This window comes from Anopheles coluzzii, chromosome X (genome assembly GCF_943734685.1).
Source record: "Anopheles coluzzii chromosome X, AcolN3, whole genome shotgun sequence".
Classification (NCBI taxonomy): Eukaryota; Metazoa; Arthropoda; class Insecta; order Diptera; family Culicidae; genus Anopheles; species Anopheles coluzzii.
Genome location: NC_064669.1, coordinates 15,934,538 through 16,003,199, shown reverse-complemented (window position 1 = coordinate 16,003,199; position 68,662 = coordinate 15,934,538). Strand labels below are relative to the sequence as shown.

The 68,662-nt window shown below is 43.8% G+C and overlaps 2 protein-coding genes and 1 long non-coding RNA gene across 3 annotated transcripts; 2 read left to right on the top strand and 1 right to left on the bottom strand.

Moving 5' to 3' along the window:
- Positions 1–43,654: 43,654 nt before the first annotated feature.
- Positions 43,655–48,540, top strand: LOC120959270 (uncharacterized). The gene is made up of 2 exons (XR_007452763.1): positions 43,655–46,480; positions 46,652–48,540. It is a non-coding gene; the product is annotated as an uncharacterized LOC120959270 (long non-coding RNA).
- LOC120949822 (neutral alpha-glucosidase AB) lies at positions 48,246–52,417 on the bottom strand. The gene is made up of 3 exons (XM_040367357.2): positions 52,022–52,417; positions 49,410–51,914; positions 48,246–49,294 (listed from the first exon to the last, which is right to left on the bottom strand). The coding sequence occupies exons 1-3, from the start codon at positions 52,132–52,134 to the stop codon at positions 49,078–49,080; spliced, it is 2,835 nt and encodes a 944-aa protein (XP_040223291.1). The 5' UTR covers positions 52,135–52,417; the 3' UTR covers positions 48,246–49,077.
- A 3,163-nt stretch (positions 52,418–55,580) lies between these two features.
- On the top strand, positions 55,581–64,386 carry LOC120951607 (pyridoxal-dependent decarboxylase domain-containing protein 1). Its single transcript, XM_040370409.2, has 7 exons — positions 55,581–55,903; positions 55,993–56,922; positions 57,005–57,286; positions 57,368–57,436; positions 60,805–61,475; positions 61,556–61,870; positions 62,601–64,386. The coding sequence occupies exons 1-7, from the start codon at positions 55,790–55,792 to the stop codon at positions 62,977–62,979; spliced, it is 2,760 nt and encodes a 919-aa protein (XP_040226343.2). The 5' UTR covers positions 55,581–55,789; the 3' UTR covers positions 62,980–64,386.
- The last annotated feature ends 4,276 nt before the right edge of the window (positions 64,387–68,662 follow it).

Sequence of the window (68,662 nt, the reverse complement as noted above, 5' to 3'; positions counted from 1 at the left end):
TGACAATGATTTTGCAAATTTTCTGTAAAATTTACTTTACTGAAATGCATTTAGTCATTTTTTTACTGAGTACCAACAATAACGTGACGTTTGTGCTGGAATTTAGAAAAACTATCTATGGGGGCCTTCACGATTCTAGTTAGTTTTTTGTATGGAGTTTGACAGTTGGAGGCTGAAATCATGTAAACAATCCATACCAAACCACACAAAAAACTAGCCTGCGATTTTCAGTCTACAAAATTTTAGCCTAAAAGCTAGAATTAGACTCGAGTACCTGCTCGAAAAGACGGTGTTGTTTACATTTGTCCCAAGGTGCATTAAAGAAATCAGGTGATCGAATCTGGAATCAAATTGTATGTAGTCCGGGTGGTCTCAATTTTTATAACCAAATTTGAATATCACTTTTTGACGGAACGAGTGAAAACTTTTGCTCCAACGAGCTTTCTGGAGGCTTGACGAATACTCAAAACACTCTTACAATCTTCATTCAGAAGCGGAAGCGATAAAAATGAGCCTTCTAAATTCATACACCTTGGGATAAGCCCACCTGTATATTATACTAACTTAGATAGCTGCTCGAAAACTGCTATACAATGCAAACAGCTGACAGGCTGAAATTTCAGCCTACGAGCTTCAAACGGAAAGGGCCCCTATTACTGGATAGCTTGTAGCTCAGTAAAAAAAACTAAGCTAACTTAGACATTTTGCTGTGTACACCTTTAATCAAAACATAATACGATGCCCGCCTCCTCGTCATGGGCAAAAAGTTGATTTGGAATAGGCGCTTACAGGCACCCCAATGGAGTTTCAGGTGAGATTTTGGGATTATTTTGTAAGAATTGGCAGCTGTGTGGGTGTGTAAAATCTTCACACCACTGTGCTGCAATAATAATAATAATGTACTTAACGAACTACCTCTCTGCGCATCAATAAAAAAACTAAATTTGAATGTTATTCTCACCGCTTTTTAATTGCTATTCATTACTGAGCAATCGGTAATATCAAAATGGCTTTGCGATGATTTCAGTAAACGAGCTGTCAGCATTTTGGTAAGCATACAATGTTATTGAATGGTGCAGTAAAAATACTTTACTGCAACGATTACTAAACTTTCTGCTGCAAAAAACAGGAAAAAATTATCGAACTGCAGTAAAAAAATCGTATGTACAGTGGCCGGCAAAATTCAGTGCCCACTGCTAACAATTTTACTTATTTTTCAATTTCCAAAATAGATCAAAATCACTCAATCCAAAATAGATCAAAATCACTTAATTCAAAACAGATAAAAATTATTTTTTTTTCATCCGCACATATTTGGCATTGATTCTTCCTTACAGCATTTCTGAGCTTTAACATATTTTGTTTATCCTAATCACGTCATTTTCACCACACTTGCAACGAAAATCGCACACGAAATCTGGATAGGATCAAAATTAAGTCTTAGTGGGGGTCATTCAAGAATTGTTGATAGATTCGATTGAAAAAAAAATCTTCCTATTAGAATATTTTTTTTTACTAACTCTCATTATGCCGTCGATTCAAACCACGCTGCCCACGTATAGCATTATTTTGTCTCAGTGATTTTGATAAATTTTTGAAAAAAAATTGTTCATAAAACAAACTTTTCATTTTTGTCATGATAGGGTACTGCACATTCATAAGCATATAACGAACAATGTTTCAAAAAAGACGGTACAATAACTTCATTTTTCACGAAAAAAAAAAGAAAAATATGCAAAATTGTAAGTAGTGGGCACTTTATTTTGCCGGCCACTGTAGATCAAATCATCAAAAGTAAAGTGTGTAGATCAAATTGTTGCACTAAAATGAATAGAAAACTCTGAATCAATGGAAGAATTTCATCGTACGATTTGTCCTTTTGCGGCTATTAGGCTTATTACGTAAGCCTAAAATTTTAAATTTCGTCATTATAAAACATTTCGAAATTGTTTGACTGGCCGCACAGAAGAAACTTGCGACCGCATAACGCCCGCAGGCTTCGTTATTTCTCAACAAATTAATTGAATTAGCTGTTTTAGATTCTATAAATTTTGTATTTCAAGAGATATAAATGAATGAAAATATTGTTTTACAAAACCAAAAATAAAAAAAATAATAATATATAATATTGGCCAATAATGATAGCAATTTGCTTTTTTTCCATTGTTTATGTCTAGGACACAGGTAACATCTTTCAAAAATGTTTGTCCTACATCCCGCATACCAGAGCGATTTACAAACAATGGGTAAAAGACTATCTTCCTTTGTATTTCTATTTTCGAATCTTCAACCCTTTTTCCTTTCTTTTATGCGGCACTACAACCGCTTTGCGGTCTTGGCCTGCCTCAGGAGTGTCCGAAACCGCTCACTGTCTCGCGCCTTCGTCTGCCAGTCCGTTATCCCGGCCTTAATGGCGGACGCCTCCACGCCATCTTGCCACCTCAGTTTGGGCCTACCACGCCTCCTCTGTCTTTGTGGACGGCCCAAAAAGACTTTACGGGCTGGGTCGTCCGTTTCCATGCGTACAACATGGCCAGCCCACCGGAGCCTGGCGAGCTTGATACGCTGCACGACAGTGAGGTCGCCGTACATCTCGTATAGCTCGTCATTATAGCGGCTCCTCCATTGTCCTTCCACACATACGGAGCCAAGTATCCTTCTGAGCATCTTGCTCTCGAACGCGGCTAAGAGGGTTTCGTCAGATTTGGGCAGTGTTCATGTCTCAGAGGCGTATGTGAGTACCGGCACTATATAGGTGCTATATAGTCCCAGCTTCGTCCGTCGCGACAGGTTCTTTGAGGTGAATTGATTTTTCAGGCTGTAGAATGACCGGTTGGCAGCCAGCATCCTTGCGCGCAACTCAGCTCCCATACTGTTGTCGTTGCTGACATTTGACCCAAGATAGGTGAATTGCGGGACGACTTCAAAAGTGCGTCCACCTATCTGCACGTCACGCCTACGTAGATTCTGATTATTTGTTGGTAGGCCCGCTGATGTTGCCACCATCAGTTTGGTCTTTGCCTCGTTTATCTGCAATCCGAGGCTCTCTGCCGCCTGCTCGATCCCTTGGTAGGCTTCTGCTACATAGGAGAGCCGCAGACCAATGATGTCTATATCATCAGCGTATGCCAGGATCTGGGTTGACTTATAGAAGATGGTTCCCGTAGTCTACACCCTCGAGTCACGGATGGCCGTCTCTAGCGCCAGGTTGAATAAGAGACAGGCAAGACCGTTCCCCTGGCGCAGACCTTTGGTGGTAGGAAAAGGTCCTGAGAGTTTTCCATACACCCTCACCTGGCATGTGACGTTGGTCATAGTCATTCTAACTAGCCTTATCAGTTTGGCCGGGATTCCAAAAGAGCTCATAGTGTCATACAGTTTTACCCTGGCTATGCTATCATATGCGTCTTTGAAGTCAATGAAGAGATGGTAAGTGTCGTTTCTGTATTCAGCCATCTTCTCCAAGATCTGCCGCATGGTGAAGATCTGATCAGTGGTAGATTTTCCGTTTCAGAATCCTCTTTGATAGTTTCCAACTATCTCTTCGACGTGCGGGACAAGGCGATCCTGAAGGATCAGGGAGAATATTTTATAGGCGGTATTCAACACCGTAATACCCCTGTAGTTGTTGCAGTAAAACCTGTCTCCCTTCTTGTATATGGGGTAGATGATGCCGAGATTCCAATCACAAGGCATCGATTCGCTATCTCACACCTCAGTAACAATTTGATGAATCTCGTTTTCTAGTAGTGCGCCTCCATTTTTGACCAGTTCGGCTGCAATTCCGTCGGTTCCGGGTGCCTTGTTATTTTTCAGTCGACAGATAGCTTTTTGTGTTTCTTCTATGCTAGGTGGCAGTAGCATGACACTATCTGCTAGTGGCGCTTCTAGCTGTTTGTTAACCTTGTCGTTGAGTAATTCATCAAAGTACTGAACCCACCGCGAGAGGACCTCTGGCTGATTACTAACCAAATCTCCATCCTTGTTGGGACAGCAGATTACCTTAGGTACAACGTTGTTTCGGTGACCTGCTATCGCTTGGTAAAACTTTCGTGTCGGTCCGTACGCCTCTCTGGTTTGATCGAGTTCCCGCATGTTTTGCTCTTCCAAAGCATGCTTCTTGGAGCGGTGAACTCTTTTGCTCTTCGCGTCTGAGCCGTGAATATTCCTCTACGCATGCCCCCGTTCTATGCCGTTGCTGCATTGCTCGGTATGCATTATTCTTACGTTCGTTCACTTGTCTGCATTCATCGTCGAACCAGCCAGATTTGGTGTTGCCACGACGTGGTGGGAGTATATTTCTTGCACAGTTTATTATTTATGTTTTTAGAGCGTTCCACCTCTCGCTCGTGGTTTCATAACTGTTTTCTGGTAGTAGAGACTCGTCTAAAGCGGCTTTGAATTCCTGTTGGACAGTAATATCCCTTAGAGAGTCCGTGTTGAGCCGAGGCTGCGTGTTTTCTCCACCCCCATTGGTGCGGAGGCGGGCGATTCTACAACGTATCACTAAGCCAACCAAGTAGTGATCGGAATCGATATTGGCTCCTCGATATGTTCTGACATTTAACAGACTCGACTGTTGTCGGCGGCTTATTAACACGTGGTCGATCTGGTTGAAGGATTCTCCACGTGGGTGCGCCCATGTAATCTTGTGAATTTTCTTGCGCGCAAATTTGGTACTTCCAACTACCAGATTGTTCGCTGCGGCGAACTGGAACAATCTACTGCCATTATCGTTACTGTGCTCATGCAGACTGTGACAGCCAGTGTATTGGCGGTACATTGGCTCCCTACCGACTTTTGCGTTGAAGTCCCCCAGGATGATTATGAGGTCATGCCTGGGGCACGCATCTACGATTCTAGCGAGGCGACCGTAAAAAAGGTACTTCTCCTCTTCCTCTTTATCTTCGGTAGGGGCGTGAACGTTTAAGAGGCTTATATTGAAGAGACAGAGTGCATAGCCTATCGTTTATAGCCTTGAAATCCATGATCTTCAACCCAGTAAACAATAATTTATTAAAACCATATCCTTGCTTTTTTGTATATACCATATTATTTCAACGATAGCTGTAATTTGACCCGTCAAACATTCATATATACTTTCCGACAACTTGCGTATTAGTCACATAAAACTGCCCTCTCAAAATCTTAGCCATTTGACCTTATTATATTAAATATTGGAAAACTAATCACATGTTTTAATGAATCCTTAAATGTTCAGAATGCAGAGGCATTTAAAATCTCCTAAAATGAGAAAATCATTTAATTTCTTCAAAAATGAAAAAAGAAGAGTGAAATAAAAAAAAAAAGTTGTAAACAATCGAATATCTATGGTGCGACAAACAAACAATTTTGAAACTAATCAAGCTGCGATGAACACTATTCATTAAAATTGCTTTACATAAGGACCTCCTGTTTGGAGCACAGCTGCAATGAATGAGACTCTCTCAACTACTGCTCCATCATTACGACCGAAGCAATGAATTAATGCGTTAGACTGTTACGGTACGTGTACAATATAACATAACACTACACAACGCACACATACACATAGCACTAAGAAAGCGAAGTGCGTGTTGAGACGCGTCCCAGACATACATTCTGCCCGCGAGCGGGCTACGATATCACGAGCCGCATGGTGTGAAATTTATCATGCATACCTTCAGGCGCAATACTCGACCAGCTTCGGCCGCTCTAAAGACACTCTGTCCTACTTTACTACTACTTTACACTACTTTTCTGTCTCTCCCCCCCCCCTTTTTTGCCTACTTCAACGTCTTTCGCCATTCTAATCGAAGACATGGGCTGGTGCTGGGGTTGCCCTGACGCCGGCTCGTCCCTTTCCATCTCGCCTCCATTCACCGCATCGCTCTCCGAGGGCAAGGAGAAGGAAAAGCAAATTTATTTTTTATTGCACCCCTGGCGATGATAAAACCGATGCTGAAGTAGATTAAAAAATTCCACATCCACCTCGAGCCCGGAAACTTCCACATTCACCCCCTGCCGGCCTTCCACCCCTCATGCCAATGGCTCGCGGGATTGGTCTTGATTTGGGGGTTTGCTTTCTCCCCCCCCCCCCCCCTGCCTCGCCCTCCGATGCAGCGTGCACAATTTTTAACCCTCCCATGTCTCCCCTGCAGAGTGTCGCCTTGGCGTCGTTTTCATTTCGCTCCGAACCGGGCCCGGGAGATGTGTGGCATACGACCCACAAACACACACACATACAGCACAAAAGCGGAAACACATACACACAAGCGTCAACCACCATCGTCAGAAGTCGGCCACTTCCTTGCCGTGTGTATTTCTTTTTTTGAATTTCGTCTTTTTGCCTTTGCATCCTGCCTCCCTCTTCCTCATCGCTCCATACAGTCCATTTAGGCCCCGCACCCATTCGCCGAACAGAACACAGACCACAGCAGAGGGTTAGAAATTTCGATTGCGCAAACCTGCCACTTTCTGACTCGGTTCGGTTGAGCCTTTTTTTATTTTTTTAAGGAAAAACAGGAAAAGCGCTGTCCTACCAGAACGTCGTTCTGGTAGGACGCCGAGTGAGAAGGAAGCTGAATATGTAAAACCAACCAGCCCCATTGCCCGTGATGCAACGCCGGACTGCATCGACCTGTGCCTGCGTCCGACAGCGTGAAGCGCCGTCAGTGGGGTAATTGAAAAGTGCCGTCCCGTAAAAGGGTGCGTTTGAAAGGGAGCCGCCGGTAGGTAAATTGGAGAAAGGCTTCGGTCACATAAAGAGATGAAAGGGTAACTAGATGAGGCCGCAATGAGAAGGGGCCAGCGGCTGGTGACGTTCGAGAATGGTACCGGGGCAGGGACGTGCTTCTATTAAGGGAAGGATTTGAATTTAAATTATTGAAATGCTTTACATTAGAAATTATGAGTGCCAAAGGGTACGAGTCGGTGGAGTGGAGTGTATGTTTATTTATTTAACTAGCCGTGAGTGTTCCTACTCAAGGGGCAATCGAATTTTGAGCTAATTTGAATGTCATCGCGAACCAAAAGCAACTGCAGTGGAAGAAGTTATAAACACACACAGAAAAAAAACCCGAAATTGTTATACCACTGTTGTACTATAAGCTTTAAAATGCATACCATTTCCCATCGAGAAAGACGCTGCTCCAGAAATCCTTTTGCAGCTGCTGTGACAGGGCGCAGTTAAAGCTTCCCTTCGCTACACACAGCGCGAGCTAGAACGGCACAATGAGCGTTTGGTTTGTTGTTTACTCTTGCAACCTACCGTGCAACGATAGGGTGGTGCGCGCCCGCCAAACAATACGCGCACTGTCATCGGTGGGCAAACTTGCACTTTAATGAGAATTAATTTTTCCAAAAATTAATTTACCCCTTGAATGTATGCAACCGAGCGCATCTCGGCTCGGGCGCGTCTCAAATGCTGTGTGCCCGGTTCGGCGCCGAAAAACCAACTCAAACATCTCGCAGCGAGCGGCGGGGGGGGGGGGGGGACTGACAGTCGTAGCAACAGCAGCAGCAGTAGCAGCATCAGGAAGGAAAATTAATCTTCCCACCACCGCGGGCGGGCGGTGTAGCAGGGAGCGCAAATAAATAAGGAAAGCTAAACTTCATAAGCACGAGCATTGCTGAAGGGGAAAGGCAAAGCAAAATACCGACGCAACAGAAGACAGCAGAAGCAGACCGAAAAAGAAGAAAAAGCAAAAAGCGACCATCGGAAGAAGCTCCCATTTCCCATGCAGGGAGGGCAGTTTTGTGTAGTATGTGGCCCGTTCCAGTGGCCGGAAACCGGAAAAAAAACCCTCCAGCAGCAACAACAACAATCGTCAGTAGCCTTTCTTCAGTTTGTGCGAGCGCGGAACGACGAGGCAAGGTAAAGGGAGTGCGAATCGGTGGAAAATAAAAATCAAAACAACGAACAATATTAGAAACGTGATGTATCTTTAAAAAGTTCCTCTGCAAACAGTGTATAAAATTTTATTAGAATGTGAAATCCAACGTCGAGTGTGTGTGTGTGTGTGTGTGGGTGTGTGCTGAGAAGTGGAAACTCGTTTTCGAAACGGTCCATTCGGCTTGGGGCCGTTCACTCCACATTTCCCATGACAGTAATCGAAGCCGTTGAGCTGCCGCAGGGGAAGGGGCTAGCGAAACTCGTTTGAGAACGGCCCGTGATGGTGGCGAGTGTTTGTCCAGTGCGGAACCACGAAGCTTTCGTCAGTGTTTTCTTTACCACGTATAAATTTCTTTTCTTTATTATTATTATTCGTTTATTTCGTTTTTCGCAAAGCAGAGCCAGCACTTTGAAACAGCGATAAAACAATTTCTATTGTGATATTTAGTGCTACAGCACAACACACTGTAACGAGCTGTTTAAAAATGGTAATGATACACTAAGAAGTGCGTTGTACATTGCATACAGTTAGGCGTTTTATTTATATTGTTCAATAATTTGTCTTCTATTATTATTTTTTCAATAGCAAACAGGGGAATTCACTAACAGTTGTATACTGTCAGGCGTTTTAAATATTTTCTTTTTTTTTCAATAATTGTTTCATACGCCAGAGCTACCACTTTTTGATGCAAAAATACACCAAAACCAATATAGCGTCCAATCTTCTAGCACCAATTTCACATCGAGTGGACCAATAGTAGCACTTGCCATTATGCCAGCGCTCCGTGAAGACATGCTGCTGCTGCTTGGAACGGGTTGGACGTCTAGCTTACGTTCCCGGAACCGATTCGATGCAGAACAAAAAGTAAAAGAAACCAACGCTTTGCCCTGCTTCTGCTCAGCCCGCTCTTACAAAGCTTGCCATCTTTCCAACTTGTTAAGAAGCTAATCGGAGCCGAAGATTGGGGATGGTATCGAACGCGGTATGGAAGAGTGACTGAACACACACACACACAGCCACACAGATACTCACAAACTGACCGAACGTGCAGCGCGGGAAAATGAATGATGGAAAATCTAATATTAAATTCCTTATAAGCCGAACCGAATGAAGCGGAAGAACGGCAAAAGCTTGCCTGAGGAAAGAGTACGAGATGGAGCGTGCAGCGTGAGAAGTTTGAAAGGCACCAGGCTTTCCTTTCCCCTTTCGGAAAAGTGGTTGAAATTTCTGAAGTGTGCTGTTTTTTTTTTTCTTCTTCTTTCCTCGTGTATGTGTTTCCCAAGATATCGCCCGGTTGGACAAACTCCTGCCACAAAGAGCTCCTGAGCTTTTGGCAGAGCGCGAAAGGAATTAAAGGATTCTTATTATACCGCAGCTGGACAGGACGTAGCGGGCAGAAGCGAATCAAACCTGTCTCCGTTGCGTCCTCTCCTGTTCACTATCTAGCCTCCCTTTTGGCGAACGGGTGAACGTGATGATGGGAAATTTGAACCAGCAGCAGCCACGCTTCTACCACGACGGGAGACGGGAGTGCAACCACAAAGTGATTCGATGCATCCGAGCAGCGACCGCGATTGGAAATCCGGTGGTAATAAACCACCCACTTGTGCCCCTTTCCAAACCCCCAACCCCTTATCCCGCTTGCTCCATGTGGGAACCATTCTAACAAAATTAAAATCTGCAAACCCGAGCAGATAGCGCGAGAGTGTATCGTAAGACATCCTGGTGCAATGTGCCGTGTGTGCGGCCTGGATTGCTCCGCCCGAGGTGCTTACCCGGCACGGGGTTCGATTGGAATAATATTGCTTGCAAGAAAATATGAACACAGTACACAACCAGCTGCGGAAGCGCTGATGAAAGGTTATTGCAATATCTTCGCAATGGCCAGTGAGTTGGAAATGTGTTTCAGCGGACAAAATAAAGCACAAAACCAACCAAAAAATGACCAACTTGTTTCGGAATGGAACGAAAGGAATGAGGCAGGTAGAGACAGAGCGCATGATACTGCAAACCACTTAGGTAAGTAGTAGCGGTGGTCAACGTAAACATCGCCTAAAAGTATGCAATGCATAACTAAATAAATACTCAAGATATGCAATTGACTGTTGAAGGCAGTTTGCTACTGCATTCATTCTAAAGTTATGCAATTTGCTGATTACGCCAGCCTGAACTATATTCAGCCTAAAGCTATGCAATTGATTTTCTAAACCAGCTCATAGCTATGTTTGGCTCAAAGTTATGTAATTGACCTGTTTTAAAATACACAAATAGTTTAATGGTTTCTCTTATCGAGTCTGTTCACAACTAAGCGCGCAGACAGCATTTAGTATAACATTTTTTTTATAAATAGGTTTGTCCAGTTTTGGACGTATTTCACTTCATGAATTACCTTACAACAAGTCTAAACAGAAACGAATACAATATATTATGCTTTTGCATTACTATACAAAGATACGTTTCCCATTATACGAACAGCTCAATCTAGATAACGGTTATACTGGAGTAAGTGCGTTTTTAGTCAAACATGTCCAGCTATCAACGAAATAAATAACCTCTCTACACGCATAAGCACATAACAACACGTCTGTCGTTATACTCACTACTTTGCAACTTTCAATAAGTATCACTTTTGTTTCGTTTAGTAGCGCTCCTCCTCAGCGTACCATTCGGTTCCATACACTTCGCTTTAACGTTTCTATTCGATGGAGTGTCAAATGTTTTTCCTTCTCGGAAAAGTAGCTAATCCACCTATTGCTGCTTTCCTTCCACGCTAAGTAGGGTACCACACTTGCCCATGTCCCAGCCAACTTCGTTCCATTCGCAGCGTGCACAATAACTCCCGAAAGGTTCGGATCACGTACCGGAACTACACGCACGTGATTGGCATGGCTAAAGTGCAGCCCCTACGGTGCGCGGTGAAACAGCAACCGGGCTGCAGACGTTCCTTCGCATGCCGGCTAAAAAGGTGTCGAATTGATTTTCCCTCACGAGGGTGCGAGGGTACGCTTAAGGTAAATCGTTCCGGATAACCATTAGGACGCTTACCGAATCGTTTCGAGAAGGCAAAGAGAGACAGAGAGGAAGAGAAAAAACGATAAGGCTAGGGCGCCAAAACCCACCGCAACCGAGGTACGAGGCAAAAGTTTAAGGCGACAATGGTGACAATTGATACCTCCGATCCCGAAAGCCCCTCCTGCCTGTGCTATGCATTGAGAAAGTTTTATTCTCTCACGAGCTGTTGCCTTCGGCAGTGGAGAGGCAGCGGATAGGTCAATAGGGCGGGTTCAAGTGGTCATAACTATAAATTTATGATGGCGTCCTATTCAATGTTATTGCCCTTGATGCCTGAACTGCCGGCAGGTGTGTCCCCGGTGGGATATCATTCACTGCACTGGTGAGAGGCACCGTACCAATTGGTGGAAGCTGCTGGTATGAAGCTAGTCTGACAGAGGGCAGCCTTCTACACTCAGCGGCAGTGGCAGGTAAGCGACACAAGTTAAAGGGCTAATTGATAATGGCAAAATTAGCATAACTCGTAACACTTTCACTTTCACCATGCAGTCGTGCCTACACGCCGTCAGCCATCAAAAGGCATCCGACGTGCAAAGTTTTGCCTGAAAGGTAGGCAATAAAATTTAGGACACTTTGTATACATTCAGGGGCACTGTTTCCCTGTCCCTCCTTTGCGGAGGGTTCATGTCATGTCATGTTTTTTTAGATCTTTTTATGATATGAATGTTTAAAAGCAAGCCTCCGAGTTTGCTCAAATAAATTAAAACAAAGTTCAACCTAAATAGATGTGAGTGCCTTTTTTTCCATTACCAATACATTGCAACCGCACAAACAGGCTGATGCATAATAAGTCCCATTTTCCGGTTGCACGCTAAATGTAATCTGCCACGAGCATGAGCGTGAATTTTGCGCACAGTGTCAAATGGCAGAGTCTGCCAGCACAAAACGATCGCGGTACCGTAATCGTACGCATTCGTAATAAAATCAACAACCCGGGCATTATATATCCCGCCGCCTACCCCCTGGAAAGCGGAAGGTCGCCAACGCCGCTCGGCAAACCGTCCATCATAGTGCTAATATTGCAACGGCGAGGCGGCTGGAGCAGTGCGAGATTTCGATTATACCAAGATTAGCAATGAATCTTCCACCGAAAATGGCCCATAAAAACCCACGGATCCCACGGTAAATCGCCACTTTACGCTCGCTTATGTCGCTCGGGCCGCGTGCAGAGGCCAGTGGCAGAGTCGCCGGAACGAGAAGGAGGACAAAACACGCAAAAAAAACACAGGGAGAAAGGGAGAGACACTAAAAGTAAAATGATGAGAAACCGGGCCGGGAGGACGCTGGGCTTCATTCAAAACGTATCATTTCGTCCCCTATTTTCCCCCGCTCCTCCGGTACCGCATACTTGCAGAAGGAAATTACTCACACGAAGCACCGTCACTGCCTTTCGCGAACATAGCCGCGGGCCGAATGATAGCCCGCGGGTTGCATATGTGCCGGGAGCGGGCATTACGCGCGGGCCCATAACATTACTCTTTCACGATAATGGTTTGAAGTAGTCGGCTCATAAAATTATGATTATTATTCCTCCTACCTCCTCTGTAGCACCCGAGCGGCCAGCGCTATAGCTAAGCCCAGCAAACCATGGCCATGGTGATGTTTGCGAACGGGTATATTGTGTTGGTGTTGGTTTCCTTGTACGTATCTGTACTGTTTGGATGGGATTGTATTTTTTTTCTCTCTTTGCGGACGCTTCAATCCTATGTTATGTGTGTTGCATATCATTCGAGCTGAGAAAAGATGCCCACAATTGTTATATTTTGTCATGAACAGTGACAAAACGAACCCCTTTATGATTTTTTTTTTTTTTGTATGGAATAATATTTTCAAAAAATATTTTCAAATACCATGGCTTCAAAGCAACCACAAATGCAATTGAAACTTTAAATTTAGCTTTAATGTAACTTTACCGGCATGGGAATTATGATCTGGATGTCGTTTGCTCCCTCTCACTGTCTTCAGCCATTTTGATGACTTCAATTAGGCAAATCAAACGATATGCTATTTGCCATGAACTTTGCATACCTCCCGGGCGCATCACTCCCTGCCGAGGCCGGAGTTTATGGAGTTTTTATTTACGCACAAGTTAATGAAGCTGAAGTGTGTCTCGCTATTTTGTTTTGCTTTTTTTTTTCAGCCTGGGTTTGAGGAAGTTGAGTGTCAGAAGTGTTATTCTTTCATTCTTCTACTCTCCGCCTTCTCTCCTCCCTGTAGCCTTCTGAGACGAAGACTGGCTTCGCTGCTTTACCGTATTGCTTCACCGTCACAAAAAAGGAAGAATATTTCCCATTCAACACACAAACCCGGCACACTCTATCGCTGACGCAATAGACCATCAGCCAAACCGAACAGCGACGTAATGAGATGAACAAACGCGCGCGCACACATACACACATACACACAAACAACATAGGGAATGCGAAGAAAAGGAAACTTTGCTACGCTTTTCACTATTATTATTTTGCTTCGTTCGTTCAATTCATTTTGCAACGCTTAAAATGTGGCTGTCATTTTTACCAACGCATATCCCCGAAAGCACACTTGCTAGTTGGAAACCTCCACTCTGCACAGCGCCACTGTTTTTTACCTTTCGTTCCATTTTGCCTTGCACGCACCCGGCATCGCTCGGTGCGAAAATAGAAAAATAATGTAAATTTAATTTAGAAACTTTGGCGAATGCGCGCAATTTTTTATTCCCTCATCAAAGGCAAAATCAAGCGAAGGGGAATGCTGGCGACGCGACAGAGCACGGTCGCGGGCAGTATCACGAAACAACGGCCCTTTTTTTGTTGTTGTTGTTGGGCGCCAATTGTACCTTTCATCTCGATGTATGGTGTTGTTTTGTTTCTTGGTGAAAATGGTACTACAAAACGCGAAGAAGCTGACACTGCTATTTCGAGCGAGTGTCACTGTTTCTTTCTTTTTGCAGCACTTTTCTTCCGCTCAACGACACGTTAGCATATCGTTTGACGATTTTATTCCACTTCGCTCATCATTTTGGGGCCCGATTTGGCTCACCGTTGCTTGCACGTTTGCACTGTAAAGATATTATTATGTTTATTTTATTGCACTCTACCATCGACAAGCCGAGGGGACGCTTTTGATGAGCTTGCTGTTCAAGTTGTTTGTTTTCGTATGTTTAAGGCACTCAAACAGACACAACTTGTCAAAACTCGGCAACGTAAAGGAGGCAGTTAAGTTTTGTGCTGCAAGCGTCCCATTATTCAGCTCCACAATTTATCTTACACCAAACCCACCATTCGTCGGCAAACCATTGCTGGGTTTGCTTCATCGTACACGTATGGTACATCCGTTTCTGCGTTTTAAAACTCATCTCTCCCTCCCCTATAGACAAAAACGAAAGTCCAAATATTCCGAAGCATGCTACCTACCCCAGTACCCGGTTATGCGGTTCCGTACCCGCATATAAGTAATGAGAGAAGAATTGAAATTTTATTACTTAACCGCAGTCGAGTGCAAATAGCTTCAGGAGATGAAAATTACTCGAATGGTCTCCCGGTCGGCCCTTCTGCCCCCGAGCACTGTCACTGTGGGCTTTTTTCCCTTCGCTTCACAGTCCCGGTGCATGTGCGCCGGGAAATGATTTACAGGGCGATAAAAGGGATGAAGGCGATGATAAAGGACAGCAAAAGCCGAGTCACAAACGGCGGTTGGCGAAGTCGATAAAGCAAGACACTGTGCGCCCGTTTTTGTGCGCTAAACCCGGCAAGTAGCAGCAAAAAAAAGCGAGAATATGGGATCGACTGCTTTGCGTACGTTAACGGTAACAGAGGTAGCCTTTGGCAAAATCCGAAAAAAATAGAGAGAAAAACGTACCGACACTGTAAAGATTACACTCATTGAGATAGCAGAGCGTTGAGAAGTAAAACAAAACGAAAAAAAGTAGATTTGCAGGGCCGGTGAAGGACATGATTTATCATTAGCCCTTGGCGCGTGAACGGTATGAATTATGTGATACATGTGAACTTGGCGGTGCTTAAGTGGGTTCTCATCAATTCGGGCCGGTCCTGCTGGACCGAGCGGATTAGCAATAACATTTACCATTCATGGGCGAGCAAGTGGCTGGTGCCGGCACGTAGTGATGGGTTGACGAGAGCGCTGAAGGCACGTGTGGAGAATTTAATTCGCAGCAGTGTACACCGATAAGTTATAGCGTCGTTATTTATTTAGATGTTTTAAACTGTTTTATTTCTACACAGTTGTAATTGCTTTACACTGCCCTATTTCAGTAGAGTGTATATGAAAAAAACGTTAACAGGTGATAATAAACTTCCAATAATGAGCTAATGTCGAAAAAATTGCATACAAAGAGGCGAAAACATTGTCCCTCTCACAGTACGCTTAATATATGCAAATTGATTACTTACTTACTTATCCGGCGCTAATGCAAATTGATACATTATTCGAAAGTTGCCTAAAAGTATGCAATAATAATAATAATAACAATAATAGTCATAACGCATGAAGTTTTAGTTGCAATATCGCTGTGAGCGTTATGTTGTGACTATCAATTCAAATTTACTTATCTTCATTAGGGTGAATGTACCTTTACTGGTGGTAGTACCAAGAGCAGCGTTGTTAGCGGTGACGTTCTTCGACATGGAATTGCCTACTTTGGCACGATTTGAAGTTTCGTATTAAGTTTTCACTCTTTCATTCCACAATCACGTCAAAAATGTCGTTTGATTCGATGACATTTTTTGGCGACATTCATTCGACTTTCATTTTCGAGTGTACTAGATCTCCTTCTCCTTGTTATTGTAACACCTTTTTCTTTGAAATTCATGTACTCCAGCAAGAAGACACTGATTTGCGTACTGGCCGAGTGAAAATATTTTATTTCTCAGTCACTTACGATCGGTAGAGGCACGAGGCAGTTCTGCATTCACAAGATGAATGTAAATTGACATTCAAACTACATTTTTGTACAGTCATGTCATCGCAAAGACACTGTCAGTAACTACACAAATTAATGTCGTTCTTAAACTGTCGTGTCATGGCAACAGTGAATGTGATGAACAAAAAATGATTTTGACCAGCAGCCTACGTCAAAAAAATGTCAACAGTTTACAAAACTGACCAAAATTGGTTGTAGTACACTAAAATACGTTTTATATGATAGAATTAGAAGTCATGTGTTTATGTTTTGGACCGTTCCTCCTGAATAAAAAAACCTTGTTTATGATACAATCGAAATTTTTTGTGGTCTTTTACAATAGGTTTAAAAGTTCAATTAAATGATCATGTATGAACACTCTTTGATATTTCTCAGACAAGGTTTGAAAACTTAAAACATGTTCCTACAGGCTAACATGTCAACCCACACTATAAATTTAGAAAAATTAACTCGTCAAAAATATCAACTAGATAACATGAGAAGAACCGAATGCAAAAACTAGATGCAGAACTAGAAAACAATACAACAAGCCTGCAATCTGAAACAAGCCTGCAATCGGAAAATCGCCAGAGGAACGGATATAAATTATTAGATTGGTATTATATTTAAAAAAATTCTTTGAAATAACAAAAACATCAGAGTGATTTTGAACAATTTCAGAAAATAAATTTTCTTATACCATACTTCTCATATTTGTCATAGTTTGGACTACACATTCACAATAAGGAAACGAATAATATTTAAAAAAATAAAGCAGTACGGTAACTTCATCTTTCGCAGAAACAGCAAACAAATGAAAACAAAAAACAAAAATTAACGAATGTAAAAGTGTAAGCAGTAACCACCTTAGTGATCGACACTGTTTAAATTGCACCACAATTATCAAATGTACCACATTGAAATAAACATATTATTACAATATGTATTTTATTTTGTGAATTTTGAAAAAACCTTTTTCTTACATTTTTCGTTTGTGGTTGTAACATTGCCAACATATTTGTTGTTTAGCTGCATGCCAAAAGTATCATGCTTGAATTGGAGCGCTTAAACTTCAGAACAACTACCAGAATACTGTAGCCACTCGAACAGCCATCAATCGCTTTGCTCCAATTTTATCCGGTAAACACACTCACAGACACACACAACGACTGATAGAGCTTTTCCAGCTCTCCCTTGCCACTACAGCACACAAAACTAAAACTGCAATAGTACATCACAAACACTCAAATATTGCAAGGTGGTAATGAAAGGGAATGGAAGAGGAGGGGAAAACGTAAATGCATCGTAAACCGAAAGACCATAAACACCGAAGCTAACCCTTACGGACGCTTACAACTGAAACACTTCCAGGCACAAAATCGTGAGTGAAGAAGATTGCCTTTTCTGCTAGTAACTGTGAACAATCGTTTGGGAAGATGCGTCGAAGCGCGTTTGTCGGCACAAAAAAAAACGGGAACAGGACAGAGCTATCCTGAAAGCAAAACGCATGCGAAAGTTTGTTGATGATGGGATTCCATCTGGAGTGTAATACACAAAGCGAAATTCTTTAAATCACAAAACGCACACCGCACACAGCAAACGGAAAAGTGAAAGCAAAACGCTACCAGCCGTCGACGATGCACACGAGACATCACACACGAACAGTAAACGAGATGGACGAGCAATTGCGCCTCCACTCGTCCGCCCACGGAGCAGAAACAGAGAAAAATTGGCAAATCGCTCGATATCACGTTGCTGATTCACGTTTGCCGGGCGAAACGGAAACGGCATCAGGCATCGTAAACCGATGATGAGGTGGCAAAGAGCGTGACACATAAGAACGCGGCATACGTTGGGGCAGAGCGGCTGGGTGGGTGATAAATTTCCCATAAAAAAAAGAACAAACAAAAAAGAACAGCACTCGACCGGTGGCTTACGTTGTGATTTTGGGGGAGTCAACAAAAGGTGGGGGCAAAAGTTAATGGAAGGAATGGGGCGCTTGAGGCAAGTGCTGAGAACGACTGGAGATGAAAAAGACAAAGCAATAGAAAGCACGTAACGGAGAAGAAGCATCGGGATTGGGGTAGAAACAGTGATGGTAAAAGAAAAAGGAAAAAAACATCTGCTTCAAGCCGCGAAGTGGAAAGGAGAAAAAAACACTTGCACAGACACATACTAACAAACAAAATACAAAATAGCAAAGCATGAAGCTGGAAAGGGCGCGCTCAACCCGTCACTCCCTTTCCCCATGACGTGTGCTACTTGCTGCCGGATTGCATAACTAAACCATTCCTACCGGCGACCGGTGATGAAGTGATGCGATCCGCTCGAGAGACACATACTGCGCGGCTCGATAGATGGATGGAGACAATAAAATATTCAATTCCTGCTGCTGTCCGCTTTGCGCTCGCCTGACTATCGGTCGCCAGAGCTGCCTGCTTGCACGACACGAGGGGGGAAAAGGTAGAACACTATAGTCACAAGACTTGGACATGGAAATGGGCTTGGTTTGTTTTTGTCATAGTTTAAAGCCGTCATTTAAAGGTTTAAAGCGCCTAACAATATGCAATAATTGTTATTGAGCATGGTTTGTGCTAGCGCCACTGCTGTACAATCTAAAAGCTGGAAGAAGAGATTTACGTTTTCACATCGTAACAGATTATTTATTTTTAAAATATGTTGAATACCTTCAGGTGCTTTCGAAATGGTCGTTATACAGACCCAATAAAGGTAACTGGCTAATTTATTTTTTTTGTCTAGAAGAACGCCTGAAAGTATGCAATCGACTACTTTTTGTGAAATATTGCTTTATTTTTCTATTCTTTTATTTAATTCTATTTATTTTATTTCTATTCTTTTATTTTTTTTTATTTTTTTTTTCTATTCTTTTATTCTATTCTATTCTATTCTTTTATTTAAGGGAAAATATGGGAAAGTCTTCAACAATCAGTCCACTCTTTTACCACCGTGCATGTGAACTGTACAATAGGAAAACAAAGCAAAAATCACCTCGTATGTTGCATACATGAGGATGAAAGCGATCTCCCGATACTTTCACAACCCCATACAACTTTGCTGCCTCCTTCCTAACATCTCCCCCCCCCCCTCAGCCCATCACCAAAACGACACGCGAATGATTGCTAACCCGGAAGGCGAACGGGATGAATACCAATAGAAGATTATGTTTTGATGGGTGAACTCTTCCCTCCCCACCGGGACGGTAAGGCGCGCGGGCATAATTGGGCAGGGAAGGGAAGCGAAATGCTGTTACAATCGTCAAAATCGACTTTCAAACTCAGTCTCAGTGGCAAACCTGCAAACCATGAGGTGGTGGTGGGGCAATGGGTGAAGATTGAAAATGAATGCATGAATACCAAGCAGCCATGCATGCAAACGTGGGAACGGGTAGGACAGGGATCAGTTGAGTGGGGGATAGCCGGTACTTCCCCGGCTGATGGGGTAGTTATTTTTTCATCGCGGCAGCAGCCACCCACTTAACGCCTGTTTCGTGTTTGATTTTGTTTCCGATTGCCTTCACATCCGATCAATCGAAACGAACGTCGGGAGGGGTGGGGGGGGGGTGCACCATGAAGAGCAAAGAGCAACCAGTCCAGCAGGAAGAGATCCAAAGGGAGAGAGGTGGAAAATGCTGGAACGAGGTTTCGCTTTTCCGCCTCGTTTTGTAGCGGATTTACGCTTTGGTTCTCGTGTTCCGCACACGTTTGCCGAGCGCCGCGACAGTGCTGCGCCCGCATGAATGGCTGCATCCGATTTTTGTTGCCGTTGTTTCATTACAAGAACCGATCGTTTGCGAAATGGGTGCTTCACGGATCGTTTGGATGCACTGATTGGTAAAACGGTGTACATTCGATACATCGACGAGTGGATTGGGGACTGATGGGCTGGTTGTTCTGTATGCGTGCCTCTCGTACTGGTACGGTTTGGGCGAGCATCAACTCCCACCTGGATATGCAAATCGGATGCTGAGCTGCATAGTGCATCAGCTGCTGAAAAGGTTGAGGCTATTAGATGGTATCCTGGTGAGTTTGTGGACACATTAGAATAATACTAGAAGGGTTAGATTCGTTTGGTTTAGCTGTTGCATGCATTGTATATTAGTTGCCTAACTTTAGGCGCAACAAATCAACTTCAGTAAAATTGTCATCATTGCTATTTTGTAAACAATTGGGCACTTATGACAAAATGATTAATTTTAGAATAATTTTAGCCAACATTATTAGCTTTGTCTACCTGTGTTACGCACCTAAATGTATAAATATAGAGATTGAAATGCTCCGGTAAACCACACAAACGGTAAATAACCACACAAAAAAACGGTGCTCTTTGCTATTCTTTGAAAACTCTGAAAAAGTCGCTTGCAAAACTTAAACAAACACAGTTCGACTTCCTCTCACTTGTCTCATACTCTCTTACTCTAACTGGTGTGTTTACCATCGATTTTGTAATCCAACCCAAACCGATTGATTCTACTCACGCATCGCCCATAAATGTGCCGGTGCGATTGGCTTCGAAACCGATTACGCTACGGAATATTTCAAGCACCGGTCATGTCACTCAGGCCAGCGTATGAAGCTGCTGACAATCTTGAGCAGTGGAATGTTCCAGCTACGTCAGTTACGGCAGCATTGAACAAGCGTTCGAAGTCGTCTAAAGGACGACTGTGTGGCAGAGAAAACAAAAACCCAATATATCCGACCCAGTTCGGGGGCCGATTCCGATTCAATGTCAACCGCCTGCCCAAACGAAGCATTGTCACGCGCCTAGCCTCAGCAGAGCATGCCAGCACTGTCACGGTTACACATGTTCGGAGTTCGATTCAGCCTAACGGTTCGGAACTCCATTGATAAAGAATAATAATGAATTTATAAAGCAGGTATAGGCAATGCTTCACCTAAAACCACTCATGGTACAATGTCATGATGTGACACAGGCTTTATTTATGTCACCGTGTTCATGGCTTTGATACGTTTGATAATGATAATTAAAATAAAGTAATATTAAAGGCAATAAGGGTTGTACAGGGTTTTCCAATGATTATTGGTAATTTTTTGAAATTTTGTGGAAGCTTCCCATAGTTTGTTGGATCGTTCTGTACGATTTATTGGGCGTTACCCATATTTTTCCGATCAATTGTATTGATATCCAAAAAGACGATTCCAATCAATCGGGCTTGGACTCAAAAAATTACGGAAATCAACCAATAAAACCAATACAACGGAAACCAACCAAGCTTTAGCGTTAGTGGGAAAACCCTGTATTACACCAATAACGCTATAATGTAATGGGTGTTGCATAGTTTTAGGAGTTTTTTCATTCAGATTACCTACCTTAAAAAGTGTTTGGCAGAGCCACATTCATTTTTCATGATTTTCCAAACATAGTTCACAAAGGTTTTTTTTATTGTTTCTGATATAGGAATCACTTGAATACTCCTGTGCGATTTATATTTTACTTTAAAAAAAAACACACAAACAAACAAATACATAATTTTGTATCTTAATACTGTACTTGACTGGACAAAAACAATTGTGAATTGATTTCTGGTTTCCATTCTCAGCCAAATAGTTACAAAAAGCAAAAAACCATCCACTCGTCGAGGTTCCCACACACGTCCGTCGTTTAGACTAAAAAAGGACAAAACTTGCCATAAAAAAAACACTTCCATTTACCATTTCCCAACGCTTTTCTGGCTCGGCTTCGACGGCCGGCGTGTGATCTCTTTTTTCCTGTCGTTGCTTTTATCCACTTTCAAGAAGGCACACCCTGTTCCTAAGCACCAGATAATAGCCGATGACAAGGGGATGCTGATGACAGTGGCTGCACGTTCTACACGATGATGCGGTTTTTGGCCGCAGAGTGGCTTTGTCAATTTTGCCACCTTCCTTTCGTGCGAGCGGCCTAACAAGCCATGCTTTTATTATTATTTTCTCATGTACCCCTCACAGCTTCACACTGGTCATTCTACACACACCACGGTAAGATTGCGGAAATCAGGCCACTCGACTATAACAAACGAACAGAAAAACGAGAGACACGCTCACATGAAATGAAAAGAAAACGTAAAATCTCTACAGTAGCTGAGGTGTAAAAACTCGTCACCCGGTGACGTGACCAGGATCCAGTGGAATTTCTCTTTTTTTCTAACCGTCGACACGATTCACTCCTTCGCTTTTGTGTGTGTGTGTTTTTGGAGACGCTTTTTGGGAATTTACCCTCTCATGTTGGCATTATTCTCCCCCATACCCACCCCATAACCAAATTCCCGTCTCCCTACTCTTTCTCTTGTTCACTATAACAAACCAACTCAAACATGGAGCTAACCTCAAAGGACGGACATGATACGGCGGGGTTTGACTGCTCCAACTGTGTTTGACTTGTGTCGTACCCGCCGCTTCCACGTTGCTCAAGATACAATGCTGTTTTTACTGCTTCGTGTACGTATGACTCGTCCTTGCTCACTTCCTGCCAATGTCTGCCATCGTGCGAGCCGATCTTCGCCAATCCAGCTTCCGCTACCAAGTGGGGCCAATAAAATATATTGTTGTTGTATCAATTCACCTTTCCCAGCATCCGAGTGTGTGACTTCCCAGTCGTGTTGTGTGCGGCAGCCTATGTGTGAAAACATCCTGTGCAAGGAAGCAAACGGAAAGATCTGTGTGTGAAGAAGTCTTTTGCTGCCAGGTTTGTTGTTTTCTTTTTTCACTTGCTGTTACCCATTTTTCGTGTGATTTTTCTTTAGAGGGAGGACTTTGTTGTTGTTTTTTTTCTGCTGCTATATCTTGTAGTGCTTCTCCCACAGCAGGGAGTTTTATGATACCACGCACGTAACAGCCACTTCCTCTGGAATCGAGGCTTATCGAGATGGTATGCGAGTGTGTCGATGAACCAAAAAAATGGGGAAAAAATCAAGCCAGGAAGAAAGGCGAATCGATGAAGACTTCCGGTAGGGACCAGGAAAGCATCACACTCTCTTTTCGCCGTCGATGGCAGTCGGCAGCAAACACACGTGTCATTCGTTAAGGGGATTCCATCGCAGTGATCTTTGCCCATTCTCTTTCCCACTCTTGCGTTCTCTTTTTCTCAATATCTTTTTGCGCTGGGTGCTGATTGTTGCGTTCCAATACACGAGTAACGAGCGGAATCGGAATCGGATTCCCTAAACGGATTCTAAGCTAGGCGACAAAGCAACCCAAACCAAAAAAACATTCACACTCATATATTGAAACCTGATTTTCCTGTCCCATGCTGGCCAATAATGTGAGTGTATGTTTTCGTTATCTTGTTTGTGCTCTTTACTCCCGTGGGAGATTGTCCCTTTCGTCCCTACACTGGTCTAGAATCTGTGAAACGATAAGCAAGTGGCCTTTTTTGTGACAGAGTCTTTTTTACAGCAAATATTTCATATTTTATTGTCGTCTGACACCGTTTGCAACACGTTCTTTCACACTTACACCGTCGCGTGAACTAGATCATCGGAAACTGTACTAAACACTCACTCAGGGAAGGGGCCACAAATAATCGTGTGATAAGCGAAGCATTACTTTAATCGCCACTTCCATCACTAACGGTCATCAAATCTTGGGACGCAATTATGTATGGGTTAGTGATGCAGGCACTGGGCGTACAGTGTCATACAGTTTCCAATATCATGCACTAAAGTACCGTCAATCAGCCTGTTGTCATAGAATCAGCCCATAGAAAAGAGAATGGGAACAAAAAATCGTCGAGGAAAGATTGATTAAAATATTATTATTATTTTTTTGTTTTGTTTATTCCACTCCCAGGACGGCTTGTTTGGCAAATGTTGAAATAGTTCTCCCTCTTATATTGAAATAGTTCTCCTCTTCTCCCTGCTCTCTATACGAGGATATATTGCTTCCTTTTAATGATTTGCACGAGCAAGACACCAGATGACCATAAACAACTCGATGTCCCTCTCGTTCCTTCAGCCGGGCCAAATCTTACCATCAAAACCAACGTTAGTCCGATCACGCGGAGCTCCAATTCATTTTCGTTTCGCTCAAGCTTCCCCTCTCCATCCATCACCAAATAAGAACAGAAACAGCACACAAATGCTAGCTAGATAATCCAGTGTCGCTTTGAATCCCGTGTTCGTTATAACAAAAAAAAAATCGGTAGCATGAGATAGATTACTGTGGCAAATCTGCGTGGGGTAAATGGTGCGTAGAAGATCTCCTGAATGAAGATGGAATAGATGTCTACGGCAAAGAAAAGAAAAGCGGAGTGGGGATCGCCGGAATAGAAACACACTTAGCACATGGGTTTGCTCAAGAATCTATCTAAACCGCTTCAGAAAAGTCAGCCGAAAACAATGTCGTTTTCGGGATATACATTTTCTATTGACACAATTATAATAGATATTTCTCATCCCTCACAAATTCTTGCATTGATTTCAGAGTAAACGGTAGCATCTGTCGGTAGCGTGCAGGAGGGATTTTGTAGGGGTTTGAATTGTACTAAACCGTTGCGCATTAAAAAGTTAGGCAGTTTCGTTATGATTTTCGCGATAGAACAACGTTCCAACGAGCAGTCAAGCATGAACAAAGTCAACAAATCGAGACCAAAATAGGCACAGGCACTCTATGACAGCGGTCGGCAAAGTCCAAATGCGGCTCATCACAACATTAATTCTGGCCTGCGAATAAATTTGTCTGATTTTGAAAGACGAAAAGAAACTATCCATGGAAAACATTATTGAACATTTTTCAACATGACATTTAGTAAGTGCTGCAAAATATCCCTGTCAATGTCATGATAAATTCCGGCTGAAACAAAATCATGTCAGCGTCACGAGCTCTACTGTGATGTTCTGAGGTGAGACTCAAATAATCGGCACGACCATCACAAGCTTGGTGACATTTTATGCAACCAACTCTTGGTCAGTCACTTGATTGCGACATTTTTTGTCGGTGTTCATCACGATAGTCATGAGAGGTATACGGTGCTTGCGAGAAAAAATCATGATTATACTTGCTCCGCCATTAAGGTCAGCTTGTCAGTCAGAGTCTCGCGTTAGACTGTCGTGTTCGGCATGTCATGACACACTTTCATTGAGTATCGGCAATGAGTATCAAGCTACCACGGATATGTTCATTGTTCGTCGGTAAACATCTCATGATGCTCATGACATTTTGCAGCAATGCATTTAGTACATACTGTCGTACTCTTCCAACTTTGATTATCGTTAAATGGATAGACACATACGGCATGCGGCAGATCTTGGAGAAGATGGCAGAGCAGAGACACAACACATACCATCTCCTCATTGACTTCAAAGCTGCATATGATAGCATAGCCAGGGTAAAACTGTACGACGCAATGAGCTCTTTTGGAATCCTGGCCAAACTGATAAGGCTAGTTAAAACCAAATGACTAATGTCAGTAGTCAGGTGAAGGGGATGGAAAACTCTCAGGGTCTTTTGCTACCACCAAAGGCCAGGGGGACGGGCTTGCCTGTCTCCTATTCAACATGGCGCTAGAGAGGACCATCTGGAGCTCGAGGATGAAGACTTTGGGAATCATCTTCTGCAAATCAACCCAGAGTCTGGCATACGCTGATGATCTGCCATACGCACAAACAACATTTTATGTAACTTGTATCAATGGTGACGTTTGCGACGTAGAAATCAATATAAAGAGATGCTCAAAAACTAATTGTTTACTAAACAACTTTCCTCTTTTAAAAGCGACATGCTGGTCGTTTCAAGTCAACCTTATACAGACTAAAATGACAAAGAACCGCTGAGATTCACTCGAAACCAAACTATCGTCATAATCCAGATTGAGAAGTTTGACTTGAATCGAGCAGTTTCTCGTAGAACCGAAAGCATCTGAGAGCCGTTCCACATAAAAAAACATCGCTTCAACCCAAAACCACGCAACACCGGTAACAATCTGTTCACCCTGTCATCCTTGAAGCGAACCACTATCGTACCGCTCAATTTCGCTCACAATTAAAAGCCTCAGCAGCAGTAAGAATAGCGCTTCGGCACCATATTGAGGACTGCAAGATTGGTACACCATTCCTCACTCTCCACACCAGCCTGAATCTGGATGCAACCGCCGTCACTGGAAGTGCAAACAAACTGCACCACCGAGCCGGACACTTTTCACGCGCGCGGTGAAGTAATAAATAACTTGCGGAGATTAAATTTCCCCTGTAAAAACAAAAAAGGCCTTAAGATGGTCCACCAACGCTGTGTGCGCTGTTTTGTGTGTGAGGAAGTTTTGGCTTTCGTGCTGTCGCTTCCCATCGGTCGAAGAAACAAAAACAAAACTGCTAAAGTCTCCCTCCTTGCCGCTTCTTTCCGACCTGTGGGCCTCATGGATCGGCCACTTGCAAGCGGCGAGGATGGGGGACGAGCCCGCGGCTCGAAACCTACCCATCGGCTGAGTGATGAATTTATGTTTTTCGGAATTTTTCGGTGCGCGAATTATCCTCATGCTTGCCGCTGTCTATTTCTTGTATTGTTGGCTGCTTTTCGCCGCTTACTCTTTCCTGGAGAAGCTCTGTGTTGCACCACCGTCTACGATTTACGAAATGCTTACCACACACCATGATGAGAGAGGAAGAACAAGAGAGTGGGAGGAAGAGAAGTGAAGGGGTTTGCTTTCTCTACCGTGGGTTTTCCCTTTCGGATAACGCACAGCGCCAGTCGCGCTGGTTGCTTAACGCCATCGACACAAAACGGGGATTTCTGGTATCTTCTGGCCTCTTTACGACCGCGCCTCACTTACGCAACCGTTGAAGTTACTGCCACGGTTGAGCAGACGCGAAGCAAGCAACGAAACTGGTAGCAAAAATGCTAGCCTGCCCCTATACCCCCACGAACACCTCATCCTACTGTCGGTCTTCCGAAACTCCGTCAAGGACAACGCATGAACACTCGCTTGATGGGAGTTTTTGTACCTTTTTCTCTTTCTCTCTCTTTCTCTCTCTATCTCTCGCTCTTTCTCTCTTTTTTTTTCTCTATCTCTCTCTCTCAGTCCCTCTTTATCTCTCTCTATCTTTCTACTGAGTCTGTTACCTTCACTTACACTTTCTGTCGGTTCTTTTCCGAGTTCTTCTGAGAGACGCTGCTTACTAGCGGACACATCACACCGTACTGTATCAATACGCTCCGTATGGGGATGGGGCACTTTGGCAACAACCAACACGAAAAAAAACGCCAACGAGTGGATAAAGAAATTTCTTCAAGCCCACTAAAAGAATTCAGTTTATTAAATTCTTGCTAAAAATGCTCCTGCAAAAACCTCTTCGCCATTACTGTCGGCCAAGCAAAACAAAACAACCCAACAGGAAGATGGATGTTGCCCCGGGAGGTGTGGAATGTTTGCGTTTTAACTAGGGATCGTTGATCTTTCTGCTTAAAGAATTGAAAGCCAAGAGCAATAGCACACAACGACACACACACATACACACAGCGAAAAGAGAAAACCGTACTGACCTGGGGGACAAGAGATGGGAAAGGAAAAAAGATGAACCATGCTGGTGAGTGGATGATGGATACAGGGTATGGGGAGGGGGGGAGAGGACGAGAAGAACGTTCCAGGGCATCCGGTTTGTGCGCAACGGGAAGCAAATACACATTCCTCGGTTGTATTAGACGAGTGGCAAACAAAACGGAAGCAACAAAATGAATAAAAATTGTTTCAAAATAAAAACAACTACACTGCATCGATCAGGCCCCGGAAGACGCAATGAGAAAACCTTGGTGTAGCTTAAAGCAGCGCTAATGTATGATGTAACTCGCAGGTGAGATGTAACGCTGGATGGTTTGCATGCTTTTAGGCGATTTTTTTGGTTCTTATCGAGTGAATATGCTAAATGCAATGAATACTTTTAGGCGCTCGCATCCGGGTAACATACCCAAGCAACAAACTGACGAGGCAGTATTGACATGTATAAATTCAGGCGCGCTATCGTCTTAATAACACACTTTTAAAAGAAATAATGGGCGATCATGGGAGCTTTACAAATAATTGTAGAAAAAATGCGAAACAACAAACTTTAGCAAAAACGATTTAAGACATATTCATTACCGGGAAGATGTACACACACACTTGCCATCCGGATGCTCATTACTAACCGGTTCGTGTCCTACCCCCGCATTAGCACGCAATCTCACTCAATCATGACGTCGATTCCCATTTCCCAAACTATTGCTTTAGCCGACCAGTGCTCTGCTATTTTAAAAAGCGACATAAATTGCAGTGCCCGGAATGTGCGCACTTAATACGTCGGAAGCGGTTCCAAACTATTGCACCATTTGCGTGCCCAAACGCTACAAATCGCTTGTAAAAATCCGCTTCCGTTTTTCCGTGGATTGTTTGCCCTGTGCATTCTATCTGCTGCCGCCCCCTGGCTGATTGTGGGATTTTCCCCGCTCGCCGTCAGCTCACGCCAAAGGAAACGGTGTCATTTAAAGACTAATGTACGACTCTACACACTGCTCTTACAAACACACACACACACACGCAAAGAGATCAGAGGTGCAAGATGAAAAGAAAGAAAAAAAGAACAACCTACGAAACAGCTTTTCGTTCCAGTTTTGCTCTGTTAGAATGTGAGCGTGACGCACTAGCAGGCAGGAAAGTGTGCTTTTGTGTCCTTTTTAAAAAATAAAAGTAATGAACGAACGAAGCAGAGAATGAAAGTCCCATCGCATCCAAGCCGGCACGGGAGTAGTTAATGGCACAAGATAAAACGGCGTTCATTTTTCTGTCCACAGCTGCCGCTCCTGCGAGCGATAGTATACTGGCAGGCGTAATAACCAGTTCATGAAGTGATAAAGAAATTAAAACCAAAAAATAAAACCACCCGGAAATGGCTCCCATCTGGACGCGTGTGCCCATAAACATACGTACACACACACACACACACACACACACACACACACACACACACAGGTTTGGCATTTCGCTTCTGGTTCTTTGCTTTTTTCTTTGATAACGTGTCACAGCGTCCAGCAATGCTCCGACAGGGTGGAGGGAGAAACAATTTTCAACCCGTTGCGATTTGCACACGCAGATGAAAACATAAAAACCAATTCATTCACCAAACGGGTGGAGTGCTGTAGGGGTTTGGGGAAAAATCGAGGAAAAAACACACTCCATTTCATGCGTGCGTACGTGTGTGTGTGTATTTATGTGTGAGAAACAATTTATCACCTCACACCTTTGTTTCCTCTGCCTCATGCCACCGGTTCGACGTCCGTTCAATGTCATCAGTGAAATTAGTGAGCGAGCGAGGGAGAAAGCAAGTACTGGGCAAGCAGGGCTGCTTTTTTCTCCCTTTCCCTCCACCCACTGCACATCCGGTCGAGGAAAGTTCGGCTGTCCACAGCACACACACACACGCGCGCGTGAAAGCAAGCGCCGGAAGCAAATGGCACGCTGACGGCAGAGCGCAAAAAAATCACTAACGCACAAAACAATACTATGTAAGAATTGGCCCGCACACAGAGAGAAACATACACGGGCGCCTCCGTACAGGCATACACAAAAATAAACAGTAGGACGGAGGACAGGGGACAGGGCACGCTTTTCATCGCATCGACACCCCGTCGGGGCTCGCCCGGTAGCATAAATGAAAATTAATTACCGCTCAGGCCGTGACGCACCGAAAACCAAACGGAGGACGGGACCAGCAGTAGCACCCCAGTGGGTTCATCCTGGGTGGGTGGGCTAGCAATCGGTTTTGATAGCTTTATTTGTTTTCCAGAAAGCCTTTTGCTTTTCTGGTTTTGATGTTTGGAGGTTGTCATTGTGTGTGTGTGTATATGTGTTGCTGTGCTCTGGTTGCGCGTGAACCGTTGCTGCCGGACGAAGTACAAACAGCGCTTGGTAGATACATATACTAGCAGCGCTTCTTTAAGGACCAAGCACACTGTGGCAACGGACTGAAAGGTCAATGTTACACACATTGGTTCATTTTAAGATACATTGTACAAGCTCAAAAGGCTCTAAGGGTGCTTGAGGAGGATCTACCAGCGTACATTGCGAAGCAAACGATATCTTAAACACAACACCGCAGCATCTGGCCCAGATCGTCCCACCCATGAAGCTGCTTTGGCCACAATCGACTCGACGCTTCCAACGATAACAATAATCTCTTAATCTACCCCCACAGCCAAACAAAACACACTCCGGCTGTTCAACAGTCCACTCGGCCCACCCAGGCTCAGCACTCGACGCCTTCAAGTCGAGCGTCTTTGCTCGATCACCCCAAGGTAAGCACTAGCAGGGCGTTAATGCTTACTCTTATTATTATTGCCAGCGCCAGCTACCTGTCTCGGAAGCCCTCTGCTGCCGCCGCTCGAGTGGCTGTTCACTGCTAAACGGGCACTTGAGCTTACCGGCACCGGTGTGTGACGGTTACCGAAGCTGTGCGCCGTGCGGTATCGGGCAAATGTTGTCCACTCGAGCTAAGCTAAGATGATAAGTAATGCTCTCCTGCGAGGAGTACTCTCACTACCAGCTGCTAGCGAACATTGTGGTGAGAGGGAGAGTGAGGAGGGAGGAAAACCCCTCATCGCCGATAGGGCATGGGCTATGAAATTTGGCTGTCTGCGACCGTCTAGCGCCAATCGAGCATTCTGGTTTTGCATTTGCAGGCTCGGTGTACACCCACGCACTGTTGCGTGCGAGTGGGTGTACCTTTGCTGGCTGGTAGGAAGTGCTGTCACACTTCATCTAGCAATGTAACTACGCATTCATCAACAGCACAAGCTTATTGTGTTAAAAGCGCCGGAAGGTATGCAAGAATACATTGTGCTACACAGTTATGGGTGGAAAACAAGACAAAAAGATACTCAAAAATACCATTCGCAGAGCGCAATGTCAAAATGCTTAAAATAAACAATTCCCTTTAAGCTCCATTTAGTGATCAAGTGAAAGTGTATGTCCAAAAATAAGTGTTATAATAACCCACAAAATACTTATCAAAATAAATAACATTGAATATTAAGTGAAAGGATATTACATTCCCCAACTATTAGCAACGAGATCTGCTATAAAATATAATATAGGTTTTATTGAGTACAAACCCAAGTGGCATTTGCTCGAAATTGTTTTCCCATATCTGCTCGATTAGTACTCGATACGCTTGAAATTGTGGATTTGTGTATGATCAAGTGTGTTGAAAGGGCCAAGATTTGGTGTGTTTGTAAATTAGACGTTCCTCTATTGATGGACGATGCCGTCGAGCTCATTTTTCACTAATATCTCTGGGTTTTTGATGAAAAACAAAAGCTAGTTTTGTGTGACGCAAATCTATAAAAATTAATATTATTTAAGTATAAAATGGGAACATGACTAACTGTAACAATAGAAAACATCATTTCCGAGCGAATCTAGAAGAAAGTAACGAAAAAGCAGCATCACAGTTGATTTTAAAGGACTTTTTCAGAATTCCCTTAAACTGGTGCAGTTTAATTTTCCATTCTGAAATGTCCTAAAAATAGCAAATAATCATTCCCCAAGCTGTTTAATACATGAAATAGTTGAAACAAATATTTTTTTCGAAAACCGTTTGTTTGCCTTGTGATGAGAATGATCCAAGCTGCAGTCCAAATGGTACGAAAGTGACAGCTCTACAGTATAACCGAACCGAGCGAATCTAGAAGAAAGTAACGAAAAAGCAGCATCACAGTTGATTTTAAAGGACTTTTTCTGAATTCCCTTAAACTGGTGCAGTTTAAGGGAAGTTTAAGGCTCCAGTTTAAGGGAATTTCGCAGGTGTTGTTAAACGCCTAAAGGTATGCAATATGTTTGTTGGTAGTTAATAATTACTTTTTTATAGATACTACGGTATGTATACTGGCTATCACGAGCAATATTTTAGCTCTAAAAAAATCAATTTTTGTTCTGCGACACCACGAATGGATTTTTAGTTCAAAAGTCAACATTTTAAAACATTTATCCTTCATTAGTTCCGTGCTTGTCAAGATAATTATTATTAGTATTATTTGTGTGTAAGATGGTTCTCATCTCCACTTAAAATTATAATATTGGTGCAAAATTGTAGTTAATTGAAAATTTCACATCAAAATTTAACAAAATTTTAACGAAAATGTGCGTATGCCCATAAATGGCACAATTTACGTTGGACTTATCATTCATCACAGTATGCAGTAAGCATGTTTTGTTTACAATTGTCATTTTGGTCGTAGTGGAAAGTTTACAAGTGAACAAATCGGGTTTCCGGTTGTTATTTTTCTTATCGAAAGTTGTAATTTGCGTGTTAAGTATCAGTTACGTGTAAAAGTTATACAATCGGATAAGTTTCATCAAAATAACGCAGCCTTTTATGATTTTCAAACAAAAAAAGCGTAATCTGAACACCGCTCGTATAGTCTCGTTGTCAAGCGCGCTCTTGTTCTTCCCTCATCGTCAGATAAGCCGAGTCTCAGCCAGAATGATAGTTGGACAATGGCCACGATTCATCATTTAAACATATTCAAATAAACTATCCTGACTTGCCCGCTTCTACGTCTCGTGCTGAAATGGTAGCTGGCACATAGCTTTCAGGAGATATGAAGGATTGCCAGCAGATATGAAGTGTGTCAAATCTTTAAAATTTTATTCAGAACTTAATTATTTTAAAAGGAAAGTTTAGCCCTATCAATGGTTCGATTTATTATTCGCAGCTTTTAACATAACCAGTGATAGAAAACGGTGATTTAAAACTATTGATTCTACATATTTTATGATGTTCATACAGTTATTAACCTGCATTGAATTTATTATAATTTGCTTTGAGTTTTAAAAAAATGTCACAAGATTATCGTTGGTGTAAATATCCACATTTTTTTTTTGCTTACAGCTACAGCTATGACTATGTGTATATCTATGGCATATTTCTACGAACACTATAGCTATAATGGGTAACTTAAGATGCAATTATTTTTTGAAAGTCTCTATAATATCGATGAACATTCGGTCAAAATATAAAAAATACGCTCTTGCTTTACACATATAAGACTTCAAGTCAGCCCGCAAGGACTCGGCATGTCCGCGTAGGTCATTACGCTTAATAGAAAAAGCTAAAATTGGTACATTTATCTTAGAAAAAAAAATTGTAATTAAACATATTCAAACCAAAAAGCTAAAGTAAAATCAAATAAATAAACATATGTTGCCCTCAAAGAAAGTACAGTATATCTGCTTATATATCCCAGCGAGGGTTAGCTTCTGCCGGTCCGGTCCATGTCATTTTTTGCTGATATAAACTTTTTACCGCGAATGCATCGTGAAAAGCTATGTGAAGCGCATACATTATTTAACAATACCTTTCACTTAATCACTCAATGGGCCATACGTTGGCAGAATAAAACGCCTGAACGTATGCAATAGTTTTTGTTATTTGCATAACGTTTATGTTTTTTTTTTAAATTAAAATCAACGTTACAGGATTTTCGAGGAGTATTTAGACATGTTCAGCGATTTGTAGTTTTGTTGAGGCATACAATAGACTCTTTCAGCGAGATATAAAATTGTTCGGAAGTAGGCGTTGACATGTTCAGCGATTCTGTAGTGCTGTCATTTATTTTGTTTACACCCTGTGCCGCAGCGTTTAATTTTCCATTCTGAAATGTCCTAAAAGTAGCAAATAATCATTCCCCAAGCTGTTTAATACATGAAATAGTTGAAACAAATATTTTTTTCGAAAACCGTTTGTTTGCCTTGTGATGAGAATGATCCAAGCTGCAGTCCAAATGGTACGAAAGTGACAGCTCTACAGTATAACCGAACATGTCAACGCCTACTTCCAAACAATTATATATCTCGCTGAAAGAGTCTTTTATATGTGTGTGTGTGATTGCGCCCCACAATAGATAAATAAAAACTCGCGACTCGAGTTTTCTATGGGGATAAAAATCAGCACAGTTACCATATTCACCATAGAGCGCTAACAAGTGTCAAGCAAGAGCTACCCGCCAAGGACTCTATGAAAGATTTGCTAGCAAGGTGATATGAAGATGTAGAAATAAATTCAAGCTCTAAAATCTGTGCTGTTATCTGAATTTCACATATTTTTTGGGGATTCTGACCACGAAGCGCAATGCTCCGCTAGCGAAGCTTACATTTTGGGTTTGTCCGATGGCTTAATTCACTTCCCCTCTTTCCGTTTATATACAAATGGTTCCCAATTATTAGCTAATACAACACCCTTTGACCCCATGATTCACATGACTAACCACGTAGATGGCGCTACTGGTAAGTGTGGAGTTCATCGCCTCAAGATGGCGCTGCTGTTGTATTATGACTAAGGGCGGTGGCAACGCTCATCGGATGCGATTTTATCGGACGAGATTTGTATGGGATTTGACAGATAACGTCGAACGTGCGATTTCGTCGTCCGACGTTATCTGTTAAATCCCATACAAAAATTTGACAGGCCGTCCGATAAAATCGCATGCGAAAAAGCGTTGCCACCGCCCTAAATAAAGGTGTACATAAAATTGCCTATATTTTGGCGCATTTCAATCCTAAACAATATGCCTGAACAAAACTGCAATTCGCTGAATTTGTCTATATAATCATCGAACCCCCGGTTTACGACTTCGAGTATTTTTGTTCCATTATTCATGAACTCAATACATATTCTTTTTCAAAGAAAATTGTTTAACATTTAGAGTACACAGATGTTTGCATACTTTTAGGCGTATATACACAATTCGTTTCATTTCAGGCGATCAATTTCGTTCATTCTTTTGTTCAATTATGAGCAGAATGGAACAAATGTTGCATACTTTTAGGCGTTTAGCGATATATCCCGTTACACAGGGCTGAATGATTTGCGCAAGTGAAAATCCCTTGCCACTGTGGACATAAAACTCATCCCATAAAACGAAGCAAACGTTTCACAAATTGTCGTAAAAGCGCCCAAGGAAGCTCAAACGAAATGATAATTGATGAAATTAAAAGCTTCACTTAGTCAGCTGTCAGCTGGTTTTGTTTATGCTGCTTGACTATCTTACTAGCTCTCTGGAACATCTGTCTATCTCTGTGCACTGGCAAAATTTCGCCAAATGGCATTCTACAGGAATCGATGTGTTTATTAAATTACCACCGAACGCTTTCCGTGCAATCGGGAACCGAGGGGAAATGGTTGAGAATGTTGTCTTCGCGCTGGTTGTAAATGGTATCTTGACGCTCTCTTCCACCGACCCGCAGACAATCACACTTGATGAAGCGAGCGTATCAAATGAAGGTGTTTCAATAATGTCCATCAAAAGTAAGGCTCACAAGCGCATCAAATCAAACAGCACTGCTATTCCGGTTGGTGCTTAGCACGGCTCGTTCGATTCTCCTCCTTTTCCTTCTCCTCTAGCTGCACAACAACACCGACAGGTTTCATTTCATTAGGTGCTAACAACTTCATAGCCATTGCAAACAATTAACCCGAACACAATATTGAAAGCACCGCTACCGCTGCCCTACACAGTGACATTATTTATTAATGTCATCGTTGCCAATGCTCATTATGTTCACATTTGTATCATTAGACGTTTGATGCCGTGTGTGAATGTGTGGTATTTGTCGTATTCACAAGGCACAGGCTTGGTTACCCGAGAATCTACCCGTCCCGTTGCACAAAAGCTCAGCATGCGGGCATTTCGCACGAATCGCGATTTTTATCCCAAACCAAACGCCATTCCTATCACTTCCCTATTCACGGTATGTGCGTGTGTATGATATAAAATAAAAACAAAAAAAGGCATAACAGTAACCACTTTATTCTCTTTTTCTCGCTGTCTCCAACTCTCCACACAGGTTTTGCTGCGCGTCGTAACGCCACGTTACGCCGCGCGGTTAATGGGGCTAAATATTTGCATCCCAGCAACGCAAAAAGCGTGGCTGGCGGCACACGTGGGTGAAGTAGAGCCCGGGGAGGTGGTGTGTTGAAAAGGAACAAACAAACCACCATCAGCACACAACCGCACCATAACCATCAGCGCGATTGTTACTGCCACTGTCCGTCGGGGATTATATGACGTTTTAAAATTTGAATTTTATGAAAATCTCTCAAATTAAATTAAATTTTATGCCCGCGTACGATGCGCCCATAGGAACTGTACGAGAGAAGGGGGCAAAGAGAGGAGAGGGGAGGAGGGAGGTGTCCAGAGAAGCAAAGAGGGGAAAGGCAGAGCACGATATGTGTTCGCATGATTCAGTGAATAAACTGTCCTGCAGGCTAATGTTTTGGCCGTTTGCTTTACTGTACATCATTTGAGGATTTTTTTTTTTGGCTATAGAATTTGCTGCCATTGCATGTCATTTCATTTCATTATATGCTTTGGAAAGAAGTTTTCACTAACAATCTTATCATTTATTGTAACAAATATTCGTAAAAAATCCACTACAAATATTAAACGTCAATTATTTATTTTTCTTTTGTTTCTTTTAAGCATTAAAAAAAGGAGTCGGTGTAAAATACAAATCGGTAGGCAACTACAGTGAACCCCTTTATAATGAGTACCCCTTATTTTTCGCATAACGATCTTAATAAAGTTTACAATTGTTAACTTTGACCTTTATTTCAAATTTGACTATTGTTGGGACAAATGAGAGCATCGATACTAAGGATATGTTAATACAAATATGTTGCGAAGAGGAGAATTGCCGTATAATTGTGCACAATTGTGTGGTATATTGACGAGTTTTTCTGGCATTTCCATATTAAGATTAGATCAAAGCATGATCTGTTGTAGATATGATGCCAATAAATGCATTGAAATCTTCGTGCTGAAGAATATTAACCATTAACAAAATTTCTAACTTTTAGCCAGGATTTAATTTTTAAAAAAGTCCTGCGGGATATATTCAACAGCTGAACAACAAACTCTTCCTAGATACAAATCTGTAAAATATCGTTTTATACTTGTTATTTTGCTGCAATACAAGCGGTAACATGAAATTGTTTCCTGCTATGTCCGCAAGCATCACCCGGGCAAAGCTGTGACTATACACGCAAAGTACGTTTACAAAACAATTGAATTTGTAAATTTCTGGAAATATTACATGTAATACTAAAACGTTCGACCACTTTTCCAAGAAAATTGCTCATATGCCATTATACTAGCACATTTGCTGTCTTGGAACATTTTTTATTCACTTTCGAAATTCTTTCAAATTTTATGGAAAAGATTCTCCCGCATATTGTGTTTTTCGCATAATGAGTGCATTGCTGGAACGAAGTAAATTCGTAATGAGGGATTCCACTGTACTTATTTTGCTTGATTCAACCACACCTCATTTGTACATTTAGCTGGACTAAACTGCTAGTTGGCTGGTCTGGTGGTACAGTCGTCAAATCGTACTACTTAACAACATGCCCGTCATGGGTTCAAGTCCCTAATGGTTCGTACCTCCATACGTAGGACTATCTATCCTGCTATGAGTATCCAATAAATTATTGAAAGCCAAGCCCACTAGTGGTATTGGAAGTCCTTGACTATAAAAAAAACTTTAAAAAAAATTTGTCATGAAATATTTTACCATGAAAATATTTAAATTCTTTCACCTAAAAAAAGTACAAGTAAAAAAGTACAATTGACCATTGTAGTCTACGAGTTCCTAAGCCATTACAAGCAGCGAATCGGTAAGGATTAATCGTTACTTGAACCAAATTACCGTATTGTAGTGTACATAGCGATCCCCTGTGTATAACGATTCCCTTGATAAATTATCAATATTTTTGCAATTATAAAAAGTTTATAACTTTAAATGTAGCAAAACAATTAAAACAGCTGTTGTTAATTTGATTCAAATTTGTTCTTTCTTTTTTTGTACTTCTAGTACAAGCCAATAGAAGACCATCAATTTATATTCATTTTCTTTTGGCATGGTTTGAGCAAGTTTGGGTCTTACATTTTTGGGGCTTAAGGCTCAATCAATTTCATTTCGAATTTTTCCAATATTATTCATCAATAAAATCAATTATACTCTAAGATTCCAAACTCCTTTCTGTTGATTATTCATTTCCTAGGCAAAACTCCTTGTTTTTTATACAGTATTAACATTGTATGTAATTGAATGTACTGTCTCAGGTATAATCAAAAATGTGTATAACCCGTGTATAACGACCTCCTTAATCTGATTGTCGTCATTTTTAATCTAAAAGGGGTCATTATGCATGATGAATATGGTACATTACATACTGACAAGGGTAAAGGAACCATAACAGTTTGCATACATTTAGGCGTTGATAAAAATCATGTTACCTAAAACAGCGAAAAGTTCAGGTAAAAAAGCATTGTAAAAAGTAAACAAAAAGAATAACAAAAGCATTATCTAGCTTGCCTGCATTCGCTTTTATTTGCAGGAAAGAAGCCCAATACATTCTTTGTTCTGTTGCGGAAAAAATGCAAAGTACCAAATCAAAATAAATAAGAACAAAATCATTCACTGCCTCCAAAAGATGCCCAAAAATAGTATTACCTGCATTAGTGATCGAAAAAGAGAGTGAGAGGCATAAGAAAGAAAGTAAAAGAATGAAAAAATAACTCGTTTGACTTTTTGAATGTAAGTCCCGCACCCTGCGCCAAAAATCCCACGCCCAAGAAGAAGTAGGTCGATGGGTTCGATCCCTCTCACCCTCTCTCCTACTCTCTCATTCTTCTTCAAATGCACCTAAAATGCCCTGGCGAACGTAATGTGCCGAGTCGTCGAAGCAAAATTTATCAGCCGCCTTTGAGCTGGCTGGTTGTATCGGTTGTGTAAGCACCGTACCTTTCCATACCGGTAAAAGGACTCCCCAGCCGTTCCACGCCTACAGCGTCTAGGCAACACAGGCAGGCAGCACTGGAGCGTCAAAGAAATTGAAAATGATCCATCTTTACCGGCAATAGTGTGTGACACGAGCGGGCACACCGCGCAACGGAGCAGCCGCATGGGATACGCCAATATCTTCAAAAGAAAGTGCCACCATGACCGTCTGCTTGGGTCGCTGGGAGGGAGCCGGAAACCCGTCCAAATGTTTGGATTCACATCCTGGCTAGGGCGACAACTGGCGGGCAGGTTCGGTTGAGCCGTGGGTTGCGATTTCAGTAAAGTGCAGAAAGCGTATAATTTATGATCATGGAATTACGACAATTTTTTGCCAGCTTGAGGTTTTCCTTTGGCTTTTCCCCATTTTATTTTTTTGTTGTTGCTGCTACGTATATCTCTCTGTACATTCCACCAAGTGCTGTTTGTTTTGCTTCCTTTTTTGCTATTCTGAAAACCGGTCGTATGTCGCTCGCTCCCATACCAGGACTATTCAATACAACTTTCACCATTTGCTTCGCAGCATCCGCCAACTCTCTCCCGTTCCCATTGGCTCACGCTTTTTCTCGACTTTTCCGTGTCGGTTGTTAGCTGCCTCGTTAGCTTTGCCACAGATAGCCCACTACGAGTTCATTTTTGCTCCATTTTTGTACCTGCTTGTTTTTTTTCATGCTCAGCTCTATCGGACCACCCGGAATGACATCGCTTTCTTGCGTGCTACTGTTCCTTCTGCCCTTCTCTTGGCACAACCAGGGTTACGGATCTTTTATTTGCGGTAAGTATCTCCCACCGTTCATCCGGAACCGGAAACATTCAACAGCCAAACATGTGTACAGTTTTGGAGTCCATTTTTGGGTGGAATCACAATTTAAGTGCTTAGATTTAGCAGCAACTTACGACGAGAAGGAGAAGTAGATGGTCGCGTAAGATGGTATGGTTGACACAGGTTTTTTTTTTGTATATTTACCATGGATCCTATTCGGGTGGTACTCTAGCAAACGGTTCACATTAATGCTACTGCATTAGTTTTATGATGATGGGTGAGAAATGTATTTATAATACTTTAAAAACAGCAGCCAGGCAACCCTGTGCGCCGTTCATTTCGCCCCATATAGCACGCGGACAACAAATACACAACTTAAGTCCCACAACTTAAGTAAGTAGTTCGAATGTCACGGGGATCTGAATATAGGTGACGAATTCTCCTGTCTGCTCTTAAACATCGCCCTGGTAGGTGTCATTCGAAGCGCGGAGCTAGACAACGACATCCGTGGCACGACCCTCTACCGGCTTCTAAAATTTCTTGACCTCGCGGATGACATCGACATCATTTGCAGGACAACAGCGAAGGTGTGTGAGGCGTACACTCAACTCAATCGCGAAGCAGCAAGAATTGGATTGAGAATCAATGCGACGAAGACGAAGTACCTGCTTGTAGGAGACTCAGTCTGTATTAGGGCCCAACTGGGAGGCAGTGTATTGACGACGACAATCTAGAGGTGGTAGAAGAGCTCTGCTATCTTGGGACAGTCGTTATCTCGGACAACGACATCAGCAGCGAAAGCCGGAGCATTGTGCAGGGGAACTGTACTATGGGCTTCGCCAACTGCTGAGATCCAGAAGACTTCTAGACCGCACGAAATATGAGATATATTGATATATTGTGCTAAAATGACTCATTGATCTGCCCTCTATGGATACGAGTCTTCGACCATCTGAGCGGAGGATGCAAACACTCTGGGCATGTTTAGGCGACGCATCTTTCGAACCATCTTTGGCGGTGCATAAAGTAGATTACCTGCATGTGTTTAAGGTCTCGAGAGCACAGTATATCACGTATCGGATTGTATGGCTGTCTACCGATAATCTGGACCGCGTCCATAAATGAGGGTCTCGAGAAGTCAAGATATCATGCGAATAAACGCACGTTCAACAGAAAGACCAGCAAACCAAGGGATAAATGGAAAAGAGATTACGCCCTAGTTCATCGGCTTACCACAATGAAGATCTGATCAGTGGTTGATTTTTCGTTTCAGAGTCCTCATTGATAGTTTCCAACTATCTTTTAAATGTGAGGAACATGTCGGTCTTGAAGGATCAGGGAGATTATGTTGTAGGCGGTATTCTACACCGAAATACCCCTGTAGTAGTTGCAGTCCAACCTGTTTTCCTTTTTGTATATGGGGTAGATGGTGCTGAGATTCCAAACACAAGGTATCAATTCGCGATTCGCTAACTCTTTTGGTTTCGTCGATGCTAGCTGGCAATAGCATGACACTTTCTGCTAATGAAGCCTCCTGCTGTTCGTTAATATGGTCGTTGAGTACTTCATCGAAGTACTGAGCCTACCGCGAGAGGACCTTAGGCTAATGGTTTCTGGCTAGATCTCCATCCTGGTTGCGACAGAATGTTACCTTGGATGTAACGTTGTTTCGGTGACTTGCTATGGCAGCTTGATAAAACATTCGTGTTGGTCCATATACGGCATTTGCTCACTATGATAAACAAACGAATCAATTATTCAAAAAACATGTTAACAATAAGTACGGTTTAACAATCAACCATACCAATGTAAGAGAAAGAGCAATAAATAAACATTTGTATTCTACAAGTTCCTAAACCAATACAAATATATAATCGGCGACCCATTATTTGCCTTTTACCCATTATTTTGCCTCAGCTTGTATTTTTTAAACATTTTATTAATTTGTTGATTTATTTCTTGATAAAGTATCTGGTCTCCGTGGCCTACATACATCCCTTAAATACTAAGGAACCTATAACTAAACCTAACTAAACGTTCCTATGATCTAGTGCTAAATGTTCTTTTAAGCGTCGCAAACATTTGGTAACATTAAAGGACAAGTCTATTACACTCGAGTAGTCATTAAAACTTTTGAACATGAAAAGTAAAGGATCCCTAGCACAATACAAGCGAGAACGATGGTATATGTATAAAAATAGCCTGTTTCTTAAATGTATACTTGGGACGTACAAATTGACAAGAGACAACAATTGAGGTACATCTATGTGTCCGGTCAGTACTTTAAAAACAAACATGCACTGAGCAACTAGTCTTCAGTTCTCTAATATGTCCAAACCTAAAAGCTGACAGCGAGTTTTATACGGTGGAATGCTATCAGCGTTTCTCCACGGAAGCCGTTTTATTGCAATACGTGTGACCCTTTTTCAAAGTTTTTTTCTAGCCTGTCAATTCTAGTTACTTGTACAGGGAACCAAACTATTAACGCATACTCAATTATTGGATGTACAAAACAGCAATACAAAGATTTGGATGGAATCTGGAGATGGAACATTCTGCTTATTCTTAGAATATTTCCATATTAGGCTTGTTTATTACCGAGTCAACATATTTGTCCAAACAAAGTTTATTGTCAAGTGAGACGCCTTAGTGGGTATAATATACAGGTGGGCTTATCCCAAGGTCTATGAATATAGAAGGCTGATTTTTATCGCTTCTGCTTCTGAATGAAGATTTTAAGAGTGTTTTGTGTATTCGTCAAGCCACCAGAAAGCTTGTTTGAACAAAAATTTTCACCCATGCTGTCAAAAAGTGATATTCTAATTTGGTTACAGGTGGGCATAAAAAACAAGCTATGAGACCACCTGGACTACATACACTTTGATTCTGGATTCCATCAACAGATCTCTTTAATGCACCTTGGGATAAATGTAAACACCACCTTGTTTTGCCATTTTCGAGCAGGTACTCGAATCTAATTCTAGCTTCTTTATTCTAGTTTAAAATAATCTAGACTGAAAATTGCAGGCTAGTATTATTTGTGATTTTGTATGGAGTGTTTACATGATTTCAGCCTCGAACTATCAAACTCCATACAAAAAACTGACTGGAATCGTGAAGGGCCCCATTGATGGACAAATAATTTACATGACACCACGAATAAAAGGTAGAAAGAATGTTTTGTAAATGCTGAAATGCAGTAAGTGTAAATACAATCACTAGCAGATCTTAGGCGTCATTAATCAATTATGTAGCGCTGATAGGGGGTGGGTGGGGTGTAGTCAAACGTTACGATTTATTGCATGGGGAGAGGGGGAGTGTAACTGTTGTTACGTAACACAAAATATTTTTATTTATTTATTTATTTTTTTTTGGGAAAACAATTTAGTAATAAACGAGGATTCTTCTTGGTAACTTCACAACGTTTGCGGTTATGCCGGTTGAAAAAAGATCTCGCTACTTTTTATGTGCTATGCAGCCGAATAATCCGTCATTTTATCCGTGGAATTTTGTAACCACGGACGGACGGACGGAAAAACTTAATACAGGATCGTCCCAGTAACGATGCATTGCCGTTTTTTTCGTCAGAGTTGATCATTTGTCGTACTTTTGAAAATACATCGTAAATGCAGCCTAAACTCTTGCAAACATTACCAATTTTGTTCTTAATTTGTAGGACATGCGTAACATATTAAACAACAAATATTATGTGAAATAGAATAGTTAATTTGATGATGATACAACATCTGAAGCCAAAGATTTTTCTTTTTTTTTAAGATGGACATATTTATGGAGGACCATGAAGATGGCTGGACAAAAAACGCTTCTGATGATGGTGATGCAATCACATTGCAAACCGTGCTGAGGATTCAATTATCAACATATTTTTGAATATGATTGCTATTTGCATGATTGCTGCTAAACTATTTGATGGGGGTTTCTTCCAACGTTACACTTTGTTACACTAGAGAGGAGGGGGTCGAAAATTTGCAACTTTTACGTTACGTAATTTATGGATGACGCCGTACTGGGTAGAACATTTATGATTTGCATATCTTTAGGCAATCAAATAACCGTGCTAGTGAGTATGCTGTTCTTGTTGTGCTCATTGTTATACCAAACAGTCAACCGTACTACTCGGTGGTTTGTGGATCAAAGAGACAGTTAATTCTTTCTTACTTCCTAACTTAATTCTAATTACATCTAACTTTGCTTTAGATAGAGCTCTAGATTAGTTGAAATTTATATTGATTTGATTGATACCGATCTCATCTGAATCCTATCTGAATCCCTACAGTTGTGTGTTATTGAAAATTACGAAAATACCATTTAGAACAATTCAGAGTACATTCGTGCAAAACATATTGTTCGGTCATGCTTTCACTAAGTTCTTAAAATGCTTATTTGACTTTACATTTTTGTACGAATGCACGTAATGTAATGCTGCATAACTTTTGTTAACAATACTCTCCTACAAGTATGCAATTTTCTATTTTCAGATGTCACTGTTTCATGGTACATCATGTCGGCTCACGTCTGCCAGTTGATTGCTTGACCTTTAAAATTTGCCATAAAACATGTACCTATCTACAGTACAGTACGTGGCTAGTTACACCAAAAACCATTCCGCAAGACACAAAGGCAGCAACGCAAAGTCAACGCCAAACTTACACTAGCCAACTAGTCACCAAAAACGCACTGAGCACAGGCCAGAACATACAAACAAACAAACAAAAACCCGCTAAACCTATTGGCAATAAATTACTCAACGCTCGATTTCACCCAGTCGTCAGGGAGGGGGGTCTGTCAGAAGATTGTTTTACAAGCGACATCAACAACTTGAGCAATAAACATTTTACAGCACCGTCGTCCACGGCGGGTATTCCAATTCGCGAGGCCTTGTCCCACTACTCGAAACGGTCGTCACCGTGCCCGGTCTGCAATGGAGTGTGCCCTCGGTATGGTTTATTTACTATTATCTATTACCTTTTTTGTATTTGTTTGTACCGGGAGAGGATTTTTTTTTATTATAGAATCATGTGTTTCTGCTCAAAACTAACACGATCGCTCCGCTTACTTGCATCGTAAAACGTTTGCCGCAAAGCAAATTCAATTCAGCATTCAGGTGGATGTGTTTGCGAATGACAAAGAGCGAACTTCGGTGGAACATAAAACGTGAAAAACTAAATCTTCAGATTAATTTCAATAAACAACTGAGTATAATAATTTTAGTTTTCGAAGTTCGTAACCCCTCCTAACAACTCTTAACAGCATAACAAACAGCATTAAAATTATACATTCGCTGACCATCCGGTGTCTTGCTGCAGGTGCGGTCCATCTCACAGGAGTCACTTGTCACTTCTGTTCGCTTCTTTCCGACGCTCTACAGGTCGGAGTAGCATGGGGCGCCACGCGTAACTCCAGCGAGCGCATCCGCAACGGACCGACACCCAAACCCAAGCCCACAAAGTTGGCGAATGGCAGGGGCAATAAAAAAAAGGCATCATTACGAAGTGATTTATCGGTCCCGAATGAGTTATTAATGAGGAAAATTGATTTATGGCTAGACTGTGTTACGAGACATTCTCGCGCACCCGCGATATCAACTTTTGGCCGAACGCTTCGGTCCCTTCGATGTACATACTTTTTGGTTTTTTGGTATTTTTTCTGTTTTTTTTTTTTTGTTTTTGTTTTTGGCATACCCACAATGCAAACACACAGGACGCGCGGGACAGGGTGCAGTAAATTTATTGTCAATCACAATGCGCCGGCAATGGTGACTAACACACAGACACGAACTAATCATAAAAACGGACCGGTTTTGATGGCAAAAGTCCGACCGTTCGCCCGGCCCAAAACCGAACGCGCCTAAATGTATGCATCCTGCATCGGATCCACAGCTTGATCGGGTGCGCTTGTATGTGTATGTGTGTGCCGTGGAGGTTGTTGGGTGACAGAAACAAGGTTACCGTTTTTAGGCATGGATGAATTTAAATAATTCTCGCTCTACACCAGCGTCCCGGGGGCGGAGCGCAAGCAACTGTCAACAGCGCGAACTTATGGGCAAATAATCGCCTGCCCCGGTTGTGGAGGATGTGGATAAAAATGGTGAAACTAAACGCTGCCAATAAATATATGGGACATTGCGATATTAAAACGCCATTGGTGGCTTCGATCGGTTGGTTGTACCATCGTTAAGCTTATGTTGTTTGTGCGGACAGGGCAATCAATGCTATCAGACTATTGAATGCCACCGTATCGGAGGCACAGCGGTGACGAATGCTGACAACCGTAAGCTCTAGGGATCAGCAGAACAACCAAACAATAACGAATGCAACACACGCCCTTGTTAGACTAACCTCGAATAAGATCGACGAAGAAGCTCAACTCACAGCACAGTGTGGTCACTATTGCAGCTTCGTTATCTACTTTCGAGATACGGGAAGGTTCAAGCTATCGAGAAGTGCACAACACTTGACAGCGGTGTTTGTGTGTGTGATCCACCCTGCCACATGTAGGCATGTAAGGAGATAATAGGTCCATCCATCAGGGTCTCTGATCTCTCTTCAACTGTCGAATCCATCAGGGTGGGAAGCCGAAGCGTACTTCAACTGATTGTTTAACCATATTTAACATAAACACCCCCAACGAAGTAAAACGGCAGATAATAAACGGCCCAATAGTCTATTAGATCAGGGGTCCCCAAACTTTTCAGTTCGCGGGCCGCATTGCTTCACATATAATGGTGTTGAGCGCCATTTTTCCGTTGCCTGTATCTAATGCGAACATTTCAATTTCGTCTTTATAAAAAAAATACTAAAATAATATATAAACTCCTATAGCTTTCTATTATTAAAGCTTGGTCTACGTCTCTAAAAAGCAACAATTACGTTTTCTTTAAAAATAGTCACAATTAACTATTTCTTTTAACCTTCACAAAGTTGCCAAGTGCCGCATAATAGGCTTTTGAGGGCCGCTTGTGGCCCGCGGGCCGTAGTTTGGAGACCTCTGTATTAGATAAGTGTGCCGGCTCCTACAACACCGAACGGAGCCCAAGTACGCCTTGCAGTGCAAAAACCTGTAAATTAATATTGATAATGGAACTCTCTCTCTCTCTCTCTCTCTCTCTCTCTCTCTCTCTCTCTCTCTCTCTCTCTCTCTCTTTATCTTGTTGCCCTATTCACGCCGTCGTGACATGGCCCGGTCAATTAAACAATGATTCTCCAGGATGCTCGGTCCCTAGTTGCAGCCTCTCATCCATGTAGAGACACCCGATCTCCGGCAGGTCCCTCTTCACCTGATCCAGCCATCATGTTCGCTGTGCTCCCCTGCGCCTTATGCCGAACTGGGAATCGCTGTCGAACTTCTTCTTGGAGGGGTATGAACCCGGCATCCTCATAACATGCCCCAGCCCCAGCGTATCCTGCCAGCCTTCGCCACCATCAGGATGCTCGGTTCGCCGTATAGCTCAGCAAGATCGTGGTCCATGCTTCTCCTCCAAACTCCATGTTCGAACTCACAAAATGTTTGCATCCTTCGCTCGAATGGTCCAAGGCTCACGTTCGTAGAGTTCACCACCGGGCGAATTAATGTGTGATATGTCTCACATTTCGTGCAGGTTCGAAGTCTTCTGGATCTCAGCAGTCGGTAAAGCCCATAGTATGCACTAGTGATGGGAAAAATGAAGTTTTAGTAGAAATCGATTCCGGCTAGCTCCGAAGATTTCTGGAATCGATTTCGGGTAGTAGGTCTGGGATCAGTTTCCAGAATCGGCTCCAGAATCGGAATCGGCTCCGGAATCGGATTCGGTTTCAGATTCGGAATTGGCTTCAAGATCGAAGTCGGTTTCGGCATATACATAAGAATAGGTATTTGAATACAATGCGTGCGAACAGACAGCGTCCACGGGCCTGTCCACGCCCGAATGCAGAGCTGATGGCATACGATTCTATCTTCACCATTAACATGAGAGGGACAGAGCTTATACCCCGAACGTACCCGAAAGGTATGCATGCTTCACTCATCAGGATCTAAAGGCAAGGACAAGGCAAAAGAGACAAAGAAAAATTTCCTCACGGCTACAAATGTCCTTTTGATGCGTTGTCACAGCGGCATACGGCAGGTAAGCAGTACAAATGCTGCTACCTGATACGCACACATGATTATCGAACACAACTATTCGGTTCGGCTCGGTAAACTTCACGAGGACACCGGAACAAAAGGGCGCAGACTTTTTCATGATTTTGTATGACTTCGGCTGTTTTGGACCTCGCGTGTAGGCGCAGACAATGATGCTACGTATTGATAGCCGCAAATAATCCAAATTTACTTGTGTACGATACATTCTCATGGAGATTCCCAGACTGATTTCGCCTCTGAAACTTCTTATTTCAATTCAAGAACTGATTCTCATTCTGGAGTAAATTCTGTTCCCGTAACCGAATCAAATTCCGATTCCGGGGCCGATTCTGATTCCGGAGCCAACTCCGGAATCGATTCCAGCATCGGAATCGACTCCGGAATTGATTGTGAACACGGAATCGGAATCGGGTAGGTCCGATTCCGAGTTCCCGCCACTGGTATGCGTCTCCGGAATTCGCTCTAGATGTCGTTGTCCCAAGATAGCAGAACTCTTCTACCACCTGGAGATTGTCGTCGTCAATATATTGCCTCCCAGTTAGGCCCTGACTGAGCCTCCGGCAAGCAGGTACGACGACGAAAACGAAGCATCGATTCTCAGTCCAATTCTTGCTGCTGGAGCAAACTGGATGCTGGATGTGCATTTCTTGTTCGATAATAAATGGAACAAACAACACGAAAATATGATTGTGGAAAGCGATTGCTTTATTGAAAATTCTACTCTCGGAATTGGTCACATAATTTTGTAAGTCCCTTTCCAAACTCTCTAACTCTCTCTCTCTCCCTTCCTTCCTCAGTTCCGTCCGGGACACAGTGCTTCCTGGTGAATGAGCGGTGAGCTCAGTAGTTTCCTCTCGCTGGTCTATTATTAATGTTCTCGTACGAAAATTCATTCCACCCAAGGTCACATTCTCTCACTACATCAGTACACAGTGGACAAACGGCTGTAACAGTTTTAATTTTTATATCGTTTGATTGGTGAGCCGGTCTCGTAGTACAGTCGTCAACTCGTACGACTTAACAACATGCCCGTCATGGGTTCAATCCCCAAATAGACCGCGCCGCCATACGTAGGACTGACTATCTTGCTATGGGGGGAAATCTATTAGTCACTGAAAGCCAAGCCCACAAGTGGGTACAGGCAGGCCTTGACCGACATCGGTTGTTGAGCCAAAGAAAAAAAAAAATCGTTTGATTACAACGAAAAAATGACTGTGAAAATTATTATGACTCCACTCCATACGTCGGCTCATGGCCGCGTGAGCGCGATGTTTGTTTTTAAATTATTTCTGCGTGAAAAGAGCGTGAGTGATTATCCTATTTGTTGTTGTTGAGCACTACCAAAAATCAATGACAAAAGTGATAATAAAAGCATCATCTTGCAAGCTTTGTATAGCCGTTGTTCACTGTGCAATAGTGGTACCATTTCGAATCGAAAGGCATCCACAGTAAATGATTGAGTTTAGCTAATAACATTTTTTTCCAACCAGCTTCATAGCCCACTCCTTCCTCCCTTAGAAATCGAGCCGAATCGACCAGGCATCGCGCATGGAGACGCCCGGTTTGCGCACGGTCACGACGTCACCGTCCCGCTCGAGATGCAACCGTCCGCTGGCAGCGCCGGACGCGTCGGTGTAGAGCGTGGCCGCCGTCGGCTGCTTGCCGAGCCCGGCGATAACCACCCGCTCGAGCCACGTGTCCGTCTTGTAGCTGGCAGTCATGTCGATTTTCCTGCAAGCAGCACAAAAGAAAGGAGCGATACGAATGATTTAATAAAATGGTTCATAAAACGATGTGACGTTACGCCAAGTGGCCGAACAGGATGGAGCATAGAAAAGGAACTTACCGGCTGCTGAGGACACCGTCACGGAATTCAAATTCCAGGTACAGGTAGTGGCCGTGCCGGTACTCGTAGCTCTCCTCGTCGTCGATGTAGAGTGTGCCCTTGGCCCGGCCTTCCCGGTCCAGCGCCACCGTCAGCGTGTACGGATCGTGACGCATCAGCGTGGACGCCCGGCGGATCCGCTCCTTGGTCGGGATGATCGTGCCGCCGCGCTGGAACACCGGCACCTTGTAGCTGTCGACCGGGATCGCCTCCACGCCGGTGCTGGTGTGCTTTTGCTGCGTGTCCCAATCGTACCACCAGTCGCCCTGGCCGTCCGCCCGCACCGGGAAGTACACGTCGCGGCTGCGCTGCTGCTTCTGGTCGAGCACGGGTGCGACCAGCAGCTGGTCGCCGAGCAGGTACTGATGGTCGATCGCGAACGCGTTCACGTCCGCCGGGTAGTGGGCGAGCAGCGGCCGCATGATAGGCAGGCCGCGCCGCTCGTGCTCGTAGAACGCTGTGTACCAGAACGGCAGCAGCCGGTAGCGTTTCCGGATCGCGTCCCGTATCACGAGCCGCACGTCCTCCGGGAACAGCCACGGTTCACGCCGCTTCGTGTCGATGTGGGCGTGCGAGCGGAAGAACGGCTGGAACGCGCCCGTTTGATACCAGCGCGAGAACAGCTCGCCGTCCGGGTTGCCGAAGAAGCCGCCGACGTCCGCACCGCAGAAGCTGATGCCGGCGACCGCCAGCGACAGGCACATCTTGATCGAAGCCTGCAGGTGGCCCCACTCGGCCATGTTGTCGCCGGTCCAGACCGCCGCGTACCGCTGGCTGCCGGCAAAGTGTGATCGGGTCAGAATGAACGGACGCAGGCGCCCTTCGCCCCGCCGCAGCAACCCGTCGAACGTGGCGATCAGCTGCATGTGCCCGTACAGGTTGTGCACGTCCCGGTGCTCCAGCCCGCCGTGGTGCAGGTTGTCCTTCAGCATCGTCACCTCCGGTCCGTTAAAGACGGACGGCTCGTTCATGTCGTTCCAGATGCCGACCGTTTCCGCCTGCTCGCGGAAGTTCGTCAGCAGATACTGGTCGGCGTAGTAGCGCCGGGCGTCCGGGCTGAAGAAGTCCACGTAGCTGGCCGAGCCGGGCCAGCACCAGCCCTCGTAGTCGCCGCCGTCCTTGTTCTTCACGTACAGGCCCTTGTCGGTACACTCGTTGTGGAAGAAGTAGCCGCCGTCCCGCTTGATGTGCGGATCGATGATGATCGTCAGGTGGCGTCCGAGCCCGGTCAGGTTGCGGATCATCTCGACCGGATGGGGGAACTTGTGATGGTCCCAGGTGAAGTACCGCTTCCCGTCCGTGTACTCGATATCCAGCCACATCGTGTCCATCGGGATGTCGTACTCGTCGAACTTGGCCGACACCATCTCCACGTCCCGCTCGTCGTTGTAGTTCCAGCGGCACTGGTGGTACGCGATCGCGTACAGCTGCGGCAGCGGCCCCTTCCCGGTCAGGTCCGTGTACTGTCGGAACGCATCGATCGGGCCGGGCCCGAGCAGCACGAACACGTCCATGATGCCGCTCTCCGAGATGAAGTTGGCCGCCGGCGGTTCCGTCTGGCTGTTCCACGACACCAGGTTCACCAGCGACGACACCACGTCCGTGTCCCGGTTTGCGCTGAAAACGTCCACCCACGTTTCGGCCGCGTTCAGCCAGAACACGCCGGCCGTCGCCGTCTCGCCATGCCCGTACACCACCGGCACCGAGCCGTACAGCGCCATCCCGTTGTTCAGCTCGTACTCGAACACGTCCAGATTGTACAGCCGGTACGGATCCGTGCCCTTGGTGGCGGTGTGCCGCAGCGCAAACGAGTCCGCATGCTCCGGCACGCCGAACAGCACCTTCGCCTGCGGGAAGGTAAAGTCGAGCGCCAGCCCCTCCGGGCCCTTCGGCTTCGAGTCGTGGTGCGATTTAAAGTTTTCCTCCCACGCGCCCGGATCGTCGTCGGCCGGTGCGACCGGCTCAGCCTGCTGCTCACCGCCATCCTCCTTCTGCTCGCCGCGGTCGGCCGCCGCCTCCTCCTGCAGCTGCTGCTCGGTCTTTGGTTCCGGTTTGCGGCGCAAATGTTCGAACCGCATCATGCCCTTGCCGTTGGCCGTCACCACCAGCCTGCCCTGCTGGAAAAAGTCCACCTTGAAGGGGGCGACCTGGACGGCTGCCTTCACGTCGGGCGCCTCGCCGCACGCCACCATGATCAGCGTGCCGGACGTGCTCTCCACCTTGGTCGAGGCGTACTGCGGCTCCTGGACGAGCGCCTCCTGCACCCGGTACCGCACGCTCAGCGGCTCCCGCTCGTCCACCTGCATGTGGAACGAGCCGGCCCCCTTCAGGCAGGCCAGCTTCAGCACGTACTCATGCCGGGTGCGCTGGTGCACGAGCGTCAGCGTAATGTACTGCTTGAACTGCTGCAGGGACTGGGGCAGCACCTCGAACTCGCTCGTCTGCGGTTCCAGTGAGCGCAGCCGGCTGCATAGAACGCACACACACACATGGAAAAGTAACCGGGATGTAAGAAATCAGGGATAATACACACTCACACAGATAGAGGGGACAGAGCGTTTTCCGACACTTACCGACAGAAGCTGCTCTGCTCGCAGGTTTTGAAATTGTTTCGATCGACACCAGCGACCGACGCGAACAGACAGAGGGCCACCAGCAGTAACATTCCCTGCCCGGCGGCGGCCATTCTGCTTTCCGCTACGCTGCTTCCTAGCCGTAGCCGGAGGGCGTCTCGTAAGGTAAACAAACTGTAAGAAAAGTTCCTTTTTTCGCGTCCCACCACCACCGCTTTTCGATGGACCACGACGATACTGTATTTACTAATCGATTGCTCGGCCAAGGACACCACCGGACTGGTCCGGATCAATGATATCGGTTGTGTGTGCAGGGATATGTGCTCCAGGCCCCGTCCGACTCCAGAGCCAAAGGCTGTTCCGAATGTCGACTCAAAACTGTCCAACAGTACGCGATACACGTCAGATTGTAGGGCTGACAGGTGCAAGGTCGACTTTTATACACACGTACAAGTGACCCCTGATATACGCTATTAATGTGGACTCGAAGCAATAGCGTATTTTTTTTTTATTTTCGTATATCAAATTTCGAGGTTTTCAGACAGATTATAGCTAATTTTCGTATAATTTGGATTGAATAGGTAGGTTTTAACGACTAAATTAGTTGGTTGATCGGATTTCTACTAAAGATTACGATTTTGTACCTATTAAAATGGTTTTTATAATTCGACCAAAAGGGAATTTATTTTGCATTTGACATTCGATGTGTCAAATTAGTACAATTTGCTCAAAGAACTGTCTAAACTGAAATTTACAAAACAGTGTAGAGTATTTTCCCTAGTTACGCAAATACAGGCGGTCCCCGAGATACAAGGTTGATGGGGACTAAAACGGCCACAAAATACCGCATATCTCAAATATCCGCGTAGGTCGTAAAATATACAGGCGGTCCCCGAGATACACGGTTAATGGGGACCGAAAACGGCCGCAAAATACCGCGTATCTCGAATTTCCGCGGAAGTCGAATCTCGTGATTTTCAGCTAAAATATCACAAATTTTCGTGTAATTTTGCAAGTAGGGGGCGGGTTTAGTCACTATATGAATTATCTGATATGATTCTGACTGAATATAACTGTTTTAAACCTTTTGAAATAGTTTTTAACATTCGATCAAAACGGAAATTATTTGGCAATTTGCAATTGATGTGTCAAATCAATACAATTTGCTCAAAGAATTGTCAAATTTAGAAAACCGCGTATCTCCGAATCCGCGTATAAGAGGTACCGTGTATCTCGGGGACCGCCTGTACTTGAGTAACACTTTGAATGCTATCCCAAGCGCCACAGATTAAGCTTAAACGACTGGAAAATTTAATATCCATAGAAAAAAAAAATGAAAGCTCCACAGCTTCATTGGTTTGATCAATAGATGGCGTATTACAACTCATCATTATATTGCTATCCTTTTCTTGCAATGTGTTTCGGCAAGTTTCATCTTATCATGACCTATATAGCCTTCTAACTTTCCGAGCAAAAATCTATATAAATGGTCGTGTGGTCAGATACAGGCGGTCCCCGAGATACACGGTTAATGGGGACCGAAAACGGCCGCAAAATACCGCGTATCTCGAATTTCCGCGTAAGTCGAATCTCGTGATTTCCAGCTAAAATATCACAAATTTTCGTGTAATTTTGCAAGTAGGGGGCGGTTTTAGTCACTTTATGAATTATTTGATATGATTCTGACTGAATATAACTGTTTTAAACCTTTTGAAATAGTTTTGAACATTCGATCAAAACGGAAATTATTTGGCAATTTGCAATTGATGTGTCAAATCAGTACAATTTGCTCAAAGAATTGTCAAATTTAGAAAACCGCGTATCTCCGAATCCGCGTATAAGAGGTACCGTGTATCTCGGGGACCGCCTGTACGTGGGTATCAACACCAACGACCATTACTCAAATCTCACTTGCTTCAGGGCTGATGGTTTCCATTGGAGTTTAGTATTTAAACAATTGTATCGCCCTTCTAGTTCTAGCGATGCATAACTTCAATGCGAAACCATACAACAGTATAGAGGAAATGAGAAAGCTCTCCTTCAAGCGATGACTGGTTGGGGTATCCCACCAACAGAGAGCGCCACCAGCTTTTTTGCTATTTTTAGAATGCATGAGTCGTTTGCCGTCTGCTAAACGAAGTCTTTCTATATTCCGTTTAGGTAGAGAAATTGAGTCGTTTAGAAGCCGTTTAGTGGTCGTTTAGTGGATTTGTGGCACTTGGGATACCATTTTTGTTTATGTTTCCCTGGGTGCCAAGCACTTTTTACAGTCTTTCTCCGAGTTACGCAAATTTGAGTTACACGAAGTTTTATTTTTGACAGACAATTTTCTAAATCCATTGTCAAATGAAAAATAATTTGCAATGTTTACAAAAGTTTAAAATCACTAAAGAGACAGAAATTAACTTAATTTTCTTGAACAATTGCCTCAAATCAGTAATAGATTACATAAATGAACTAAATTCAATAGAAAAAAAATTATCAATCAAGTATATATACTTGTTAATCGCGATTAACCGGCAACCGTCCGGTCCCGAGCTACCCGGATAATCGACGTTCTAATGTACATAAAAAGCTTCAAAAAAGAATTTCATATAGCGCGTGGCCACGGAGCTGACAAAATGTTGAAAAAAAATTCAACTTAGTCAAAATTGGTTGTCAACTGCAAAAAGAGCTTTCCTCGTGGCCGCACCAAAAACATACACAAGAACGACAAAAAGCTCCAACATCTGAAAATCATCGATATTTTGTTTAAAAAGCACGAAATAGGTACATAAATCAATTAGAATCATGCATTTTAGCACTATTATCGTAGCAATGGGTCACAACTGCGCCAAATAGTTGTTTGTTTACGCTTTTTCGCGGACGTCAAATTTTGTCACTTTTTGTCAACTTTTGTCAACTTTTTTTCCTGGCTGCTCAAGGTTACAAAATTATGACAAAAGCTAAAAAAAGTGACAAAAGCTCACGTTTTGAAAAATTTGTCATCATTTTGTCACTCTCATGGCCTTTCGTCTATACATAATTTTCAATGCGCACAAAGCACAACAAACCAAACCTGTCGACAAAATCGGCAACACACGACAGATGGCATGCTGTTTGTCTCGCTCACGCTCACACGTCCGCAGCCGGCTTGACAGTAAACAGCTGACGTACAGCAATTTTGGGAATAATTGTGCCAAGGGTGTCGAACCCGCTCCCATCGGAAGCAAGAAGTAAACATGAACTATTTTTATCATATATTTTTATACGTTATACAAACTTATTTCGTTCTACTTCATTTTACGTTAAAAGCAAGTAATTTGAGAAAGCTTTCGTTGTTTAATAAAAGTTTGGAGAAAAATGATTTTTTTGCAATTATCATGAGAAGCTCCGTGCATCGAAATCGGTGTCAACAATTTATACTTTTTTTCTAATGCGCTTCGATAAGCTTCGAAAAATAATCTCACATCTTTTCCACTGGTTATTTTCATTTTTTTCCACACTACAGCAGCGCCGAAACACTACAAAGCGAATCAAGCAACCCGGTCAATGTTAACCTAACCCGTACGTCAACCCGCGCCGTACGGCTTATCCGTGGCGTTTTGCAGCCCCCGACATGGCTGTGTATTGGTTTCGATGACGTTTTTGCCACATAAATAATCCCGTACCGTTTCGCACAGAGCAAAAGTGTCCGTGCTTTACTCACCCCGCCGCGCCGAACGCAGACCTCCCGTGTGTTTGCGTGTTTTTGTGGCTGTTTTATTTTAACCCGTAGGACGGTGCCGGATGAAGGAACCGGAGGTGGACGGGGGTACGGGCCCGACCGACCCGGGCCAGGAGGAACCGTCGATGGCGACGCGAGAGGTGCAAACGCAGCAGACGGAGATAGCGGCTTCGATCGTAAGAGCAGCGTCATCAGCAGCGCGCCTCCTGACGTGGGCCCCCCGATCACTGACAACATTCTTCTCCCCTCCGCTTTCCACCGACAGGTTCGGTCCAGCTTGGCCGAGATTGAGACGCAGGCCTCCGGCATGCTGAACCATCTGGAGTACGTTCGGGCAGGGCAGAAGCAAGCGCAACCGCAGCCGCAACCGCAACCGCAACCGTCACAGCCGCCCACGTCACAGCAGCGGCGCGACTCGTCGGAAGAGTCGTCCGGGTCAGCGTCTGCCGCGTCCGGGGTGTACGGGCTGGAGCTGGCCCGTAAGCCGCACGCCGAGGTGCTGGCCTCGCTGGAGCATCTGCTCGCCACCCTGCTGCCGGAGGAGGACGGCGGCACCGACCAGCAGGAGTTTGTGCTGCCGCCGCTCGACGAAGCGTCCCACCTGGCGATACTGCAGCATTCGACCGCCGCCTACCTCGGGGCGCTCGAGCGGCACCAGCTGGCCCGGGTCGTGTCGCGGCTCGCCACCGACGCGGCCCGGTGGCTCGGGGGGCTGTTCAAGTTCGCCGACTGCCACACGAACTACTGCCGGGACGAGGCGGAGTGTACGCTGCAGGCGATACGGCTCGCTCTGATCCAACAGCAGGGCGAGGCGAGGGCCGACGCGCGACCTCCCACCGCCGCCCACACGATCTATCTGGCCGACCTGGCCCAGCTGTACACGGTGCAGCATGCCTGCCGGTACCTGGGCCTACCGCTGTCCTGTATTCGGGTCGTGCCGTGCCAGCGGGCCGAGGACGCACCGGACGGGTGCGGCGGCCGGATGGACCTGCAGCAGCTCGACAGCATGCTCACGATGGATGAGGCGGCCGGGCGGCAGCCGCTGCTGCTGTTCGCGACCGTCGGCAGCCCGCTCACCGGCGTATCGGACGATCTGCTCGCGCTCAGCACGATCTGCGCCGCCCAGCGCATGTGGCTGCACTGCCAGGGGCTCGGGCTGGCCGGGCTCGCCCTCACCGCCACGTGGATGGGCAAGGTACGTTTCACCAGGTACACACAAATTAGGATTTTTTTAAGAAACAACGGGGTACGGAACCCTTCTTCCCTCTGTTCTTCAGTCGAAACATATGCCCAACTCATTCACGCTCAGCCTTAACAGCTGGCTCGGGCTGACCGGCGTACCGTCCGTGCTGGTACACAAACCGAGCACGATCACCGCCAAACCGAGCACCGTCTTCGACAGCGACCCGATTCTGTCCAATCGGGTGTCCTGCCTGAGCGTTTGGGCGGTGCTGCAAGCGCTCGGCGCTGACACCGTGATCGAGCGCATCTTTTCCGCGTTCGACTCGTGCCAGGCGCTGGGCAAGATATTGCTACAATTCGAGGGAATTAATGTGCTGGTATGTTGTTACCTGTTTTTCGTCTAGTAGTTTTGTTAATCGCTGTTGTCGTCTTTTTTTTTATTACGCACACACACACAGAGCAAAGTGGCAGCTCATGACTCCAGCGACCAGTATCGATACTATCTTGAAGGTGCTGCCAATTACAATGTAAGTATAATTTAATTTAATTTAATTTAATAATAAGTAATATTTCATAACGAAAACAATCATTTGATCTGATTGCTAGGATTTTCAAATAACAATTCATTTACTTTTTTACTAGATTCCTCAATACAGAGGTTTGAATTAAACACAGCAATTATGAGCAGTACGCGCAATTCGATCGAATTATCGAATTTGATGGATTCCTTTATTTTTTGTAACTATTTTAGTGTTCCATTATATGGTCCTGTTGAATTTCATTAGTGGAAACACTTTTTGGAGTTTTCCATAGAATGTCGCTTTTACGCTCAAGTGCAATAGCGTAAAGTAGAATAGTTGATTAATGAAATACTTGATTCAAAAATGCAACTGAAATGGAACTATGGAGGATTGCAATCATTTATAGAAAACATTCAAATAATTAGGAGAATTGTTCAAAATTATTATGGATTTTTGCAACCTGATTTGGAACGCCGTTTCATCGAACAACATGATCTTTAAGCTATTTAGAAGTACATTTAGTGGTACAGACAGACCAACAGCGGTTGTTGAGCCAAAGGAGAAGAAAAAAATATATAAATTACCGTACACTATTTACTGGTGGACATCCAAACATTTGATCGTATTTAACTATTTCTTCTGCGCTGAAACATTTTCTCCATTATTTCAACGTTTTCAAAGTAAAAAGAAAACGTGACCAGATGAAGCTAATTTATGAACAAGGAGACTTGTTAATGTAAGACAGAACGGCGCTGGATACATATTTAAAAGTCAAATGTAGCGGACCGCTAAAACACTAAGCGATAGCCAATATAAGCGCCTGCTGTGCTTATTATTTTCATGCAAATTAGTTGATTTCATTTTTATATGTTTCATAAATATGTTCACATTTGAAAATATAAAAAAAATCCCCTGATTGTTGTTATAACTTTAGTGTCAAGCACCGCCTCCCTGGGTAGTTTTTGCACTTTTTTTTTAATATCTTTTGATAGAAAAGTCGTACAGACTTGACATTCATAGAATGCCTGGAAAATATGTTTTACACTACTTCGTTCAAAAAATAATCATATTTTTAAATATATTTTTTTCTTCTTTCAATTTGTACCCCTTACCAGTCTGCGACGGCCTACACCGGTAGGATCACGCATTTTGTATGGGAGATAGCTGTTTTGCGGATTCAAAAGCTAATAACTTTTGATCTGCTTGTCGTATTGGCATGAATTTGTTTATTGTTTTGTTTATTTGCTGCATCTTCTTGTTGTTTATCCCAAAATATTGTTTATGAAATTTTGAAAAAAATCCATTCATTTTTCCTCAAAAAAATATTACGACCGCCTACACGAGTAAGCCAAGCATTTGGTATGGGAGTTTGAAGTATTGGAGATTGTAAAACTTATAATTCTCGTCCTAAAAAAAATATGTTTGCTATTTTTTAAGTTTTTAGTAATTTAATAATACTTTAAATGAATTTTTAATGAACTTTTCGGCTAAATTTTTGACAACATTATTTTTATTGAAATGTTTTCTTTTTATTAAAAATTGCATAACAAAGACGTTTTCGCCTAATGCATTATCATTCGTCAACGTTATTGTATTATGAACACGTAACATCTAAAGGCACCTTGTGGTACTAAATTTATCGTTTTATTTAATTCTTCTTCTTCTATTTGGCGTAACGTCCTATGCGGCATGCCTCCAGGCTTTACAGGCTTTCGAGACTTATTCAGTTTCACGAACCCGGATAATAAGTCCTTGCTACGAGAGGACGGCCCATTCTAGGCTTGAACCCATGATGGGCCTTTTATTGAGTTGTCAGCTCACACGACTTAAAAACATACCTGTCGAGATAGGTTCAATCCGACCCGACCCGACCCGACCCGACCCGAACTCGCCGCACCAACGGGTCGGAGTCGCTTATCCTTTCTCGCACCTACCGGAGTCGTTGCACCCACTGAACCTACTTGTACCTTTCGGGTCGACCCGAACGACTCCGGGTCGCTTACGGATGGCTCCGACCCGATAGGTTCGGATCGACCCGCCCATCACTAGTATGAACTGCCTCCCGTAGCCTTTACAACTCACTAAAAAATTGAAAAAAAAAACTCTAAAGCCTGTATAGACCGGTATGACGACGTAAGTTGTTCGGCAAACAGAAAAAGAACGCGCTGATTTAAAAAAAAAAAATACTATACCTTATTCGTAAGTTAACAACATAACGCAAATTTCTGACAACTTTCATTTCAAAATGTTGTCTAGAACGAAAATTATAAGCCTTACAATCCGCAATACTACAAACTTCCATACAAAATGTTTGGCTTACAAAAATGAATAGAAAAACAAATTTAAAAATTACATAAAAAATATGTTTCGTTAAACAACAAGAAGATGAAGCTTTGATAAAATATTGAGGACAATACAACAAGCAGATCAACAGTTATTAGCTATTGAATCCGCAAAACTACAATGCCACATACAAAATGTATGGTTCTGCACGAGTAGGCGGTAGTAGAAATACGGTGTAAATTTGTTGGCATAAAATAATTAAATAGAAAAACAATTTTCAACGTTCTAGAAAACAAAAATTAGTTAAACAATAAGAAAATTTGTTATTTGTTATTTGTTATTTATTAATTAAAATTCAGCGGACCGCGAGTGGCCCACTTGAAGCGAATTCGCTTACATTCATTACATGAAAGTCACGTTTCGGTCATCGATTTGTCACGTTCAGTCTTAAGTAAAATAATTAACACGTTAGCCGGTCTCATGGTACAGTCGTCAACTCGTACGACTTAACAACATGCCCGTCATGGGTTCAAGCCCCAAATAGACCGTGCCGCCATACGTATGATTGACTATCCTGCTATGGGGGGGGGGGGGGGGGGTTATCCAAAAGTCACTGAAAGCCAACCCCACAAGTGGTACAGGCAGGCCTTGACCGACAACGGTTGTTGAGCCAAAAAGAAGAAGAAGGAAGAAGGTCGCACGGATCAGAGGAGCCAAAGCGAGTGCGGCGTTCCTTCACGTCGAGTAGGGATCTCGGCGGTACATACATGTTGAGCTTCGAAAGAAGCGCGGGCGAGTCGAATTCGATTGTCAAGAAGTCCCGCGACAAACAGCCTCTGAGCGTTGCAGTTCCGTTGCTTCAATGTCTCGATGCCAAGCAACTCACAGCGTCCCTCATAGTCCAGTTGGACACTCCAGGAACGCCAATGAATGTTGCTGTTTTCGCTGTGAAATAAGCGATAAATTCAGCGACCGCTTAATTCGATTACTGTTACAGCAATATTTTGTTAATCTAGTAAAATCAACTCATCATGGAAAAGATTTGAAAAATTTATTCCATCGTAACTAATCATTTCCGTTTTTACTCTTAGATGCTGTTCGACCATAGCATACCGGTGCTACTGTTCCAGTTCGATGGCCACACGGATACGTGCAACCGAACGGAATCGGAATCTGACCAGGCCCCAGCCAAGGTGACCACTACGACTTCAACCACGGCAGCGCCAGCAACATCGCCGCCAGAAGCGACCGACGAACCGAAACCGGCATACCAAACCGTGGAGAAAAACCCCTCCAACGCGCAGTACTACGATCGGCTCAACAGCTGGCTCGGCCAGATACTGCTGCGCGACTGTGGCCAGCTCAGCCTGGAAATGATCGAGCACGAGCAGCACGGCATCTGCATCCGCTACTGCCCGTTCGTGCCCGGGTACGGCGAGCAGGTGCCCCGGCTAACGCCCGACCAGCTGCTCACGTTTGCCGGCTGCATCGAGACGCAGATCGAGATACTACACTCGACCATCCGGCACCGGGCCCGGTTTCAGCAGCTGGTGGCGGCGAGCGGCGTCCTGCGGCTGATCGAGCTGCACGACTGGGCCGGCCTCGGCGGCGTCTACTACGTGCCGGAGGGCTGGGAGACGCTCCTCACCGACCAGGCGAAGGGTGAGCTGAACAAGCTCAACACGGCGCTGGTCGAGGCGCTGCAGGCAACCGATAGTGCATTTTCCCACGCTGAAAGCAGCGATGGGTTGATCTGTGTACGGTAGGTGTTGACAGGGCTGAAGCGTGTGCATCGAAACTTTGCATATATAAAGCTTGTCTTGTTCTTCCTCTTCTCCTCAGCTTCGGCATGGTGACGAGCGAGACGGATGTTGAGGAGCTGCTGGAGCTGGTCGTGCAGACGGCGCGCGTCGTGCAGGAGAACTCCAAAATTCTCGACACGATGTCAGAAATCCTGAAGAAGGGCATCGAGGCGGCAACCATCGATCTGCAGCGCGAGGCGGAGGAAAAGCTGTGGCAGGAGGGCATACTGCGACAGGTGCCGCTGGTTGGACGGGTCGTCAATTGGTGGTCCCCGCCGGCCAAGGAGACGGGCATGAAGGGTCGCAGCCTTAATCTAACGCAGGGTGTCGTCGAGAGTACGGAAAATATTTACAAGTAAGTCTATTTTGTTTTATGGCATACAGGCAATACAGGGTTTCGAATCAAATACAGGGTTTTCCGAGGCAATCTCCAATGTCAACAACATTTTTCATTGCTTGCAAGATGTCTTTCAACAGATGTCAAATGTTGTATTTGCACCACAATGAAATTTCAGTCCTTCCAAATGATTTTCTACACGTCTCAAGCTGGATTGAGTTGTGACAGTTCTTTGTGGTGTGTTGAAAATCATGTGTAAGAACAAAAACTGTATTTTGATACAACAACACCATTTGGCAGCTGTTGAAAAACATCTTGGTGGGGGTGAATATTGATGTGCACATTAGAAAGATGCTTGGAAACCCTGTAATAGACTGCTGGAATTAGTGATGGGTAAAATTGGTAAAAATCCGGAGTCGACTACGGTTTGTCTCCGATAATTTCGGAACCGACTCCGGAAGGTAGGTCCGCCCACCATTATCCGGAGTCGTCGGGAGGCGGCCGGAGTCGTTCGTAATCGGCCGGAGTCATCCAGAGTCGGCCGTAGTTGGAGTCGTCCAGAGTTGGTCAGAGTGGGCCTTCGAATCAAAGGCCTGAATACGAAGTACAAGCAAAGTGAAAGACAAAAAACACAACGAAATGAAATGCCTAATCACAAGCACATTGCACCGGACGGCTCCATTTTAATGTTTACTCACTTTATCATGATCTGTAATACCATCTTATGTCCTCTTCCTCTCTCGCTCAGATACCATATGCAGATGACGCCGAAAACGTCGCACCAGCTGCCGGGTAACAAGGCTCCACCGGCACCGCTCGTACAAAAGGCAATCAATGCCGATCCGGACGACCGGTCGGTGCAACATTCGCGCAACGCTAGCTCCAGCAGCGAGCTGTCCGGCGCCGGTGCTGGCCGCACGAGCTTGCCGGCCCTCGCCAAGTCACCCCACTCGCCGACCGCCACGCAGCCGCAGCAGCAACCGACGCCTCCTCCTCCCTCTTCGGCTGCTTCTCTTTCCGTCCCGCCAGCGACGAAACCCGTATCCCCGACTGGTACCAGCAGGGCAGCGGTGGAACCGCAGCCGACGACGCCCACGCCGGATGGTGGTGCAACAGCCGAACCATGAACCGTTACGCAGCACGCCTGAAGTGGACAACACGAAACACCGTTCACCGACACCACCACCACCACCAATAGCGGAGTTCTCGTTTACCAAAGCTTTTCGTTTTAAACAATGTTTTTAAGTTCCGCGTTCCCCTTTCTCCTCGATCGTTCGGGATCGTTCCCACTTCTATGTCTCCCTCCCTCTATGTCCTTGCTTGGAAAACCATTCCGTTCTAGATCGTAATTGAAAGCAACGATAGCACGAAGGCTGAAGCTGAAAGCTCCTCGAGTTGATTCGTTTTTATTTGTTTGGGATTTTTTGTGTTTGTGTTTTGTTTACAGCGATGCACACTATGCTTATTTAGTGTTAGATGTGACGGTACGAAAGTAAGTAGGTACGACTAGCACACAGAGAGGCCATGAAATGAAATATGTGCAGGGCCTTCTTCAACCCATTAACACAAGTGAGGGTTCGGTGGTTGCAGTATTCCAGAACCGATCGATCTCTCACACACTGTGTGTTTAGCTTATTGTTAACGTATTTGTTTAACATATTAGTTTTAGCGTTAAATAAAACAATCTTGCACCTTATAACACACACACACACACACACACACATGCATACACTAATACCAATATGTATTGTAGGTTCTAAAAGCAGGCACTATATAGATTATGAGAAGCATGATACACAGAAAAAAACACACACAATGCAGAAAAAAACAATAGAATTTTACAATGGGAGTATGTTTTAACATTAGTTTTTTCATCCCGCGCCACAGCGTGCGCAAGGAGGGGATATGCTTTTCGCAGATTTAAAGGACGTAAACTTTGTAGCACATTGGATTAATCTGAATGCGTCGACGCACAGACACAACTCTTACGATCTTGTAGCAATAATAAACAAAGCATACATACAAACACTGACGCGTGTTGCAGAAAACAAGCAATATACCTACGAAGATATAGAACGTTAACACAACACACAACAGATATACGCATACATTTTAGAAAAGGGTGAGGAAAAAAATGAATCGAATCACTTTTTTAAGTAGCAATACAAAAAACAAACCCCAATAATAGTTGTTATTAATAATACCGGAAGTTGGATTACTCCTCCACGGACTCTTGCTCTGTCTCTCTCTCTCTCTCTCTCTCTCTCTTTCTATCTATTTCACACTACAAACTCCCCTGTGGGAAGGATGTTTTTCCTTCAAATTTCTTCCAGAATAAAAAAAAACAGCTCCACACTTGGCTCCGCTAAACATCCCACAAACATAGAATATTTAGTACGAAGTAGCTACTACTTTTTTCTCACCTTCTCTCTGGATCTTTCTCTAACTATCTCCTTCTCCAAATCCCCATTTTCTCACAAGCAGTTGTTTGTTATGAAGTATTTGTAAATAAAAAAAATATTGAAAAAAACGCACGTTGAAACTGTTTCATTCTCATATCTCACAGGTGACTTCTAAAACTGAAAAATGGGCCTGATCGTCGACCGAGACACGGTAACTAATGACCGGTCGGACCCGTCATTCAATTACATGTTTATTTTTTACATTAAAAGGCACGTTTTTCTTATTAGTTCACAATTCAGTGCCTAATCAACACAAGACAGTGCCAAAATTTAGGCTTATTCAAGCAAGCCGGGTGGAACGGAAAAAGCGTGGTAATGCGAGCAAATATAGATAAAACAAAATTGTGTGAACTGATGAATTAAGGAGGTTTGAATCCTTACTGCATTTTTCGTATTCGTAGGCCATTGATCCTAGAGTACCATGTGCGGCCATCTACTTTAGATCACCGTTGGATCCACACAAGTCTGCACGTTCTCAGAAAGCTGCAGAATCAACGCGCTACAATTCTTCGGTGCAATAAAATACAGTGAGTCCAAAACGAATTTGTCTAGCAGAATATTTTACAGGAAAAGGTGATTCATGGCCGCATTAAAGTAATTATATCAATTCATACGATTTGCTAAAAATTAAGCGTTACAAGAGTGCAATACCAACTAAACGATTTAAAAACATTAAAAGATTTCAACATCATTTGACGAGTGCGTGTGCACAAAAAGTATTCGTCTATCTCACTTTAAGCGTAATATTCCTATTAATAACATTTATGTAAATTGCACGATCAGGTTTCTGAATGCAATTAAGACTATTATTGAGCAGTTAACGAACGCGCTAACGCATTTAAATATCGCATTCCCGGGTCACGTGGTCATGTTCCATTAAATAATTGGCTCTCAATATTTAGAGTTTACTAAGCCGTTTACACCATTTTGGTTTCGGCTGGTTTGGTGTTTTGGGCAGATGACATTGCTATGTATTCTCACGCTCGCCTGGCATTGAAACATGTGATACTTTTTAAGTATAATTTCTCAAGACTGGGATTCGAAGTATTTAAAACATGCAAGAATATATTGCCCTCTTTTACTATCGATTAGAATCATTTTTATAGCTCAACTTTCATCAAGTTATCATGGCTCCATGATGTAACCGTTACACGAGACGATTTTCACGTTACAGTAAAAAATCTTCACTGGTTACTGGGTACGTTGGAAATATTACTAGCAATCTTTAAAAAAAAAGTAACAACTCACACTTTCAAGCCATAAAATGGCCAGATATAATGAATGACCCACCGACAGAATGTTACCCATTTCTAACTCTTAACTCATTGGCTATCGCTAAATGTACAGATTCTTGGGTTTATATTTGGTTTTTGGACACCACTCCCTCCGATAGATTGTCATTGATCAAGAATGGTTGGTTAGTGCAGTGGTCTTTAACTTGAGGTCCGTGGCGTCAACAAACGTGGTCCGCAAAATAATTTATTTTGGAACAAGAACAATGCATTGCTTACTACAATACATATCATTTGTTTTTTTACCCACAATCAATGTTTAACTGTAAATTGGTATCTGTAGAATAAGATTGAAACATAGTTTTTATCCAATGGATGCGGCCCGCGCCAAATGTATTATATATGTAATAGGTAATCAGTGGCGGATCTAACGGTAGGCGGACTAGGCGATCGCCTGGGGCCCCGCCGATTTAGGGGCCGCGTAGATCGCTAGTGTATAGTATGCCGTATGTATTAGATGTATGCCTTATGGACAGAGTAGGGCCCCGGAAGGATGGACGTTGGGGCCCCAAGGCTGGTGAGTCATTTGCACCCCCCCCCCCCACACACATTTAAGCCTGTGACTGATTTAAGCTGTGTGACTGACTGACGATCGTATGGGCTTCAAGTTAACTGTTCGAATCTTCCAACCCAAGTGCCCGAACCACCCCCCCCCCCCCCCACGGACACCATTTACCATTTACAAGGGGCCTCAACTCGTCTTACCGCCTAGGGCCCCCCATACCCTTAATCCGCCGCTGTAGGTAATGTATAAGATTTTCTCCATCATGCTCCGTTCCATAATCTCCCCCTACTTTAGTGCCTTTCGGGCCGCTAGAAGTGCAATTGAAATACCAGAAATGCATTCATTTTGAATAGAGTCACTAGTAATGACTCCGTATTAGTGATGGGCAAAACGGTTCCGAAGCCGGCTCCGCACCCACGGCTCCGGAGCCGGCTCCGTACCAACGGCTCCGGAGCCTGCTCCGCACCAACGACTCTGGAGCCGGCTCCGCACCCACGGCTCCGGAGCCGGTTTTAACACAAAGGACCAAAATAACTTTTCCAATGAAGTTTCAATCGAGAAAATCCGTAAATAGCGGAGTAAGTCATGTATAAAAGAATTTATCAAAAAAAAAACATCGATGACTTTTGAATACAGTCTTTCCCCTAGTTACGCGAATAATGCGTTCCGGAGACATTCGCGTAACTCGGATTTTCGCGTAAGTCGAATATCACGTTTTACAGTAAAAATATACTTTCTTTATCATGATTTTTGATTGAATTTAGTTCATTTATGTAATTTATCACTTATTTGATTCAATTGGTGTGGAGAATTCAGTTATTTCTGACTTTTTAGTGAATTTAAATTTTGAAATATTGATAATTATTTTTCATTTGACAATTGATGGAGAAAATTGTACTGATTTGACATCTGAACTGTCAAAAATAAAAAATTCGCGTAACTCGAATTCGCGTAACTCAAGTGTCGCGTAACTCGGGGAAAGACTGTATTTAAGAAGTTAAGTTAAGAAAGGCGAGACCAACGAATGCTACACAACGTCATGCATGTCAATACTGCAATCACATCGTGTATTGGTTTCCACACGTGCGAGAAGATATATTCGTTTTTTTTATTACGCTATCATACAATGATGTCTCTATTGAACCGTTAGTTCGGAGCCGTTGGTCTGGAGCCGTTGATTCTACGCCGGCCCCGGAACGGTGGGCCTGAAGCCGGCTCCGCAGCCATTGGAACGGAGCCGTGAGTGCAGAGCCGTTAGTCCGGAGCCGACTACGGAGCCGTTGGTCCGGAGCCGACTACGGAGCCGTTGGTGCGCTCCGAAACGCCCATCACTACTCCGTATCATAACCGGATTCGACTCCGGATCAGTCCGGATCAGTGCGAATGAATATCCGGATGGGTCTGAATGAGTCCCAACGAGTTCCGTAGAATCCGGGCGAGTGGTTTAGATTAGCGCTGCAATTGCTAATTCCCAAAATGACTCTCCATTATCATTCAGACAAATATCGATGAGTGCGTTCGCTTTCCAGTAAGGCATCGAATATGTACGATTAACTCGAACAACCTTATCTCTGTTTTGAATATTTCTTTCTTGCAATGATATTTAACTTTTGCGTCAGATAAAAACCCTTTTTCCTTGTACTTCCCGTATGCTTCCGATCACATTAAGTCAAAAACAGTTAGGCTATTTCAATGTCATGTGACGAACCAAATAGATACATCAAGAGAAAAAATGCCAAATGTAAAAACCAACCAAGGAACCCCATGCTGCTCGTGAGCCGTACTGAATCGGGGAATGAAGGGGAATACGTACATTGACTGCTGAGATCCAGAAGGTATCAAGCCTGCACAAAATGTGAGATATATTGCATATTGATCAGCGCAGTAGTCCTCTACGGACACGAGTCATGGACCATCCGAGCGGAGGATGCAAACGTTCTGGGCGTGTTTGAGCGACGCATCCTCCGGATCATCTTTGGCGGTGTGTTCGAGCATGGAGTTTGGAGGATGATGAACCACGAGCTTGCTGAGCTGTATGGCGAATCGAGCATCCTGACGGTGTTGAAGGCTGGCAGGATATGATGGCTGGGACATGTTATGAGGATGCCGGACTCATGCCCCTCCAGAAGAAGGTATTGAACAGCGAACTCCAGTTTGGCATAAGGCGCAGGGGAGCACAGCGAACTCGATGGCTGGATCAGATGAATCGAGACCTGTAGGAGATCGGGTGTCTACATGGATGGGAGGCTGCAGTCAGGGACCGAGCATCCTGGAGAATCATTGTTTAAATGACCGTGCCATGTCACATCGACGTGCAGTATCGTGAGTAGGCCAACAAGAGAGAGAGAGAGAGAGAGAGAGAGAGAGAGAGAGAGAGAGAGAGAGAGAGACGTTTAATTGTGTAAAACTCTTTTGTTTTGTTTCGGAAAAGATTCTTGTCGTGTAATGCATTCAGAAAGGTCTGCAATTATTTTTTCGTTAGTGTTGACAAGAAGATTCGTGTTCAAGGAATCGTTACGTGTGCGGGAGCCTATTGTGTGACCAAATTTTC

What these genes read in the sequence shown, in the direction of transcription:
- LOC120951607 (XM_040370409.2), top strand. Translation starts at nt 55,790, where the DNA reads ATGAAGGAACCGGAGGTGGACGGGGGTACGGGCCCGACCGACCCGGGC. An exon ending in CGGAGATAGCGGCTTCGATC is followed by an intron (nt 55,904 to 55,992) that starts GTAAGAGCAGCG and finishes TTCCACCGACAG; the next exon opens with GTTCGGTCCAGCTTGGCCGA. An exon ending in AAGGTGCTGCCAATTACAAT is followed by an intron (nt 57,437 to 60,804) that starts GTAAGTATAATT and finishes TTTTACTCTTAG; the next exon opens with ATGCTGTTCGACCATAGCAT.
- LOC120949822 (XM_040367357.2), bottom strand. Translation starts at nt 52,134, where the DNA reads ATGGCCGCCGCCGGGCAGGGAATGTTACTGCTGGTGGCCCTCTGTCTG. An exon ending in GAGCAGAGCAGCTTCTGTCG is followed by an intron (nt 51,915 to 52,021) that starts GTAAGTGTCGGA and finishes CGTTCTATGCAG; the next exon opens with CCGGCTGCGCTCACTGGAAC. An exon ending in GACGGTGTCCTCAGCAGCCG is followed by an intron (nt 49,295 to 49,409) that starts GTAAGTTCCTTT and finishes TGCTGCTTGCAG; the next exon opens with GAAAATCGACATGACTGCCA.